General features: G+C 33.1%; 6 protein-coding genes across 7 annotated transcripts; 2 read left to right on the top strand and 4 right to left on the bottom strand.

Annotated features, from left to right (window-relative positions):
- Positions 1-11554: 11554 nt before the first annotated feature.
- On the bottom strand, positions 11555-20493 carry LOC133675717 (phytyl ester synthase 2, chloroplastic-like). 2 transcript variants are annotated; one of them, XM_062097182.1, is made up of 14 exons: positions 19981-20493; positions 17718-17769; positions 17582-17637; positions 17316-17474; positions 16820-16924; positions 15809-15915; positions 15281-15402; positions 14646-14754; positions 14397-14527; positions 13880-14249; positions 13025-13138; positions 12497-12582; positions 12260-12366; positions 11555-12102 (listed from the first exon to the last, which is right to left on the bottom strand). In XM_062097182.1, the coding sequence occupies exons 1-14, from the start codon at positions 20420-20422 to the stop codon at positions 11912-11914; spliced, it is 2151 nt and encodes a 716-aa protein (XP_061953166.1). In that variant the 5' UTR covers positions 20423-20493; the 3' UTR covers positions 11555-11911. The 2 variants fall into 2 exon arrangements, 1 of the variants encoding a protein (XP_061953166.1); XR_009835464.1 differs by lacking the exon at positions 11555-12102 and having other exon boundaries at positions 12259-12366; positions 12497-12578.
- Positions 20494-23761: 3268 nt separating this feature from the next.
- Positions 23762-29332, top strand: LOC133691668 (uncharacterized). Its single transcript, XM_062112271.1, has 4 exons — positions 23762-24248; positions 24944-25027; positions 25119-25208; positions 28620-29332. Exons 1-4 carry the CDS (start codon positions 23877-23879, stop codon positions 28878-28880), a joined length of 807 nt encoding a protein of 268 aa, XP_061968255.1. The 5' UTR covers positions 23762-23876; the 3' UTR covers positions 28881-29332.
- Positions 29333-30252: 920 nt separating this feature from the next.
- Positions 30253-39060, bottom strand: LOC133695351 (phytyl ester synthase 2, chloroplastic-like). The gene is made up of 14 exons (XM_062117299.1): positions 38535-39060; positions 36299-36350; positions 36064-36119; positions 35802-35960; positions 35387-35491; positions 34368-34474; positions 33910-34031; positions 33392-33500; positions 33157-33287; positions 32462-32834; positions 32043-32156; positions 31467-31552; positions 31221-31330; positions 30253-30811 (listed from the first exon to the last, which is right to left on the bottom strand). The coding sequence occupies exons 1-14, from the start codon at positions 38986-38988 to the stop codon at positions 30621-30623; spliced, it is 2169 nt and encodes a 722-aa protein (XP_061973283.1). The 5' UTR covers positions 38989-39060; the 3' UTR covers positions 30253-30620.
- Positions 39061-43467: 4407 nt separating this feature from the next.
- LOC133671193 (phytyl ester synthase 2, chloroplastic-like) lies at positions 43468-48227 on the bottom strand. Its single transcript, XM_062091896.1, has 14 exons — positions 47789-48227; positions 47634-47685; positions 47245-47300; positions 46981-47139; positions 46757-46861; positions 46307-46413; positions 46081-46202; positions 45711-45819; positions 45487-45620; positions 44771-45143; positions 44408-44521; positions 44217-44305; positions 43966-44075; positions 43468-43829 (listed from the first exon to the last, which is right to left on the bottom strand). The coding sequence occupies exons 1-14, from the start codon at positions 48225-48227 to the stop codon at positions 43639-43641; spliced, it is 2160 nt and encodes a 719-aa protein (XP_061947880.1). The 3' UTR covers positions 43468-43638.
- A 2803-nt stretch (positions 48228-51030) lies between these two features.
- On the top strand, positions 51031-52111 carry LOC133671262 (uncharacterized). The gene is made up of 2 exons (XM_062092016.1): positions 51031-51174; positions 51269-52111. Exons 1-2 carry the CDS (start codon positions 51031-51033, stop codon positions 52109-52111), a joined length of 987 nt encoding a protein of 328 aa, XP_061948000.1.
- A 6267-nt stretch (positions 52112-58378) lies between these two features.
- LOC133694085 (phytyl ester synthase 2, chloroplastic-like) lies at positions 58379-66327 on the bottom strand. Its single transcript, XM_062115867.1, has 14 exons — positions 65794-66327; positions 65626-65677; positions 65274-65329; positions 64995-65153; positions 64394-64498; positions 62031-62137; positions 61707-61828; positions 61005-61113; positions 60758-60888; positions 60186-60558; positions 59513-59626; positions 59006-59089; positions 58775-58887; positions 58379-58562 (listed from the first exon to the last, which is right to left on the bottom strand). Exons 1-14 carry the CDS (start codon positions 66209-66211, stop codon positions 58379-58381), a joined length of 2127 nt encoding a protein of 708 aa, XP_061971851.1. The 5' UTR covers positions 66212-66327.
- Positions 66328-71756: the final 5429 nt, after the last annotated feature.

Consider the following 71756-nt stretch of genomic DNA (forward strand, 5'->3'; position numbering starts at 1 on the left):
TTAGCAAACCAAACTGCAGTGTGTATAATGCAGAAGAATCAAATTTCAAATGTTCGAACTCCGAGCGAACTTCACCAAAATCATCTTCTCCAACAGCACCAAATAGCACAGTTTTTGCTCCAAACCTTGCTGCCAGTCTAACTAATTCAGATTGTTCTGGCCAGATTAACTTGTATTGTTCACTCTGAAAGTGGTATGCATGGAGAGTTGAGTTCAGCAAAGCTATTTATGCTGCAGTGAACTCACTCTAGAAGATCAAGAATGAATGGCAGCCACCAGCCGCCTTCATACTGCCACTAACCACCATCATTCACACTTGAAACTTTGAATTCTTCATGTTGTCATTTCGTATATAAATAGTAGCTTATGGTTGTTTTACGTGGAAAATTAAAAAAAAAACACTAGAGATAAAGAAAGAACATGATTTTTTTTTTTCAATATATATAAGATTGTTTTTTTAATAAGAGAGAGATAGCTTGTTTTATCCCCTCTAAGTGTGTTTCTAAGCCACCATTAGTAGTTTCTTCACGATGTAGGGTCCTTCATTATGAACCCCACGATGTTTTTAAGATACATTTGAATTTTTAAAGTTGTCCAAAACACAATTTGATAATTCCACGATGTAAGGTTCTTCATTCACTACAAGATTTAACAGTTTTACCAACGGAATTTTTCCGTCGGTGTAAGACACATATTCCGTCAGTAAATTAATTACCGACGGAATCACCGACGAAAATGCTCCGTCGGTGAATCTTTTGTCGGTAATTTTTTTTTCGTTGGTAATAAAATAAATTATTAATGAAGCGGATAAATTTATTTTTTTATTACCAATGGATTTACCGACGGAATTATCGATGGAATTTCCATCGGTAATTATTTAAAAACATTTTAAAAAAAATTCATTTTATAAAATTATAAAATAATTAAATTAGCATAAATTAACACTGTATAATATATACTCAAAATGCTTGGAAAAAAAATAAAAAAAATCAACTCAAGCAAATTTGCAACAAATAAATAAAATGAAAAAATAAATTCAACTAAAAAAATTCATATGAAAAAATAAAGTTGCAATTGCTAAAAATTTAAAAATCCTATAAATAAATCAACTAAAAATTGATCTCATATGAAAAAAAATCTCACAACAACATTTATACAATTATTAAGAACAAAAACAATTAAAAATAAAATAAAAAACAAATATAGTGAAAAAAATTATGAAAAAAGAAGAAAAAAGAAAAATCTTACCTTAATGTAGTTGCAAGTGAAGCTAAGGAGAGAAAAAAAATTTCGTTAAGCATATTAATGAAAAAAAAAAATAAGAGGATAAAAGAATAAAGAAGAAGAAGACATACCCAAGCATGGAGGAAAAGAGAAGGAGATGAGGAGAGAAAAGAAGAGAAAGAAATATATATTGATGTTTTTTACATATAGTGAAGAAGAAGAAGAAGAAGAAGAAGAAGAAGAAGTAGAAGAACAAGAAGAAGAAGAATAATAAGGAGAAGAAATGAGTCTGTCTCATGTGAAATAAGGGGATTCAGGCTTTTTATTGGGGCGCGTTACCGACAGATTTACCAACGGATAATTGAATATTAATATTTTTTAATTATTCCGTCAGTAATTCCATCGGTAATATTTAATTTAAATTTTTAATTTCGTAAAATTTTTTCAGAAACCGCCAATAACTACCGACGGTTTTTCAATCCGTCGATGATTCCGTCTGTAATATTTAAATGAAAATTTTAAATTAATTGAATTTTTTCAGAAAACCGCCAAATAACACTCTCTGGATAATACCGACAGAAAATTCTGTCGGTGATTCCCTTTATAATTGACATGATGAACAGTGTTCACAGTTTACCGACGGAATTTACCGATGGAATTTTCCATCGGTAATTCTGTCGGTAATTCCATTGGTAAAAATGACACGTCATCTTTTTTTGTTTTGTTTTAAATTTTTTTCCCACGGTAATTCCGTCGGTATATACCGAGGGAATATTTTCATCGGTAAAATCCCTCGGAAATTTACCGACGAAAATATTCCCTCGGTATTTCCGTTTGTATTTATCAATTTTCTGGTAGTGATTACGAACCCAACTATGCAAATACTAGCCCTATCAGAGCCCGCGGTGAACCACATATGCAACTTGAAGATTCTGCCTTGTTTACCACGCGCAGTTCACACGTTCCAAGGAAGAAGACGAGTGGAGTTCACGCGCTAAACCATAATCAAGTCGAGCCGCGCGCCAAATCCAGGCCACCAAGCCATTTAGTCGAGCTTGCAATTAAGTTGATCTACTAGCCAGAGACTATTCCTAGAATATTCCTGGATCAACACCAACGAACCTTCCTAATTCCAAAATCATTTTTTAACCAATTCCACCCATTTTTGACCCATTTCTAACCAAGTCAGACTGATTCCTTACTATTTGGACCAAAAAGATTTGAATCCAAACTTTGTAAGGTGAATTTGAATCATTGCAAATGAAGTCCTCAAAATCTATTTCTGATTATCATACAAGAATTATGGAGATAATCAATTAGATGAGAAGAAATGGAGAAGCCCTTACATATTCTTGAATTACCAATAAAATCTTAATATCTCTAGATCCAAGATTTGATTGTGTTGTTGTGGTTATTAAAAAGTCCAAAGAATTGGACAGGTTAATAATGGATTAACTTTTAGTTTTTTTGCAAGCTTATGAACATAAGATTATGAAAAGAAATGGGGATAAATTAATGGAGCATGCCTTGAAATCAAAATTATCCCTCAAAGAAGACAAATACGAACAAGAAAGGACTTCAACAATTAGATATAGCACTAGAAAAAGAGGTTAACAAGGATGATGAGGACTTCAATGATCTCAAGGAAGAGGATCTTAGAATATAGGATTTAGAGGCAGATATGGTAGAAACACCACTAGAGTAGAATGAGGTCAGCAAGCATATGCTCCTAGAGGAATAGGAGACAATTACAATAAATATGACAAAAAGAATATTTAGTGTTATAGATGCAATTAGTTTAGGCTCTATAACACTGAATGCCAAAAAAAGCTCCATCAAATGTACATGAACAAGCCAATTATACAGAGAAAAAGAACACCATAAGAGGTCTTATTATATTATTTGTCTAACAAGGATTATGTGAGAACTAGTAGGATGTTTGGTATCTAGATTCTAGAGACAGTAATTACATATGTGGATAACAAGAGTTGTTTGTTAATCTAGATGAGACTGTGCAAGGACAAATTACTTTTGAAGATACCTCAAAAGTTCCGATAGAAAGTAAAGGTAACATCCCAATCAAGTAAGAATGGAGGTCATAACTATATCATAGATGCTTACTATATTTTAGCCATGAAGCACAAAATGTTGAGTTTAGACCAACTTCTAGATAAAAGTTATACTCTCTTCATGAAGGATTAATCTTACAATTAAGAATGAGAATGAGAGATTAATTACCTATATGAAGATGTCTAAAAATAAAATGTTTCCTCTAAACATTTAATATGATACAACAAAATGTTTGAGAGTCATCACCAACACTGAAGTGTGGTCCTGACACCTAAAACTTGGACATCTAAATTTCACAAGTTTGAAGATGCTAGTTAGGAAGAAGATGGTAAAATGTATGCCCTATATTGATCATCCAGATGAAGTATGTGAGAGTTGTGTCCTCAACAAGCATTACAGAACTAGTTTTGCCAAAGAGGTCAATTGGAAAGTAAAGAAACCACTAGACTTAATACATACTAATGTGTATGGTCCTAAAAAGCCAATGTTAACTAGATATAATAAGTAATTCCTCACTTTCATTGATGATTATAGTAGTTTGATATGGGTATACTTTCTAAAGAGGATGTCAAAAGTGTTAAATTTTTTTAAAGAGTATAAAGCAATTGTTGAAAAGCAAAGTGGCTGTAACATCATAAACTTGAGATCTGATCAAGGTGAAGAATATACATCAAATGATTGTAAAGTTTTATGTAAACAACAAGACACCAGACAACATTAGCATATACATCGTAACTAAATGGTGTTGTTGAGATAAGTAATCGAACTGTTCTTGATATGACAAGATGTCTACTCAAAGCAAAGAAGTTGTCCAAATAATATTGGGCTGGAGTTATATCATGTGTAGTGTATCTATTGATTCAATGCCCAACTAGAAGTCTGTAAGTTGTCACTCTAGAAAAACTATGGAGTGGCCACAAACCAAGTGGTACTCATCTTCGAGTCTTTTTTACGTGGTTTATGCAAAGATCTCAGAGGCAAGAATGACCAAACATGATGATAAAAATGAGAAATGCATCTTTATCGAATATGGTGATAGAAAAATAGGATACAAGTTGTATAATCTCATAACAAAAAAGGTCATTATGAGTAGAGATGTTATCTTTAAAGAAGATATAACTTGGCAATGAAATGAGGATCAAGAATAAATCAAATGGATCGGTACTGGTTTGATCCTTGAAGATAAAGAAAAAGTATCAATATTACTTACAAAAAGTCTGATAGTATCAACAAATGAGCCATAAACTTTGGTATATATTTTCCATGTATTTAACAAGAGAAACACATCAATATCAGGATCACCACCACCACCACCATCAGTATCCTTATTAGAAAAACCAAGAAGAATGAGAAACTTGAAAGATTTGTATGATGTTACTAAATTCATTAAAGATATGAATCTGTTTCATTTCTTCATAAATAGTGACCCACTTAACTTCAATGAAGCTAATAGAAAAGAAATGGATATAAGCAATGGATAGAGAAATACATGCTATTAAAAAGAATGATACCTAGAAGCTTACTAATCTACCAAAAAGCAAGAAAACATTTGGTGTCAAATTGGTTTATAAGACAAATACAAAAGACAAAGTACAAAGGTACAAAACAAGATTAGTGAAAAAATGCTACAAGCAGCGAAAAGGTGTTGATTATGGAGAAGAATTTACTTATATAGCCTGGCTAGATACAACCAGACTAATAATCTCACTGCACAATATAGATGGAAGATCTATCAACTTGATGTGAATCCAACATTTCTAAATGACTTCTTAGAATGAGAGATATATGTTGAACAACCACTTAAATACGTTAAAGCTAGTAATGAAGACAAAGTATACAAGTTGAAGAAAGCCCTATATAGTTTAAAATAAGTTTTGCATGCTTGGAATACCAGAATTGACAGGTATTTTCAAAAAAATAAATTTGAAAAATGTCCATATAAACACGCAAAGTATATAAAGAAAGAAGTTGATGGAAGCACGCTATTTGCATGCTTATATGCCGATGATCTGATTTTCATCGGCAATAATCCTACCATGTTTAAGGATTTCAAAAAAATATGGTACAAGAGTTTAAGATGACAAACATTGGCCTGATGACACACTTTTTTAACCTAAAAGTGATACATAAAGAAGATGAGATTTTTTGTGTCCTAGAGTGGTTATGCCAAAGATATTCTTAAATAAGTTCACTATGAAAAACTATAATCCGATATTAACTCGAGTTGAGAGTGGATTGGAATTGAGGAAGAGTAAAGTATGAAATGTTGATCCAACCTAGTTTAAAAGCTTAGTGGAAAGCTTAAAGTACTTGATATATACCAAATTGGATATACTATATGGTGTAGGACTTATCAACAGATATATGGAGACACTAGATTAGTCTCACTTGAATGTAGCCAAAAGAATTCTCTGCTTCATCAAATAAATGATGAATAAGGGTAGAGAACTGAATGAAAAAAAACACAACATAACTTATCTTTTTTTATGGGAGATACATCATTCACATGGTCATCCAAGAAGCAATTGATAGTGATACTATCAAGTTGTGAAGCCGAGTATGTTGCTGCCAACTCAGTTGTGTACCATTTAATATGATTAAGGAATATGTTGAAGCATTTGGGATTTCCTTAACAGATTTCCTTAACAAAATCATACGAAGATTTATATTGATAATCAGTTGGCGATTGCATTGGCAAAAAACCCAGTGTGTGTGTGTGTGTGTGTGTGTGTGTCATGAAATAAGTAAACACATTAATACATGTCATTATTTTATCTGAGAGCATATGAAGAACAAATAAGTTGAATTGATATCTTGCAAAATAAATAATCAAGTTGCAAATAATTTTTACAAATCCATTAAAGGATGAGGCATTTACCATATTGAAGTTCATGCTTGGAATGACTTCCCTCGATTGAGTTTAAGGCATGAAATTTGTTGTAGTAAACTCATTCTAAAAGGTCAAGAATGACAACAACCAACCATTAACTAGCAGCTACCAGCCGCCTTCACACTACCAATAACCACCATCATTCACACTTAAAACTTTGATTTTTTTTTCATGTTATCATTTTGTGTATAAATAGGCAGTTAGCTTATGGTTATTTTGTGTGGAAAATAAAAAGAAAAACACTAGAAACAAGAAGAGGGTAAGAGTTTGAGAGTTTTTTTCCCAATATATGTAAGATTGTGTTTTTTATATAAAATAACTTGTTTTATCTTCCTTTGGTAGTTTCTCCCACCAATAATTTAAACACTTTAAATATAAAATAAATTTCATCCTCAATTTCACATGATATATAAAAATCACTCCAAAGGAAACTATAGTAATATGTGATTACCAATGTACAAAACTGGTCTCCTCGAAGGAATTCCTTTAAATCCCTTCACAATCTTCCCATATTCTAAAGTTGACAGTATTACAGGGCTTGTAACAATCATAAGCAACCTAAAACATGATAGTTATGAGAATAATTTGATTCCACCATATTTAGCTTTGCCTTTGGGTACTAACCACCGGTTATGGTGACAACTAAAGTATATCTTTTTTGATAAGGATATAAATAACTCTGTAAGAAACATAAATTATATCTCAGCTATAAATTAGCTAAGTTACAGGAATTTTGTTCTTGTCCTAGTGATAGGAAATATGGATGGTATTTTTAAGACAGTAAAGAGGCTTCTATTTGATTCACATATTTTTATTTTAAATTCTAAAGGGGTTGGAAGTATTAAAAAAATCATCTCAACCTAAAATTTTAACCATCTCCAGGTTACATCATCAGATTGTTTAGAAATTATGCTATTCAGACCACGTCAAGAACTATCCACTACTTAGGAAGACAAACCTATTTTATTTTGAGAAAAAGTCCCACTATTTTATTTTGAGAATAAGTCCCATTTTAGTTGAGAATTGATTCAGGAAAAAACAAGATAGATATTTTCTCTTTGAATCCATGTGGGCTGGGGAAGAAGGTTGTAAGGAAACATCGATGAAGGTGTGTGGCAAAATCATCCTAGATCATATAATTTAGCTTCTACTTCCCGGATTTTAGCTTCTTGCTTGCGGTGCAGAATAAAAAGAATGGAAGGAGAGTACTTTTGGCAACATTGCTAGACAAATTTGTGATTTAAAGAAGCGTTTGAAGGATTTGCAGTAACTGTCACAATCAGAATATAATGTACTTAAACAGAAAAACATTGAGAAGGAATTTAGAGGATTCATTGTGAAAAGAGGAGATGATATGGTGCCAAAATCACAGATATATTGGTTAAAAAAAAAGCACAAGAACATCTTTTTTTCATACTAAAGCCTCAAATAGACAGAAGCGAAACAGAATAATATGACTAGTCAATAATTCATAAAGAGACTGAGTAGAGAAAGAGGACGAGATGACAGGTGTATTGGAGGGCTATTTTAATAATTTTTTTAAATTTTCAAGGCCTGATAATCTAGAGAGAGTGACAGATGCAATGGAAACAAGGGTGACATGAGATATGTATAATTTGCTTACAAGGAAATTCTCATGAGAGGAGGTCCTTGCAGTAGCTCTTCACCAAAGCATCTGGTACTGAAGGTCATTTAGCTCTTAAATTAGACATGAGCAAAGCATATGATAGAGTAAAATGGTCCTTTTTAGAAGCTGCAATGTTGAAGGTGGCTTTTCATAATGATTGGGTATCTTTGAATATGAGTTGTGTAACTATTATATCCTATATTGTTCTACTTAACGAGTCTCTAGGGAAAACTTTTTCACTATTGAGAGAACTGAGGCAGGGGGATCCACTCTCTCAATATCTTCCTCCTCTTTTGTGTAGAAGGTTTTTCAGCACTACTCAGAAAGGCAGAACATGAAGGGAGATTGCATGGAGTTGCCATATACAAACAAGCATCGACAGTTCCTCTTTTTTTTAGAGAATGATAGTCTTCTTTTTGTAAAAGCCATGGTTCAAGAAACTGATACGATCGGTCAAACTTTGCAGTGCTATAAGGAGGTTTCAGGCCAGAGGATTAATTTTGATAAGTCAGCTCTCTCATATAGCCAAAATGTGCCACAATCTCAATGAACTTTAATCCAATGAAGGATGCAAGTAAAGGTAGTTATGAGTAATGAAAATACTTGGTCCTACCGATTATAATAGGAAAGTCAAAGAAACGTGTGTTTTCGACGCTTTGTGATCGAGTTCTGAGGAAGTTGAAGGGGTGGAAAGAGAAGCTTCACCGGTGGCAGGAAAAGAAGTTTCAATCAAAGCCGTTGCGCAATTCAATGTCGACCTTATTTTATGAGTTGCTCTTTTGCTTCCTATGGGCCTATGTCAGGATTTGAAGTGGTTATTGCTAGGTTCTGGCAGGGACAAAAAATAAAGAGGAGAGTTCACTTGTGAAATGGAATAGTTTATGTTTGCATAAGAGTGTATTTGATATTGTGGTAGGTTTTGTAGTTATGATTTGAAAAAAATTATTTTATAAAAGGCACTTTTGATTGAGGTTGGTTTGATATTTATATATGTTTTGCTAAAACTGTGGTTCAAATTAAGATTGAACAAAAAGTAATTTCATGTGTTTGGTTAAAAATGCTTTTTAAATTGAGGTTATAAAATAACTAAAATATATATATATATATATATATATATATATATATATATATATATTGATGGTTTTTAATTTAAATATTGTAGATTTAACTACTACTATTACATCATGAAATAAATAATACTTTATATAAAATATTTTTTATTATTCCATTTAACCATCTACAATTCCATCATGTACGAATTCATCCAATAAAGACTACAGTTTCCATGGTTTTTTGAGCGTGCAACAAAATCAGGTAAAATATCATCAGGAACAAAATTGAAATTATGATCAAATTCTGCAAATGCTACGTCATCATGCAATCTCCTTCTAATTTATATAGTGTCATTGAATAATGTTAAACACTAGTTTTTTGAATAAAACATAATTAAAAATAAAAAAAATTGAATTTTTTATTGTTCGCGTGAACAGTGTAGAGTGAAAATTCACTCTTTGTGAAGTAAACAGTGCAGAGTGAATTAAAAATCGAGAAGCAGTTTAGAGCTGCTTTCGATTTACTTACATTTTAAACGTAAAGAATACTTGGTCCCACAAATAGTAAACAATATTTTATACTTTACCAAATATTAACTTTTTTGTGATTTGCTTCAACCGTATAAACAACCACAAAATCAAATACACTAAAACAAAAGGAGGATTAGGATTTAGAATTTAGAGATTTTAATTCTTCCAACTTAGCTATGCTGGCAAACCAAGGGAGGAGTTTACTTCAAGGTCCCAATCTTCTGTTATATAGGATATTGTCTGCAAAATATTTTTCAAATTGCTCATTGGCAGATGCTAAACCTAAAGATCGTATGCGCTATACATGGAGGAGTTTGTTAGAGGGTAAAAGGATACTCGATGCAGGATGCAGATGACGAGCGGGAGATGGGAGTTGTATCAGAATTTGGGGTGATAAATGGTTACAAGAGCAACATGGTTTTCAAGTGTGGTCAGCACCTCAAACTCTTGCAAAGGTTCAGAGTCTGATTCATGTGAATGGTAGCTGGAATGATACTCTTATCGAGCAATTTTTCCTACCTTTTGAGGCAGCCCAGATTAAACAAAAGTCCGATCGGTATAAGAGGCATTGCAGATCGACGGGTATGGATGGCACTCTACTTCTTTCACTGTTAAGAGTGCTTATCAAGTGGCTTTGAATTTACAGCAAGGACATGAACCCGGCACAAGCAATTCTGGTGAGCGAACCAGAAAGATATGGAAGCGTGTGTGGTTACTGTCAATAACTCCAAAAATTAGACACTTTCTACTTAAATGCTTGCATAATTCGTTGGCTACAAGAGAAAATCTGTTCAGACGCAGTATAGTGGACTCGCCTGCTTGTTTTCGATGTGGAGCACCAATGGAGTACTCTCTTCACATTCTCAGAGATTGCACTCTTTCTCGATCAGCCCGGAGTATTCTTCGCCCTTCTCCTTTTAGCTGCCTCTACACATAATACTGATGTTATGCAATGGCTTGTTGATTCCATTTTAAGCGAAGATGATAATGTAGCCGAGTTTGGAAATATGATTACGTGGGCCTAGTGGTATTCCAGAAACGCTCCGCTGTTTCAACACCGAGATTGTGATGCAGCGGGTTCTATTCATATTGCTCAATCAACTTTGCAGCACTATCAAAAAGCTACTACTATGGTCTGGTCTCGCAATCAAGAGACGTCAACATGACAACCACCACCGGAAAACTTCATCAAAATCAACACTGGCGCTGCCTTACTTGCCTCCTCATGTGGTTTAGGTATAATCATTCGAGACCATAAGGGATAGGTTCTACCAAGTGCTTGCAGATCAATTCCTCTACAACAATCAATCCCTATTGGCGAAGCTCAAGAAGCAGGTTTCTCCCATATTAAGCTAGATATGAATTGCGAACCTCCTGAAAAAATGCAACTCTGATGATGATTGCCTCTCAGTTATCTTAGGGACATACTCTATATTGCAAATTCTTTCCATGAATTCTCTTGTGGGCATAGTAGAAGAGGGTACAAAAGACTAGATCATTCTTTAGCTAATTTAGCCGAGTATGAAAGTCAGGCGACTACCATTATGGAGGATGTACCTCCCTATTTTGATAGACCTAGCGGACAGTAATGTACCTGTTTCTACTCTTTGAATGAAATTCAGAAAGTTGTCAACAAAAAGAAAAGGAAATGAGTAGGTGGTTGGGTTATTTAATCCTCATCGTCTCAGGTGTTGTTTCGGTAGCAACAACAATTAGTAACAGAAATCCAAACCAACTCCTCTTTCACTCCTATGATGGAGGACGCAATATATGACACGATACATCGATAAAAGAAGAGAAATATGTTTATATGAGATGATTGGTAAACTAGCATGCATACGGGAAATCAAAGAAGAGGGGTTTGAAAACTACTTTGCAATCCTATGAGACAATTGGTGTGACATTAAGGAAAGCAATCCTATCTATGAAATGGTAGCTTCATGGAACACAAGATCCATGTATAATGTGTGATGACCGCTTAAATGTTGTGAAGCTACCAAACATTACTCAGTTGTGAGACAAAAAAAAAAAGGTGTTTAAAACGTTTAATCCAGAAAAATGAGAGAGACATTGACAAGGAGTTCTTGTATTTTTTATTGAACAATTTTTTTTCCCGTTGTATATTTTTGTATTTGTAAAGACTACATTAAACAGTGAAGATACTCAAAGCTGCCAAAGAGCCTTTGGAGAATCTGTCCTTTGATCAAAATGTTATACAGATGGTGTTCATCCAAATACATACAGTACAAATTCATTCAGAAATCTGAGTTCCCCAATCAAGACCTCTTGTTTGACTGTCATGGATGCGTATCAATGCGGAATCAATGAATGTAACATCATGGATTGTGTGATAAACCATCTAATCAAGACATGGAATTATGATTATTTATTTATCAATTGGAGGGTACAACAATGATTTGGATCATACCGTGAGGCTCCAGTATGCCATTTTGCTGAGCTTATTTGAGAATCCAGCTTGAGTATCATATCAAAATGCATGTGTAGACTGCAGAAGAATCAAAGTTCAAATGTTGGAACTTCGGAATCAAACCCATGCGTAGACTGGTAAGCTAGCCGAGCCAATAAATTTCTATAAGGATCACTTTCTCTTTTCTCCTGCAAAAAAGCTAGGCATTTCTCCACCTCAGACTTGACTTGCATGTATAACTCGTGCGCATTGTCCTTGTCTCTTAATTCACTTATCCTTCCTGCGGAGCAGAATTTGTGATCGAAGTCAATCTTTTGTATATGAATTATCCAAACAGCATTGTAAAATTTAAATGACCACTTTACATAATCAGTAATTCAAGCCAATCTACCAGTGCATGATTATATTTAATACAACAGGTTGTCCAAAGATCATACCTTCTGTTTCAATTGGTTTCCCAAAATAGTAATAAAACCTGCCTGGAAATTTTGGCAAGACTACCGGAGAATGAATATCTTGGTTCACCTCAGAATTCAATCCAGTCCTATAATAAAAAAGAGGTACGATAGTTTTTACTGAGAATAAGGAAAGTTAAAGGAAATAAATTTGGAAATACAAATAAATTAAAGTAACATAAATTGTGATTTAATAAAAGTCAAGCAAAGATAACGTACCTCACTGTGTCAGCCTCCTCCGACAGTGATTTAATAAAATCCTTAAGGAAAGGAATCTTCATTTGATCATCATAATCAAAAACTATCTGAGACAATAGACTCACAGTCATTCACCAGCATCAAGTCAAACCACTGTAACAGAAAGAGACTTTGACAAAAGTGGATCATATACAGCGTCTTTAAATGGTGTAGATGTCATGTTTGAGATCATAAGTCACAATTCATCCACGTTATTCATGTAAACACACAGACTGATGTTTATATCACTAACAACAACACTTTTCAGCCACACTGGCTGTGAGTCACAAAGCTATTGCTTCCTTCGTGATCATGCTTGTGGATCTTTATCATTATTAAATGCTTTGCACATGCTTAACGACATTTGCATGGTTACTATATCTATTCCCCCAAAATCTCATGTTTTGAACAAGTTTTGAGAGTGAGAAAATAACAAACCAGTGAACGTTCTACACAAAAATAAACTGAGGGAAAAACAAGAAGAAAATAAATGAATCACTCCAGACTTACTTCACCAAAATCATCTTCTCCAGCAACACCAAATGGTACAATTTTTGCTCCAAACCTTGCTGCCATTCTAACAAACTCAGATTGCTCTGGCCAGATTAACTTGTATTGTTCACCCTGAAAGGTACACATGAAGAGTTGAGTTCTGCAAAGCTATTTAAACACTTTGTAGTTTGTATCTTCATGGCCACATAATATATAGAAATGAAGCCAAAGAAACTGAGTTTCCATCACGCTGTATAAATTAAAGCTAATTCCATGCGCCCTCCTCCATATTGAATTTCTAAAACAGTGGAAGGTAGTTCTCTTTGGTAACATATATCATGTTGGTGATATGACTTGAATTAATTGGTTATGTGCATGATTATTGATCAGCCTACACCAACCACACTAGTCCCTTGCTTAACTGGCTTTTCACATATAGTATCATACCTTGTTAAGAAAGGAAAGCTCTTTCTGTTTTCTTTTTTCCCCTCTAAGACTGGACTTACTAGCTGACCTATGTCATAGTTTTCCTAATATTTTATACTATTGTGAAGAGGCAATTCTTGATATTCCCTCACCATCTGAATCTTCCGCAATGTTTTGTTTAATTTATTTGTTGGGGTTTGTATTACATCATCATTGCCCCATATGTTCGACATTTACTCATATCAAGGAATTGAGCCACCTGCCACTTTATTTCAGACAATTTCCCCCTACAAAGCAAGTGGCATCCTTGCAACAATTAAAATCAAGAATCAATTTTCTTTATTTTGAACAGTATCGAGATTCAAATTTTTGACCAGTCTGAACGTTGAATTTACTACCAAATAAGAAATGTTTATTATGGTAAAACATAACCATTCAAAGCATTACCTTTCGATGACAGGCCTCACGCAGGCCTCCTGGGTACAGTAGCACATGGGCCTTCGAAAATAGAAGTTTGTACAAATTGGCTCCGGAAACAGGAACTGCACCCATTGTTCTGTATGTGTCAAAACTTGATAATTCAGGTAAATAACCTTCTTTCTTTCTCGTAAACATCATTGGATGTGCCATCCCTCTCATAAGAATGTTTCTTTCCAACAAAAGGTTCATGACCATTGGCACCAATTCATATCCCAATAACATGTGATAACCAATGAACAAGACTGGTCCCTCCGAAGGAATTCCTGCAAGGCCCTTCACAATCTTCCCGTCTTCTAAAGTTGACAGCATTACAGGGCTGGTAGCACGCATAAACAACCTGAAACATGATAATCATGAGAATATTATTCATAATAAATATGATTCTACTACAACTCAATTAATCTTAAGAATACGTTTGAGCTTTAGCTGCAGCTGCTAACCACTGACTGGTTATAGGTATTTTTAAGATAGTAAATAAGGCTACCTGTTTGATTCACATATATTTTTGATTTCAGAGGGGGTTGGAGGTATATAATCAAAAACGTAGTCATGGCATTTCCCACGGCGATAGAAACTAGCACCTTTGATGACAGTCACCAAATCAACTCCATCTTCCTGCACAATGGGGCTTAACTATAACATATATCAAAAGAAAACTTGCTATATAACAATTGAAACATAATATCTTTTAGATGTATATACAAAATATAGACAAGAAGAGAGTTTACTGTACCAAGAAGAGGTAATGACCGTTGTCATTAAACCTACGAATTTCACATTTTGGAAGTGCACGGCGAAGTCTTTTGCCTTCATCTTCACTTGGTAGTAACTGATCCCTACCACTAAAAACAACACAGCCAACTAAACCTCATCATTCTGGAAAAATCAAATTGAAAGCAGAAAACATTATAACATCAAGCAGGAAAAATAATGTTGGCATTCCTTCAATAAAGATAACTCGTAAAAGTTCAAACCATGATAAGACAGTGCATGTAGATTTTTCATCAATTAAAGTTCAAGTGGATAATTCAGATCATAAAGCCAACTTCCTAGTCATATTGTCTTTTTATGCTTAAAGCTTTGAGATAAGAACTGTTTTTAGCATTGGGGAAGAAGAGAGAACTTCAATTAGTGAAATTGGAAACCTTTTTATTTAAAACTAGCTATCCATTAGGGGTTCATATTGTAGATCTAGAACAAGCTCCTATTTCTTTTCTTCTTTTTTGGGAGGAGGTGGAAGGGAAAGAATTCTTGTGCTTTTATTGTTGTTAAGCTATTGGGTGAAGTGACGGAAAAAATAAAAATAGTTCCATGATATCTATATCTACTCAAATGCTGACATGGGATAGATTATGCAAAGAGTAGGACCTGGTGAGTAGCAGTGTTTGAGCTTTCACAGCATGGAGGCGTGAATTGGCAAATGCTGAAGCTGATTTAAGCATCTTTAGCTTCCACAGAAGTGTTTCTTCGGGTAAGATATTAGCTAGAACCTGTGACATAAATTATCAATTTCTTTAGCTTCCACAGAAGTGTTTCTTCGGGTAAGATATCAGCTAGAACCTGTGACATAAATTATCAATTTCTTTTTTACGAGTTTTAAAAAAAACATGGCCTAGTATCAGCATCAAAACAAGGAGGTACAGGGCATCACTATCATCTCCACATAAACTTCAACAGACCACAAATTCCAACAGATGTCCAACATGATTATTTTTTCTGAGGTCTGGAGATGCATGGATCATAATAATGATAGATCTGTCATCACAAGAGAAGCTAAAGACAAGAGTTCTTGATATGTTGAAAAAAGTGTCTTTGACATCTTATGGATATGCTTACTAGATTTCAGGAGTTAAATATGAATATAGTCATTTTAAATAACCTAACGTGGAATCTTACATAGACATATGATGACATTGCAGCAACATCTTTCAATAATCCTTCGGCTGTTTGTTGTAGAGGAAGTCCCTTCATTACCTTGTCCATTGCCATCCTCAAAGGATCACCTAAACGCATGGAAAGGCCATAGCTGGTATCAGTTGGGGATAAAAATGTGTGTAATACTTAATTTGAAATGTTTTAGCATGTAAAATTCAAATATACCAGGGAACTGACCAGAAAAATAAATAGCAAAGGAAAGGGATAAATTTACCATAATCCGTTCCTTGCAGCAATTTCAGTTTGAAGACTATGGCATCTTACTCGATTTCATTCTGACTTTTCAAATGCATACTATTTATTTTGAAAGGAGAAAAAGGCCATTGGGCATCGACTTTGATTGATACCTTATAGTGTCATGAAAATCAACAACACAATGAACAGACCTCTTGTGCAAATTTCAAATAGGCATAGCATTGATCTCAAATCAAATGTTCAAGATCCGAAACCAAACCTATCATGATTCACTTGTGGAATCATATTGTGACAGTGAGTAAAACGACAATAACATGTAATTACTTAACTATTTACACCCTCAATCTCTACCAAAGAGAATAACAAATGAAAAGAAAAAAATGGCCATGCAGAAATCAAATGGTTCATTATGCTTCTGGCGACATTCCCAAACAACTAAGATCTGAAAGACTATCGTAAGTAAAGGATTAGGAAATAATCTTCTATCCGTAGAGTTGGAGATATTCACCAGGCAATTAACCGAAACTTCTTACAATATGCAGACTATAACATGGCTTTTACGCTCATTTATCACGGTACAACTTTTTTATCACAATCTGACATAAAGAATTTTTAACTTCATTTTCTTATCAAATGTTTACAAACGAGTCAACATCATTCCCCTTTCAGAAGCAAGCTTGGCAGTGCCCAAGCATCTACGTAACCTAAGTTATTTGTTATAAGAAAAAATTCACGTAGTAGCAAATACTGTGGCTCTAGTAGACAATAAAGATGAACCTGTCATGGAGCTCAGCATATAAGAAAGGATAAGCTGGTACTGAACGGGTATGATTCCCAATAGAGGTATGAGAGGTTGCAACTGTGACTTCTCAAAAGAAGTTCCTGCAATAAAATCTTGAACAAATTAGTGCAGAGACCTTCCAAAAGCACATTTATGTGGTTGTGAAAGTATATCTACGCATTTCTTGAAATTCTAACAGAGGCTTGTGCAATAAATCCATCTCTTTGGTTCCCAAGTGTTAAACCAGCCTCTTGCATCAATTCATTTTTCAAAAAATTAGTGCTGCCGTTCCAAACCTTTGGATAGTCAAATGGACCATTGAAAAATCAGTAACTCAATTTGGTAACTCTGATGATAAATACACATGTTTTCCATTTAAGTACTTGTATGGATTCTTGCTTTTAACTGAAAAATCTACTATAACATCCAAACACTCATAAGTAGGGACAATATCTGTCGAACTTTGTGTTTAGTTTTCAATGCAAAGCGTACCTGGATTGGCCAAAATAAGTGAAAGATCAATATCAGGGTTACGAACTGCAACGGCTAATGCAAGGCATGCTCCAAGAGATTCTCCAACAAGATATATGGGTCTATTGGGTGAATGACAGTTCTCTGATCTAACTGTTTGTTCTACCAACTTCACTAGGTCTGAACCAATAAGATTAAAAAAAAAATACAAAGGCAAGGGTGTAATTATACTTGCTGTTGATTACATAAAATGAGCTAACTAGCGATAGAATGAGATAGAAAATGACCAGTAAATGATGTTCTATCCTTAACTGGAATATGCAAGCACCATATGTCGAAAATCCTATTTTCAAAGGAAAAAAACATATTAGGTAGCAAGATTCTCATTACTAAAAGTATGGTACACTTGATCAGAATACTTACTCTCCCAGAGATTGATGATGCATAATAAGCCCTAGCCCAACACCATCGATCCCTGCAAAATTCAGATTTTTTCTAGATTAATATTGCAATAACCACGAAAAAATTTAAAAAACTTGAAGTGACTACTGCAATTTATTCCCCTTCTGAAACAACAAACACAGCAAGAATTGCATCAGAAAATTAAGCTCAAGAAATTTTGCAAACTTCGTTTTCAGAGAAAGCAACAATCTACTTCTACATAATTGCCATTAGCAGAGAAAGTGCATCTGTACATGCCCCTTTGGAAGCCACATTTGTCCACATTGCAAAGGTTGCATACAAGTCAATGAACTCCTAAACGTAGCAAACAGGACAAACTTGTATGCTGATCATTCCACACTAAGAAAGACATCTTATCTTTCACTGGTTCACCTCCAATAAATACCATCTTCATAGAATGACAGGTTTTGCAAAATAACCACGGATATGCTAGTGAGAAGGCTAAATTAAAATAAAAATTCAAAATTTTGAGGATTTAGTTGGAGAAAAAGGTCAGCTTTGTGAATGCGAGTAAAATATAATCCACAAGTCTAGTTTTAATTCCTTTGGAAGTGCATGTTTTGAAGGCATTATGGATTCATGGTACATCTTTTTTTGCATTAATGATCCAAGTCTAGTCCTTACTGGGGTTTTTCTCTGGCACATATGTCATCGAAAAACACATTTACTACGTCCTTTTTTTGTGTGTGTGTTTTGTATAGTAGTGTAGAGTATTTTTTAAAAAGTGTTTTTACTTGAAAATATTTTAATATAATTTTTTTAAATTTTTTTTTATATTAACACATCAAAATCATCAAAAACACTAAAAAAATATTTAAAAATAGAAATTACTTAACTCTCAAACACTTACTAAAGTCAAGTATTATAAAGGTTTTGCAGTAAGTTTATGTAATTTTTTATTCATAATTATATTCAACTTAATTTTTGATATTTTATAAAATATAAACTCGACTCATTTAATTTTTTTAGATCCGAGCAAGTTACACTAAAATTTTTATGAGTATTGCAAATATATGTGGATTGGGTATATTAATTCTTTTATTCTTTAAGGATACTAAAAAATTATTAGGTTGTAACTGTTGAAACTAGATAATATTTTTAAAATACATATATTATGCACAACATGAAAACTATAACAATTTCCATGTAAAAACAAAACAAGAATCACAGTCAAATATTTTATTAAATAATTAGGCAGCAATATAATATAAAAACAAACTAGTAGGAATAGACTATAAATTACTTTAGAATTTGTGATTTGAATAAAAAAATAAAAGTTTAATTAGGATTTTTGGGATTTTTTTTTCATGGTCTCTTGATTACCGGAAAAAAAATACTAGAATTATAAAATGTAATTTCACTATTTTAGATCAAATTAAAAGGAGCAACTATATTTTTATGTGAAAGTGGGAATAAAGAGAAGAAAAAAAAATAAGAAAATGAGAGACGGTTGTTACAACGAATACTAGAGAGGAAAGAATGAAGAGGGAAAGGAAAAAAAATATTATTTATATCAAAAACTTGCCTTGCTTATATTGAGTTATACAGGTTAAGTCGGGTTAAATAAATTTTAAAAATTTCAACTCATATTTAATTCATGATATTTATTTATTAGATTTTTTAATTCATTATCATCTGTAATATATAAAATATTTGATTTTAATAAATTAGATTTGGTTAAATAATACAAATATTATAGATAAACTTGTTTTTTTTAACACCCCTAACTTAATATTACCTTTTAATTAAGAGAAAATAAATATTGGCTTGATAGATACAAACTATATTTTTTGTGATAATAATTCTGACCGAAAATTAGTTTTTTAAAAAAACATTTTTACATAAATTTACAAATAGATTTCGAAGTAATAACAAATGATAACGCATTGTCATTAATAAAATTCTCCCATGGAACCCATTATAAAATGTAGTTTAACCTACTACTGTTTCAATATTAATGTGTGATTGATTAATTCTCAAATAATATATATTATTTATTAATGTGTGATTAAGCGTTAATTTTGTGTGATTAGGACCACAAATAGGAAAAGGTGGGGGTCTGTATCAGACCAAACATAGAAAAAAAGAAGTTATTATTACATCCTTTATATCTCTCACAACCAATCAAATCTCGTAAAAGCCAAGCTCGAAAAGATAAGTGAATCTAGTAAAAGCTTAATTTTTTTAAATTAACAAAAAAAATTAAAGAGAGAGAGAGACTGACCAGGCAAGTAAAGGAGGAGAGGAGAATCGTCCAGGCGGGAACCACAGTCCAACGGAGAGAACCACCGAGGCGGACCACCACCACCACCTTCTGATCTGATCAAATCCTTTGACTCCTCAAAGTAATCTTTAAGGCTCTTTCTACTCCTTTCTTCATCACTTTCATTTCTCTCCAACCCCAGCTCGTAAGGATTTTTTTGTTTCTCTTTTGTTACTCCCTCCCTCGCTTCTTCTTTGTGTTTCTCCTTGAAAATCCCGTTCTCTCCAAAACTAGTCGTTCTTTTTGTTTCACTTCTAACTGTCTTCGTGAATTGACTCTCGCTGGAAACAGCAAATTGCCTTTGACTCGGATTCGGTCTCAAATTACCGGATGATGGTGACGGTGTTACTTGGCAGGAGCGAACCACCGTGGAAAAGGCAACACAACCACCGGTGGCCGCCATGACAGTTTTTGAGAGAATATGTTAAGGATGTTTTGTACTTTACTGATTATGACTTAATTTCTCCAAAAGAAAAAATGATTTGCTAATATATATATATATATATATATATATATATATATATAAGCACATGAAATTATAATAATGCTATTAGATCATTGGATTATTAAAAAAAGGCAAATAAGAGAATAAATAAATAAATATAAACGATTAAACCAAGGAGGAGGGGTTTTTGGAGTTTGAAAGTGGGCATAACAAGCTCGCAATCATGAGAGTGTGATGGTTAAAAAAAATCATTAGGAACAAGAAGGTTATAGCTTAATTTGAAGTCCTATTTTTTTAGTTTTTAAAGAAACATGATTAAAGCTTAAAAGTTTTTAGTTTTTGGTTGTTGAATCACATAGGAAAAAAAAAAGACAATAAAATAAATATAAAAACTTATTTAATTAAAAAATAAATAAATTTGTTTTTAGAATAGCTATAGAACAAATAAAGAACTAGATAATTCCACTTAAAAATCATTATAGTTTTCACTTAAAAATATTAAAAGTAATTATTTTTTGAAGTAAAAGACGACTCATTTCAATTAAATCTTAATAAAATTATATAATGTTTATATTTATTATAAAAAAAAGACTGATGCTTTTTTATTTTTTATACTTATATTGTAAAAAAATCATTTTAATATTGAAAGGATTATTTTTTAAAATTAATTTATATTAATCTCTTGAAAATATTAAATTTAATCTATATAATGATGATTTTACCTCAAACAAAATATAAATAAATTAGAGGCTAAAAAAATTATCAAAAAAAATCCAATAACACACTCCCTGAGCTTAGATTTAATTAGATTTAAATGTTAGGAACTCCTTAGCAGTAACCAATAAAATTACGATATAATATTGAAATTTTAAGTTATTAGTGGAATTTTAACACCAATTTTATATTAAACCATCAGCAAACTGTTATTTTCTTTAATCAGATTGGTTCTGATAATTGCCTTTTTTTTTATAATGTGGTTGGAAAGTCTTTCTTAAAATATTTTTTATCAAAGAGCATTTTCAATTATTTTACTAAATAATAACTTGATGTGTTTGGGTTCATTGGCAGATGGATTTGTGTTATATTTTATGTCTAAGATTAAGATTTTATTTGATTTTATTTGGGAACGTTGTTGAAACCATGTTATCTCATATTTTTAAAAATAATGCTAATTTTTTTTTTATGTTTTTAGATTATTTTTATGTGTTGATTATAAAAATAATTTTTAAAAATAAAAAAAATATCATTTTGATACATTTCTAAACAAAAAGCACTTTGAACCGTAATTACTATCACAATCCCAAACAGGTCGAGCAAAAAAAAGTTTTTATATATACACCGGTTTTCTTTATTCATTTATATTTTGGCAAGTTATTATTGTTCGTTTACAAAAAAAATTAGAAATAAAATTTATTCATGTAAGTCATTTAATTATAACTAGCCTCGATGTTTGTGTTTTCCACAAGACTAGAATATATACTTTTTTGTAAAAATTAATGTTTTATTGCCAAAATAAAATAAGAAAAGACAAAAAAAAACATGGTCATGATAAACCTATAAACCATGATAATCAGGGCCAAGCAAATCTGATATATTACGTCAAACTCTTAACATAGATCATTAAATTAGAATAACTTAATAAAAAATAACGAGAATTATAAAGTTTTTTTTAAAAAAAACATGTGTTAACTTTTTAAACCTGTGACCTAGGTCATTAGACCTAAAACACCAATATAGAAAAACCATGAAGTCCAATTCTTAATCAATCAAAACTTGAAGGATGAAATTGAAAAAAAAATTCAATTATACAAAAGGGTTTAAAAAATAACAATTAAAAAAAAAGAATCAAAATTAAAATACAAAATAAATTTAATATCTGATTTAAGGGTGAAATTAAAAAAAAATCAATTTAATATAAGGACAAAAAACAATTAAAAGAATAAGAGTCAAAATTAATATAAAAAATAAAAACAATATTTTGATTGAATAGTAAAATTAAAAAGAATAATAACTTTTACAGAAGGCCCAAGAAAACAAATTAAAAATCAAAACAATGAGGATGAAATTAAAAAACATAATATCATTAATTTCAACTGAATGATGAAATTGAAAACCAATAAGATTTTTACAAAAGAACCAAAATAAAAAATAAAAAAATCCACAGAATGAAGACCAAGTTGGAGAATATGATATTTGGTAATTTGAGATTGAAAGACAAAATTGAAAACAAATAAAACTTATACAAAATAGTCAATACCAAAAACAAGAAATTAAAATAATAAGGATTGAAATTGAAATATCAACAACTAAAAGAGTCCAACTATAATTTTAAAGGGAAAAAAGGAAAAATAAAGAGAAAAAAAGCTAACCGGCGACAAACTGGAGGACAATAAAAGACATACATTGTATCAATAAAAAAAAAAAACAATGATGCTTTCACTAAGATAATAAAAAAAAGTATTTTTGAATGTTGAGAAATACCGTATGCATAGCTTAAGCATCTCCCATGTGCCTTTAGGTATACCACAAATGCATTTTAAACTAGATGACTCTTCATTCTAAACAAAAGTTATAAACCTTAGCTTAGTTCAACTCAATGGCTCTTCATTCTAGAGCTCAGCATTTTAAACTAGATTTTTTTTTTTAAAAATAAAAGGATAGGTTGTTTTGATTGAAAAAAAAACAATTGAGTTGACTCTACCTATAAACAATCCAAGCTTGAATCATATCTTGGTTTTGTAACTAAAATTTAAAGCAACAATCCAAATTGTAACCATGCTATAAAATTTCTATATGCATCCTTGCAGTTGATTAATGTTCTATAACAAAAATATCAAATATTAAAAGAGATATAAATGTGTATAATGAAAGATATATATATATATATATATGTATATATAAATTTATCTTTTAAATATTTTAAAAATAAATTTATATATTTTTAAAGCATGGAGAACATTGAGACTTGTCTAATTTATTTGTCTGTTAAATAAATTAAATAAATGCTACCTCAACGTGTGCTATATTGGGCTTTAAATTATCTTAGCCTAATGTTCAAGTTAAGAAAATATTTGGAATAATAATAAATATTATTTTTTAAAATATTTTTTTGTTTAAAAATATATTAAAATAATATAATTTTTTATTTTTTAAAATTAATTTTTAATATTATTAGATTAAAATTATTTAAAAAAATATATATATAAATGTTTTTTTAAAACATTAAAAATTAGCAAAACGGTGCAACCGCCGCTCAATACAATTAATTAACAATCTATTATACTCATGCCAATATATCATATTTGGTATTTCTTAACAGACACAAAAGCTAAAACCCTAAATCATCGGATGACAAACAAATTACAAAACCCTTTAAAACCCAACTCATATTTTTGATCAAAAAAAAAAAAAAATGATGAGAAGATTACTCTCTTCATTGCTCTCATCAACCCCACTCTTAACTCCCAAAACCACCTCAATTTCCACTTTCACTGCAATTCAAACTCTCAAAGACTCAAACTTTGCAAATGGGGCATCTGGATTTATGGGTTTTAGGGCTTATAGTTTGTTAAGTTTGAATGATTTGAGGGACAATGTGCCAAGGAAGCAGAAGACAAGAAAGGGTCGTGGTATTGGGTCTGGTAAAGGAAAGACGGCAGGGAGAGGTCATAAAGGACAGAAAGCTAGAGGGACTATGAAGTTTGGTTTTGAAGGTGGACAGACTCCAATGCGAAGGCGTTTGCCCAAAAGGGGGTTTAAGAACCCCTTTAGTCTCACTTTTCAGGTATATTTTCCTAGTCTCTAAGCTCCTCATTCTGTCTATTGTTTTGAATTGGAAAAAAAAAATGGAACCTGGGGTCTGTTATCTATTGGTTTTTAGTTTTTATTTAGAGCAATGAAGCCTAATTTGCATTTGATATGAAAATGTAGCTGTGGTTAAGTGATTGGTAATTGCAGCTTGTCAAAATTCAATTTTTTGTTGTTTTGAGGATTCGCTGCTGAGATTGATTAGGAATGAAAGTCCTTTTTTTTTTTTCTTTTTCTTTGTAGGGATCATAACAGACACGAGGTTAGTCTAGGATTATATGTTAACCTGAAAGAATGCTTAATTAGACGCCCAGAAGAATTTTTGGAGTCGTGTTTTGAGTTTATAGTTGTGCTATTCTGCACTACGTTTCAAATGAGCTGTGCTTGCTTTATGGATGCTAGGATAAAATGTAGGGATAAAGAAAGTGAAATGGAAAAACTCTTCTTTGATGGGATGCAATCTAAATAGTTGTATTTTGCTGAGTTGATGGCTGTTGTTTTCTCTGGTATTAGATAAAGAAAAACAATCCATTAACATTATTTCAAATTTGTTATATTTATTGACTATTTGAATATTGCTATTGATTTCATCCCTTCTTGTAAGTATATTGTTAATGGTCTCCATTCTTTTGCTCATGCCTTGCTCGTTTACTCCTGTGCTTTCTCTGGCAGCCAGTAGGTTTGGGAAAGATTGCGAAACTTATCAATGCAGGGAAAATAGATTCCCATGAATTAATCACAATGAAAATCCTCAAGGTATGTTAGTGTCCCACTTTAGATCTCAAATCTAAGCCACTGCGCCATGGTGGGCCTTGGTCTGTGCTGATCATTACAATTATTCCAACAGGATACTGCGGCCATTGGGAAGCAGATAAAAGATGGAGTAAGACTGATGGGACGTGGTGCGGAGAAGATCCAATGGCCTATTCATCTAGAGGTAAATTTTATTTGAAAAGTTTCTGCATTTATACAAACTTGACTAGAAGCCTTGATTTCAAGTATTCTTGAGGCAATCCAAAGTGCCCTGAGGCATCATTATATAATTTATAGTTTGTGTCCAAATCCTCTGGAATTTAGTTTTTGTTGGTTCAATGATGACAGCATCAAGTATGCAAGCAAGCTATTAAATAAAGAAACACTGGGGTTTTAGCTGCGGTGGCACTATAGGCATAACATTCCAGCAAACTGCTAGGTTTTCCCCTTGCACTTGAATTTTTTTCCCCTCTATTGTTATCGTTGTCTGAACTTAATGAACAAACAAATTTCTAGAAAGCTGTCAAAAATGTGCTGACTCACAGATTCTACTTCTTTTACTTGTTGTTCAAATAGGGGAAACAATTATCCAAATTATAAGAATCTGCATTTTACATTAATCAGAGTGTTTGAAACAGGCCACTTAAGCATATATCAATTTTGTGTGATGGAAATTATATGTTTTACATTTTAAGTACAAGTTAAGATCCAGAATTCAGAGCTAAAACTATTAACTCCTTGGGGATGTGATACAATCCAATTATTGAGAAATTGGATTAGCTATAAACTATGCTAATTCCGAGGAGAGGAGATGGCTTGCTACCTGATTCTAACCATCTCCCCTTCCAAGAGTACTAACTAACTAACTGAATCTTCTCACCTATACTGCTTTTCCTACTAACTATACCAATTTGTACTGTAACAATGCCCCCTGCTTAAAGAACCTTGTCCTCAAGGTTCATTCATTGCTCGAGTTCTGTTTATAGGTACATTCCATTCTATGGTCATACATTTAGATCTTCTTCAATTGGATCCTTGATTTAAGTACTGAAACTCCAGCTTCAATGTCTTCAAGTTTCCAATCTACTTGGGGCTGGGCTGTTACTGCAATGTTGCCCCTGTTAGTGTAGACAATAGCACAACAACCTTCGGAAAAAAAACATTTGCAGCCATGATGTATGTTCTGTGATCAAATATTCTCCAGTTTCTTTTTCTAAACTTACAATTCCATCGAACCAATCTAGTGATTAAGAGGCTCCAAATTTTCAGGAACATTTCGTATTTTCCAAATATTTCAAGGCTTCCAACATAACAGTAAGGTTGTCGCTGCATAAACCCATGTTCTTGTCGAGCTATAACCCATTTGAAGACAAAGATTTATTGCTTGTTTATCACTGTCAATCTTCCAAAACAAACAAGCCTGCCTGATTTCCTTGATGTCCAAAAACAGTTGCTTTTGGAGTGTAAAGCAATTATGCAACCAGAACATTTCACAGAATTTCATTTTGACAACACAATTTGTCAGGGCTTGATGTCTGATAAAAGAATTGATTGATATTCCAAGCAAGTCACTAGCCTCCAAAGTCCATGTTTCTACACCTTGCCATAGAATATGTATCGAATACCCGATACCATCCAATTCAATTTTCCCCTTTGTTGCAACCTTGAATACAAAAATGTTATGATTACATAGACAAGATCACAACCACCTTTTATGCCCGCAATCACTTTTCTGAAAGCATTCCCCATGTTGAATTATTTCACAACAACAGTCGTTGATTCTTTCATAATTTTTATCCAAGCAATTCATCCACTTAGTTCCAGAACCAAGCTATCATTTTTTTTCCAATAAATCTTCCAGCTGTAGCAGGTCACTGCCTAATACGGAATGCCTTGCACAATCAAATGTGTAAAAGCAGACATAAAATTCTTTTGATTTGGAAGAGAACCCATATGTGAATTGGTATACAAGGCTGTCATTGCTCACAAACAAAGAATCTGATGCTTCTTTTATACTCTTTTGTGCACATGCATAACTAGACATAGCCTCCACTTCTTCATGACAATCCCCGACTCTAACACCATTCCTTGTAAAATCTCCACCAAAAAATCCAACCTCCAAAAATTACATCCCTCAAAATACCACAAATTGAATCTCAAAATCATCACAACGCTGCCATTGATTCCTAATATCAGTTAAATGCTCTTGATTAGCTTTATCAATAGCATCAAGAACAAATTGACCTTATCTTGATTAATCACTACATTATCTTCCACGTTTTGACAATCTTGTAGCAACAAACCTTCACCAAATTATTCTCAATGGATAATTCAGTTTCCAGGCATTTCTTAAACTGAGTTTCAACAGTTTCTTTGATATCAGACCCGATGCAATCAGTTCCTAAAGAAATCCCATCCATGTTCTGATTTTTAGCAAAGAACTCAGAGCAATGATCATCTTTTATCCTGTATTTCATCAAGGCCCACAAAATTAATCAAATCAACAGCTGTAATATAGGACTTGGATTGAATCTGACTTGATTCTTGGGTATGCAAGGAAGGTTCTCATTCTCTAATCTCTGTTTCCTGTTGATTCATCAATGGCAGCATCTCCTTTTCATCTGTAGTGCTTTCATCTTGCAATAGCCTCTTCAAACTCTCAAGAATCTCATTCTTTAACTGATTAAGCTTCAAAGTCAATTCTTGAGTGGTCTGCTACGAATCTTTATCCAACACTGCTGGGTTGCGAGACTTTGGTATGTAAGTCTTTGATACTGAATTCTGATCAGATTCTTGATTTTGCAAGCAGGAGCAATGGTGCTTGCCATGGCTTGAATTCACTTTAAAGCTTTCTAATTGTGTCTCCTCAAAACTAGGCTGCGAAATTTAATATCTAATATCTAATCTACAAAACCCATCATAAATGCATCTTCCATGAAGGGAAGTTGTAGCTGATAGTGCATTTTGAAAGGATTGAAAATAGACCAGAGAAAGCCCTTCAAACTCTTCAATTTAGGGCACACAACCATATGGATTAAAGACCTGATGCAGGACATCCTTTGTAATAATCTGGTAATGAACCCTTACTGTAGGAACTTCCATTCTGGCCTTCAAGATTCAAGATTTATGGACAGTAGAGATGTTGAGATATGAATAAAAAGGAATTGAGCAATTAATGGCCAAGGATGAACTGCTCTGCTACCAATTGATACAATCCAATTATTGAGGAGTTGACTTAGCTATAAATATGTCCCCGAAGAGGGGAAGAGGAATATCAACCAATAATGGTAGGAAACAGGAAGAAATCTTATTGGTTGAAATAGAGAAAGTGACAGGAAAGAGAATTCAGAGAGAGGGAATCACAAATGCCAAAAGATACCTAGAACCCTAGCTAAAGTCCTTTCAAGACATGTAGGACTTGATAGTTGATTCTAACCGTCTCCCCTTTCAAGACTACTAACTAACTAATTGAATCTTCCCATCAATACTATTCCTACTAACTAACTATACCAATTTGTACTGTAACAGTGTCATGGAATTTCTTGACATGTTTGCTGAAATTGATTAAACTTATGCTCATAAATGATGTATACAGGTGTCAAGAGTTACTGTCAGGGCAAAGGAAGCAGTTGAAGCTGCTGGTGGATCTGTCAGACGAGTGCATTACAATAAGCTGGGTTTCCGGGCATTGCTTAAGCCTGAGTGGTTTGAAAAGAAGGGCAGGTTGTTGCCAAAGGCTGCCAGGCCTCCACCAAAGCTGAAAGATAAAGTTGATAGCATAGGCCGCTTGCCTGCCCCGACTAAACCTATTCCTTTTCACACTGAAGAAAAGGAGGCGGCCTCTGCTCCTACCTAGTTGATCAAACAATCATTTTGGGGTCACTTAAGAGTGTATTTTGATGAAGAAGTACTTCACAAGCATATTCTCTCCCCCACAAGGTCTTCAATTGCATTCTATTTTCACATGCTTTCCATGAATCATGCAGTGTTTAACAAGTGAAGCCGTGGAAACCTCCATTTTGATGGGCTCTTAAAGAAATAAGGGAGACTTTTTGCGATGTAATTCTAGTTTTGCAATCTTCTGGAACACAGATTTTTCTTCCAAACAAGAGCAACTTGTGAATGGGTTGAAGTAGGCAATGGGTTCTTAAGTTATCATTTTGTGACAATTTTGACTGGTTTGGTTCCAAACCAAAGGGTCCATTGGCCTCTTATTTTGCAATTTATTGTTTCTTTAAATCTTGTATCGAAAATAATATAAAGGACACTAGAAATACAGAGTGCAATCCCATCTTCATTTGCTCGTCATATCAGCTGGTAACTTTTCTTGGAAGGGTATCTACAATTCAACATCCACCCGCTCCACCCATGTCTTGGTCCTGTGACTAGCTAGCCCCTTATCATCTTCTAACCGATCAGTCCATCGACTTCATGGTTTTACCAACCGCGTTGGCACATCAGTGGATGCATTATACTTTGGTCTAGCTGGAAAAAATGAATCATATAAGCTATGTGCATGTTCTGCTTCTTGCTCTTTCCAACCATTGAGTTCATTTACCATCCAAAATATGGGGAAAAAAAATCCATCGTTTTCATCGATTTTCCGAACAATGCTGCGTGCTTTCTTGTCATCAACAAGAGAATCCCACCAAATTATCAATGAAAATCATTTCTTTTGTAGTTTAGAAGTTAAACAGGCTCCAAACACTAGCATACAATGGTATATAACTAGACACCAAGTCGTTTAGGCAAATCGTTCTTCATAACAAGGACCAAACTCTTTATCTTGCAATCCTGTGATCTGTTTTGGTGCATAAATCATGTGATCTGTTTTGGTGCATCTGTTTTCCGAAGAAATAATTTTATATTCCAGTGGATTCAGGCGACTGGCCACCCAGAGTTTAGTTCAATGATCAAAGTCACTGTTAACTTACCTTGATTTAAATGCTTTGTCAAAGTCACTGTTTTGTAGCGTCTGTCCACGCTTCCAAACACCTATAAATAGAGTTGCTCAAGAAGAAAAATCTATCAATTGAGAACTTGTTCCATTCCATGCATCGAAAAATAATATGCTTTGTGGTATGATAAAACTGAGTTCGTACTTGAGCTCACCAATTCCACCACCCCAAACTCTGCAGTTGCAGCTTCATCAGGAGCTCACAGTGGAAGCATTTTCCCGTTTTGGGGATTGAAAAAGAGGTGAAGTTTCTAACTTTTCAATGCATAGGTAATGCGAACATTTTGACGTTGTAAATCCAAGCATCTTAAATGCTGCATACATAGTTTATAAATTTACATAAACTTCAGTGCAGAAAAGGTTTCTGCCAATAATCAAATACACTTATCAGATACCTATGATCAATCTGAAGGGAATAAACTATAAGAATCATATGTAGCTTTGCTCGGCAAAGGCACCCAATAGGGAAAGCAGAGTTTCTTACTTCTTTCTCCTTATTAGAGAGTGAAACATTTGCCAATGCTGAGACTGTAGTTTACACCATTCTGTGAGGTTTAGTGCCTTTATGCCCAGGGAAGATTTTCAATTTTCTTTGAGAACATGAGAGAAAATCAATCTTCAATGAGCAAGAATGAATGCTCAAATATCAAATGTTGGAACTTCAGCATCAAAGCCATGAGAGGCCTGGTAAGCCAACCGGGCCAATATATTCCTGTAAGGATCACTTTCTCTTTTCTCCTTCAGAAAAGCAATGCAGTTTTCCACCTCAGATTTGACATGCAAGTATAATTCATGAGCTTTTTCCCGGTCTCTTAATTCCTGCTTCCTCCCTTCAGCACAAAATTGAGAATTCAAGTCAGTACTCCACTGGCATTAAGAATATGTATAAAAAAATATTGCAAAATTTCTACCACTGTTACTCAAATGCTGTTATTAATTGAACATTCTTGGACAAGTTCATAAAACAGTTTTAGCAGCTTTCTTTATAATTTTAGTTCAGAATAAGGCACTTTCATTACTCGGAGCTGATCTTGAACTTCTTGAGAAATGCGGACATGAAGCAGCAACAATAGTTGTGGGTAATGTTTTAGACATGATATTGGCAAGGTGCAGAAGCATATAATTAGGCTGGCTGGAAAGCCTTAGGTGTAGAGTGTTGACACATGTTTTTTCTGCTACATCCATGATTATTATTACTATGCAGATAATCAATGGTAACGAGTTGTCCAATGACCATACCTTCTGTTTCAATTGGTTTCCCAAAATAGTAATAGAACCTGCCTGGGAATTTTGGTACAATTCCTACCTGGTGCAGATCTTGTTGTCCCACCTCACCACCCGCTTCAGTCCTATCAGCAAAACAATATGAAAGATCTAAACATTGAAGCAGTCAAGTAAAAGAAAAAAAAATTGGAGCCAAGAAGATAAACTCAATATGGGTGAGATTTAATGGAAGGAAATCAAGGAAAACAAAGATTCACATACCTCAAACTCACAACCTCTTCTGATAACCCTTTTATGTAATCCCTAAGGAAAGGAATCTTCATTTGATCATCATAATCAAATACCACCTGAAAAACCATGAATACAAGCAATCAGTTATTATGAGACTAACCCAGCTTGATTTTAATTGATTGTAAGAGATTGCGTGTCTGATATGAGCCGAACACAAGGCTTAGTGTTAACATAGATACGCCAGAGAAGAGACAGCAAGAAAAAGTTCATGCACAGAATTTCTGCAGGCGCACACTAACTGATATTGAGAAATCTAGCCTTATACTACATTGTTATAAATCTTGTGAGTTCTAAAAAAAATTAGTGCTTTCTTTTTAATGTCTCCTTTGGGTTTCCCAAATAATAAGAAGTCAAACATGCTCTGATGACAAATGCACACAAAAATATACATGCCCTTAGTGTCAAGATTTTGAGTAAAGAGCATTTGTCACAGAGCAAGATATATTCCATTAGCAAGATAAAAATAAATAAATCATAATGTGGCGCATCTATATGCAAAAAAGTGATGTAAATCAATCAGATAGAAATGAAGTCCTTAAGACTTACTTCACCAAAATCATCCTCTCCAACAACACCAAATGGCACAATTTTGGCTCCAAACCTAGATGCCATTCTGACAAACTCTGACTTTTCTGGCCAGAATAACTTGTATTCTTCACCCTGAATAGCATGAAGAGTCAATCATTTGCAGAGCTATTTCAATTTGTTTATATATATTAAGTCCGTTTTCTCTTAGTGGCCAAATGGACCATTGCCACTTCATTATATTTTCATAGTCTTTGAAACAAATTAGTTCTCTTTTTTTTCTTGGAAGGCAAGTAGAATAGTAGAAATATGTTACTTTATTCTTGTATAGTCTTGCGATTGTTAGATTCAAGATTCAAACTTAAAAGAACATAAAATTAAACTTCTTTTGAAATGTAAAACCACCTATCTCAGTAAAATGTATCTATCAGAAGCATTACCTTCCGATGATAGGCCTCCCGCATTCCTCCTGGGTATAATAGTGCATGAGCCTTTGAAGACATAAGTTTGTAGAAATTGCTTCCTGAAACAGGAACTGCACCCATAGTTCTGACCGCATCGAATTGTTGCAATGGAGGCATCATCCCCTCTTTCTTCAATTTCACGTACAACATTGGATGTGTTATCCCTCTTATAAGAATATTTCTTTCCAACAAAAAGTTGGATATCAATGGGATCACTTCAAATCCCATTAGCATGTGATAACCAACATACAATACTGGTCCTTCTGAAGGAACTCCAGCAAGGCCCCTCACAATCTTCCCATCTTGAAAATATGAGAGCATCACAGGACTTGTGGCCAGCACAAACAATCTAAAACATAGTAATAATTATGAGAAATTGTAGTTAAAGCAAACACAATTTCAGGACTCATTTAATGATGAGGACTAAGGACTATAGCAAATTTCAGGTTGGCTTTGACCATATACAAATCAATGTTGCATGATACATTGCACAAACCCTACCAAGACGTGATCTTCAAATTAATGCTTGAGAAGAAGTTGATATAAGCATAGTATTTCCCATACCCACTAATGTCATGCCAACAACAGACTGATGAAGTTAGAGAAATTGTTTCCCTGTTCAACTGATAGAAAATATACCTTTAATATGTAAGACAGTAAAATGGGGCTACCTGTTCGAATCATATAATTTTTTGAATTCAAGAGGGGTTGGTGGTATGTAATCTGATATGTAGTCAAGATACTTTCCACGACGATAGCAACTAGCTCCCTTGATGATATTTGCCAAATCAACATCATGTTCCTGCCACAAATGGGTATAATTACAAGGAAACTTGAAAGATAACATATTGAAACATGGTATCTTTTCAGTGCATAGATAGATGAGAGTGGGAGAACTTATCTTACCAAGAAGAGGAAATGACCACTGTCGTTAAACTTGCGAATCTCACATTTTGGGAGTGCAACATATAGCCTTTGACCTTCTTCTTCACTTCGAAGAAGCTGATCTCTTCCACTGAGAAAAGGCAAACAACAAATCAGACTCTAAGCAGCAAAGGTGCTAGTATGCAGGAAACACAACGAAAATAAATTTATGGAAGTTAGAACTCCAATTCTGGAAGCAAATGTATTTGGATTTTCCATCGATTTAAATTCCAATGATATGGAAATGACAATGCCTAGTTACTGCGTATGATGTCATAGTTTATATTATAGACTTCATAAAGGAGAATTTTTTATTGTTCTAATCAAAAATTTTATTATTCATGGATTAGCTAAATAAAGATGCATTTAGTAGAGTTAAAGCTGGGTGCTAAATAATAATTCTCGTGCTTTTGTTGCTATTTAGCTATTTAAACGAGTTTGAAAAAGAGTTGAAACATTTATACAACTGACATTTGATAAATTATGCATGAGAAACAGACCTAGAAAGGACAAGTGTTTGAGATTTCACAGCATGGAGGCGTGAATTGGCATATGCCGAAGCTGTTTTAAGCATCTGTAGCTTCCAAAGAAGGGTTTCTCTAGGTAATATATTAGCCAGAGCCTGCAACAGCTACGATCAGTTTCTTTCCACAAGAGTAACACCACATGACTTGGTGTAAGCACCAGCATAAGAAAAGTGAAGACGAGATGACACCATCATCTTACATAAACTTTTAAATGTCAGCTAGGCTATATATTTTGATTAATTTCTCTTTATGATCAATTAGAAATATGGCCTGTCAATGCCATGTTCATAAATATTACAGGAGACACTTAAGAGTTGATGAGAAGTCAAGTGAAACCAGTCTTTTATAGTTTCATTAAGACTGTACTATCGTTTTTCAAACAAGTGTAATTTATATCAATCAGGTTAACATGTCCTAAAGTGAAATCTTACGTTGAGGTAAGATGACATTGCAACCAAATCTTGTGATAATCCTCCAATTGTTTGTTCTAGAGGAAATCCCTTCACTGCATTGTCCATGGCCATCCTCAAAGAATCACCTAGATAGATGGAGCATAATTGCTGGTGTAAGCAGGATAAAATATTGTATACACGACACTTTATTTTCCATGATTTATTGAGTTATCAATATTCAGATAATAACAAGCAAATGGGAAAAACAGAGGAAAATAAAAATCCACCAAAACTGCAAAACAAGACTGTAAACCACACTGCAAAATCAAATTGAGCTTATTAAGCTTGATATTTAGCCCTGTATCTTTTTGGTGGATTCCATTGGGTGGTGAGCTATCCTAAACTCTAATCTCTGAGGTGATTATTTTTTCTGTATCTCTAAAGGGTTGAAAAAAAAAACCTATCCTTCATTCATCCTTCCTCCACATTTTCATTTCCACCATCCAAACTAACCAGAAATTTGTTGGCACCGGCCTCTGAATTTTTTCGGTACCAGTAGAGAAGCATAATAATATAAAACTCTTCAGCTACACCTCCATGCCCAATTTTCAGCTCACTTCCAAGTAAACCCTCTTTGATTTATGGATTTACATAACTGAGCACCTACTCTCAAGTTTCAATCAATAGAGGACCATGTAAATTGTTTCCCAATTTTCACGATGAAATTGGATAAGGATAATGCAGGAAGCCAGAGCTACTAAGGGTGGATTGCAAGGTTATTTTCAGGAAAATCAAAAGATTCCCCCAATAAATCAAAAGATTAACAGACAAAATCTTATAGAACTAATCAGAAACTTGCATTGCAACTGACACCAAACATCAGTTCGTATGCAGAACAAAATATTGCATAAAACGTTTACTTTTCAAATATTTTGGTATGGTCAATATTACCCCTTTTCTAAAAAATAAACAGGTTGTTTTACCTCTTAGCATAATCAAATATCTATTTGAAGCAACAAAAAATATCAGGAAATATAACTCTAGTGGACAAGGTGAACCTGTCATCAAGCTCAACATATAAGGAATGGTAAGCTGGTGCTGGAAGGGTAAGACTTCCAATAAGGGTATTAGAGGCTGCAGCTGTGACTTCTCAAAAGACGTTGCTGCAATAAATCATCAAACAAAAATCATATGTAACTGAGCAAGATGAACAAACTCTTCTAAAAGCGCATGTGATTATTGGACTAAATCTAAGCTTTTCTTCTCATGATCTAACAGAGAGCTCTGCTTTACATTAATTATCCAAAGTTAAAGATCCATTTATGTTATTCATCGGCATAAAAATTCCATTTATTTGCTCAGTCACATAGGTCCTTGCTCATGTTGATTCTCTATTACCTCCGCCATAGATATGGGGAAAGTACTGAATGTCTCAAATTTCATTGGATGATAGATAAGGTATCAATTTTTCACCTGGATTAGCCAAAACAAGTACAAGATCAACATCAGGGTTACGAGCTGCGACAGCCAGGGCAAGACATGCTCCAAGAGATTCTCCAGCAAGATATATAGGTCTATTAGGGAAACAGTAACTCTCTGATCTTACTGTCCTTTCAATAAGCTTCACTAGGCCTGAATCATGAGAATCCTTTTAAAAATTGCTTATACAAATACAAGAGCTCATCTCTATTACAAATAACACGTATCAAACAGGTTACAGGGTAAAAAAAACTACCTAGAAAGGATGTTCTGTCCTTAACTGGAATATGCAAGCACCATATGTCGAAAATCCTAGTTTCAAGAAGAGAGAAAAATCATATATTAACCAGCATAACCATTAACGCAAGGCAGAATATGTGGACAGGAAATAGAAAGTCATGTAATGATTATATGTTGGTTTTGGATGATCCACAAAAAAATAAAAAAAAAATCTGATGTAATAGTGTCAAGGTATCTGAGGAAATACTTACTTCCCCAGAGTATTGTGCTGCTTGCTAAGTCCTAGTCCAATACCATCAATCCCTGCAAAATTCAGAATCTTTTACTTAACAGTTAAAGTTTATTTTTTTTTGGAACAGCAACTGTAGAAGTTTGAACTGACTAATTTGAAAGTGAGAAATGAAAACCCAGTACAAACAGGCTGAAAACTTGAAAATGGAAGTGCTATCAACATTGCATAACCTTCACAGTCCTAATCTACAAAATTTTAAATTTAGATATAAAAAAGTGAAATTTCAAAAAACAAAAATAAAAATGATTGAGGACTAACATACAATCCAAGGTCCAGCAAACCTTATTAACTAAACTAGAGAAAAGAAAAAAGGTTTGCATCATTCAACAATCATTAAACTTTGTGTATTTTTGTAAACCAGAGTTAAGTCCATGTCTCCCATTACTTTTTTGTTCTTTTTTTTCCCCGACAATATGGGGTATCATCTAACCAGCTTGTCCATCAACATCAACTGAAAATAAATTCTCTTTTCAAATAAATTTTAAAGACGCGGTGATTATGAGAGAGAGAGAGCAAAGCTCTCTTACCGTAATGAAAAGGAAACTAAATCTTCTAAAAGGATGGCAATCGGATTTCTACTATATTTCTACCTTTTTCGTTTAAAAAAAATTAAAATATTAAGATTTAGGTATTCAAATACCATTTATATCCAATATAAAATAAAATAGTGATATTGCCACATAAATAATTTTAAATTAGGTTCGACAATACATATACTCTATCTATTTTCCTATTAGCTAAGATAATTATCTAAAAAAACCCATCTATCAAAATCAATTTGAGTTGGCATCCGATACGTTTGAATTAAATTTACATTACTATCTTCCAATAATTACTTTTATTAATAAAAAGAAAGGTTAAATTGTTAAAAAAAAGCCTTGAATATTAGGGAAAAAAACAAAAACAAAACCCCTTAGAATAAAAACAAAATCATAATTTTTCATTTTAAACAATATATATATATAAATACCTTTTGCATTTGGATTTTATATATATACACACACACACACCTTTTGCATTTGGATTTTCATGGGCTTTTCCATCCATTTCTATTATTTAGGAGTAAATTAAAAAAATTAAACATCATCAAAAATTAAATATCAACATTGAGAAATTGATGAGAAATTCTTAAAATTCTTCTAATCCCTCTCCTTTTCTCTATGAGAAAAAAAAATTAAAATCTATTTTTAATTAAACATAATTAACATGAACCATTCAAATCAAAATTCAAATTAAACCAACAATTAATAAAAATGAATTATTTTTCTTTTTTATTAGGAGTTGTAAAGAAAGACTAGATTATTTATCCATGGATCATTTTCATTTAAGTTAAGAAATATTCAAGCATTGATAATATGTTTTGAAAAAAAAAATTAAACAATGTAAAGATTAATTTGATGTGACCCGGTCAACTTGGGTTTAATTTATCAAACCTGGATCATGAAACCGGGTGAAATTTAATAGAAAAAAAATTAAATTAAACTATAAAGTTCAATTCTCAAGCAATCTAACATCGAATGATAAAATTAAAAAAAAATTAATTAAAAAGATGATAAAGAAACATGAGTCAACTCGGTTTAATCCACCAAATCCTTGACTCAAGTAATAAGACTAAAATAATAGAAAATAAACCGAAATAAATTATGAAATTTAATTTTCAATCAAATAATAAAAAATAAAATTAAAAAATTAATTACAAAAAAAAACTAAAAAACCTAATCAACTGCATTAATTTATAAAAATTGTGACTTGAGTTATAAAATTGAAATAACTTTATAAAATATAAATTAAAAAAAACCTTAGTTTTGAATAAATCTAATAGTCAAGATAAATTGAAACAAAAAAAAATTAAGAAAAAAAAATAAAAAGAAAGAGAGGAGGGGAAGACATCTACTCACTTAGTTCTTATTGATTGTGGAATTAAGAGGAATGTTTTGGGCTTTTTCATCCATTTCTATTATTTAGAGGTAAATTCGAAGAATCATATTGTTTAGGATCAAGAATGTTTTTGGTTAAGGGAGGTGTTCGTTTTTGAAATAAGTACGGTTCAGGGAGCATTTTACGATTTGACGAAGTTGTTATTCTTATAAAAGGAAACTTTCCACTTTCCAGTAAATTCGTGATCTACTTATGTAAATAAATATTAGCTAATCTACAAAAATAATCAGATAATAAATTGGCAAAAAAGGACTGACCAGGCAAAAATAGAAGAAGAGGAGAGTTGTCCAACCGGGATCCACACTCCAACGGAGAGAACCACCGTGGCGGGCCACCACCACCACCGTCTGATTTAGCAATAAAATTCTTCGACTCCTCAAAATAATCCTCCAGGCTTTTTCTACTACTTCTCAACTCCATCTCAGTTTTCTCTAACTCCAGTGCATACGGATTCTTTTGCTTCTCTTTCATTCCTTCTCCTTCTTCACTCTCCTTCAACCTTCCATTGCTTACATGATTCCTCATCGTCGTTTCATTTCTCTCCGTTGTCGTTTCAGTTGATATCGCTTGCTCTGTTGAAACAGCCAAACGACGAGCCGTATTTGATACATGGTTCAGTTTCAATCTACCGTTTGACAAAGGCGATGTGGACGGCGGTGCACAGCAACGGACTGACGGGAAAAAACTACCTACGGTGGTGACGGTTGACATGGTGGAGTACCTTCTTCTATCTTTCTCTGTTTCTCTTGTTTGGAGGTCATTACCTATAAATTGGTGTGATGTTTTCACTAAAATTTTATATTTTTTCAGTTTGGTTTTTAATTTTTTTTTGAATGATTTAATTTTAATTAAATAATAATTAATTTTGAACCCTTATAAAAAATAAAATTAAAAAAGAAAAAATTAAAATATAAAATATAAAAAATATGAGTGAAGTGATATAAGTTTTGAAAATAATGATTCTTTAACTTAAATAATTATACAAAATCGGTCTCATAATGTTTTTTCAATTTTATTTTGTTATAAAAAATTATTTTTGTTATTTTTTTTATTATGATTGAAAGAGAATAGAGAAACATCGTTGAATTTCAGCGATAAAAAAAATATATATTATGAACATCAATTTAGCTATCAAAATAAACAATATTTATGTCAAATTGTTTTATTTCATGAAAAAAGTTCATATTAGGTATTTTTGTTTCTTAAAAGTTCGTGAAAAAATAGATCTGAGTTAGAGTTGATTTTTGATTTCAAGTTGAGTTCTGTTTTTAGAAAAGTTTTTTGAAGTCATAAATAAGTTTATCATGGTTTCTAAGATGCTTTAGATAAATAACAGGTTGAAAAATGAGCTTTTAGGTTAAAAGAACCTTGAGCCCGATTTTCCGGCTACTGGCTGAAATTTGGACAAAATAAATAACATGTCATCTGATTTTTTTTTCAAGAAAATAAAGGGGGTGACATGTCGTCCTCCTAGGTGCAGTTAAAAATAAAAGGGCCCAATCACGTGGGTCCTAATGAAATGACTGGTAGACAGCCAGACCCAACAACATCTAATTCTTTTTTTTTTAATTTCAATTATTGTTTTTTTTTAAAAAACATAATTATATTTATATTGATACGTCTTTTCTCATTTATTTTATTTAGAGAATCTCTTTTAAATAATAATAATTTTTTGGTTATGTGTTTAATTTTCAAAAAAGTTTTTTTGATTTATCTATTTTTTTAATCTTTTGTACTGATGAGCTGTATTTTTGAAAATAAAAAATATTTATTTTCAGATGATATTTCTAATATGTGTAGCTTTATATATATATATATTTTTATTTAATCATTTTAATATATTTGTTTATTTTCATTTGATTAAATAAAAATATTTTAATAAATAAAAATTAGCAAACATTATCGGGTAAATGTTCCATCTTGCGAGATTAAATATTTTGATCTACATTTATCTATCGGTTTTTTAAATTTTATTTTTAGATGTTGTTAATGACTTTTTATTTATTTATTAATGCATATAGTTCTTAGTTTATTTGATTAGTTTATTTGATTACATGTGTGTATAAACTTTTTAATTTATAAAATTTTTTGAACTACAAAAATACATTAAAAAACCTACATATATAATTTTTTATAAAAAATAAAAATAATTAACCCACCAAGAGCGCAGGTCACATAATTAATTATTTAATGAAGAGAAGGGCAAAATGGCGAAATAATATAATGACAAAGCCTAACTAATTATTTAATGAAGAGATGGGCAAAATAGCGAAATAGTATAATAAAAAAGCCTAACTAATTATTTTATAATAAATAAAGTATCGCTGTATTTATTAGCAACTTAGAATTAAGTTGAAAACGTGTGCATGACAAATAAAACAAATTTTTTTTATTGATTTTGACACCCTTCATGCACTGTTTTTTTTTTTAATTTTTTTTTTAAAGGTTGAATGAATTCTTATATTTGTTTATAGTTTGAAGGATCGGATCTGGTGTCGTCTCCTTTGGTACTTTGCAAGCTTGTTCAACTACAAGAAATGCTAGGGAAGTGATTAATAGAACATTCCGTTCTTTTAATAATAAAAAATAAAGGAACTCAGAATCATTGTCAAGTGATTTTGGAAAGATAAGTTTTAAAGTGACGATAATTTTAATTTCTGACTAGTGCGAAATGCTAGCAAGTGATTTTTAGAACCTTCCATTCATGTGCCATCAAAATAATAATAGCATATGGAACCCAAGATTCATGAGTTCTTGATTTCACCGAGGAGTAGATTTCTCCCCCCTTTTTCTCTTTTTATTTCAATGGTTTTGATTAGTTTTATTAAATTCAGCTCGAGGTTCATGAGTAGATCCAAGATTTAAGTTAAGGGTTGGGTGGATTAATTTAGATTGATTTAATTCAAAACAATGTTATTTTAAAGTTTTTTTTATTTTTTTTTTAAAAACACCTAGTTAAAATGAAGTCATTTTGATTTTTTTTAAAGTTAAATCAAGTATTTTTTTGGGTTGATCGAGTCTACTGAATCACAGGTAGACCTATCAGGTTAACTCATATATGATTTCATATGAAATAGACCTGGACTAGGTCCTTAATTGATAGATCACAGAATTGACCGTCTAGAATGGATTGGATTTAATAACCTTGGTTTTCATTTAAAATTAATGGATGTGGCATCTTCTAGTACAATTCATGACACTAGGAGGGCATTTGATATCATTTTTATTTTTTCTTAATTATTTTTTTTGTTTCTTAAAAAGTGATAATATGTTAGATTGTTTGATATTGTAGTAGCTTCTGTTTTTTATTCAATAAAAAAAATTGATTAGTTAATGAAATAGTTTCTGTTTTTTATATTGAACCTCATATATAATTATATTTCAAATCTTGATTTTATAAAAGCTAAAATAACATATTTTTCATTTAAGAAAACCTAAGTTTTATTTATTTTACATAGAAAATTTCATTTCATATTAGTTTTAACTAAATACATATTTAATTTAGTTTGCATAATTTTCTTTTCATTTTTATTTCTTAAAAAATAATGAACCAATGGATCGTCTTGACCCAATACATAGGTCTTCTAGATTGACAAGTGAGTCATTTTAGATCCTATTTGGCATTGCAATCCAACCATGCTTTTGAAAATTTATTTTTAGTTTTAAATTGATTTTTTTGAGTGTTTTTAGATCGTATTGATGTGCTAGTTTCAAAAATAAATTTTACAAAATAAAAAAACATTATCTTGATTCATTTCCAAGCGAAAAACACTTTAAAAAATAATTTTTACCATTCTTTCAAACAGGTTTTAACCAGACTAAATATATAACATAATCAACTAGGCCTTGCCAATACCTGGTCCCATCGCGTAGATCAGCTTTGGGGGCACATGGCTTCTTAGTCTAAACCCTAAGTCTATCAGCACTAGTCTTAATTGACTCTAAATTGCTTGATTTTAGCTTAATTGACTAGATAACATGCCTATCAATTTTTTTTTATTGTGAAAAAGATATCAAGATAATACAAATATTTTTTTAAAAACATATATAAAATTTTGATTATTAACTTGAGATAAAAAAATAATAATTAAAGTTTTTTATTTAACATGAGCGAGTAAAGTTTTTGTGATTTAACAAAACTAGCTAATTCATCTTAATATTTTTAGAAGTTATATTTTTAATCCTTGTATTTTTGAATTGGCTTAAAGTTTTTATTGGGTCAATTTTATTTTTTTAAAATTTACTTTATTGTTTTCTTTCTTGAAAAATAGAAAAAAAGAAAAAAATTTGGATGTAATGAAAATATTTGATTACAAAATAAGGTATTTTTGAATAAGAAATTACTAAATTGATGATGATCAACATCAATCAAGGGACTATTTAATTATTTAAAATTCTATAAAAACTAATTAATTAGTTATAATTAACTCATTAATTAATCCGAAGAAAATGAATCAAATGATCTAAGAAGGAAATAATCCTAATAAAAAAATTATATTAAAGGTTAAAATCAATTTCAATCCGGCAAGAAGTAAATAACAAAAAAGTCGAGCATAAAGAGGTGTGGCAAGTTGAGGCAACTCCCAACACTTGATGCCTTCCTCGCTTTAAGATTCTAGAGATGAGTGGAATGGGCAACTGTAAAATATATCGGCAATGAGTTCTATAGTAGTAGCGGCAGTGTAACAGTATTGTTTCCAGCACTAAAAGAACTCAGTCTGTTCGTCATGGATGGTCTTGAAGAATTGATGGTATCAGGTGGAGAAGGTGAACAAGTATTTCCTTGTCTTGGAAAGTTGAGCATACGGAGGTGTGGCAAGTTGAAAAGCGTTCCGATATGTCGTCTTTCATCTCTTGTAAAATTTGAAATTGAAGATTGTGATGAACTGAGATATTCATGTGGTGAATTTCATGGCTTCACGTCTCTTCAATTCTTGAGGATACGGTGGTGTAAGAAGCTGACATCCATTCCAAGCGTACAACACTGCACAGCTCTGGTGGAGTTGAAAATAGATTGCTGCCCTGAGTTGATCTTAATTCCAGGTGATTTCTGAGAATTTCTTAATGATATTTATTAAAAAATAATTTTAGATCAAACTATCATCAGATTAGATCGAGATATCATTTAATAAATAAATTAACGAGTTCAAAACATTATGGATTTTAATTCATAAAAAAATGTATACCAGATTGGAGCCAATAGTGAAATTGAAAATTTGAACTTATTTTTTCTCCATAGGAGAAAGGAAATACATTTGTTCGTCGCCAAGTATGATTTAGACCACGCATGTAGTTATCTCTATGCCAGTGAAAGCTCTTTGATCTTCTTTATAGAAAGCAAACTTTCTTTGAGCAGAACAATCAAATCTCAAATGTTGGAACTTCAGAAGTAAAACCGTGCATGGCCTGGTAGGCTAATCTGGCCACTACGTTCCTGTACGGATCGCTTTCTCTCTTCTCCTTCAAAAAAGCAAGGTTTTTCTCCACTTCAGATTTGATTTGTAAGTACAGTTCTTGAGCTTTGTCCTTGTCCCTCAGTTCCAGCTCCCTGCCTTCAAAACATATCAATTATTCAAGTCAACACACTGCATTTAGCTTCGACAAGATGAGATATGTTCGTTTTGCATACGTCCACAACTGTCTCTTCTATTAAAAGATGACGCTTATCTTGTGTGAAGATGGCCATACCTTCTGTTTCAATCGGTTTTCCAAAATAGTAATAGAACCTGCCAGGAAGTTTTGGTAGAATCCATGGATAATGCATATCTTCGTTTCCCAGCTCACCATTTATTTGAGCCCTGTCATCACAAGAAAGTGAAAAATCTGAAACAAGCTAACAATGTAAAGATGAACATTTAGAACGAGGACAAAGCTTTATTTACAAGGTAGTGGGATGTTCTGATTGAAGTAAAAAGAAATGAAAATGAAAAACTCTGCACCTCACTTTGATTCCCTCTTCTTCTGTGTATCTTCTAATGTCTTCTCTTAGGCAAGGAAACTTCATTTGATCATCATAATCAAAAATCACCTGAGATGATGAACATGCGATCAGTTATTCATTGAAGGGTAGAAATAAAGTAATGGAAAAGAATGAGATTAAGACTGACATTTAGCTCCCAGCGGGACTTACTTCACCAAAATCATCTTCTCCAACAACTCCAAATGGCACAATTTTGGCTCCAAATCTGGCAGCTGTCCTAACAAACTCAGAATGTTCTGGCCAGAATAACTTGTACTGTTCACCCTGAAAAGTATGAAAACATTTGATTGTTCCATAATATAAAATGTTAAAACCTTTTGAGTGTCAAGCACATAAAGTCTCAATGCCAGAAGATAGTCACAAAAGCTGCTAACAAACTTTGGTTCCAATTTTACTATGTGTATGAATAAATGCTAAATCACACTATATGGAGCTGGGATAACACAAATGTTGAAGCAACTATTTCACAATGTAGGCATGTTTATCGAGATGAAACCTTGAAAGCTAAGCTACCTTCCGATGAACAGCCTCGCGCGCTCCTCCTGGGTACAGTAGCACATGAGCCTTTGCAGATAGAAGTTTGAATAAGTTGGTTCCTGAAACTGGAACTGCACCCATAACCCTCACTGGATCAAAATCTGACAATGGAGGTAGCCTCCCTTCTTTCTTCTTCCTCATGAAAACAAGTGGATGAGCTAGCCCTCTCAGAAGAATATTTCTTTCCAACAACAACTGGGTTATCATAGGGGCCAGTTCACGTCCCATTAACATGTGATATCCAACGAAAAGGACGGGTCCATCTGAAGGAATTCCTGCAAGGCCTTTCACAACCTTCCCATCTTCCAGAGTTGAGAGCATGACAGAGCTTGTAGCTAATAGAAACAACCTAAAAACACAATAATTATTAGAAAACAATATTTATCGTAACATGATTCTGCTGCAATTTCAATCACCTCAACACCTATAATACTGGAGGATGTACTAAAGTAGTTGGCAGGCTGGTGAAAATATTGTCTACCATAACATAAATACAAATTAAGGTGGCAAATCACATTGGAAAATGTCCATCTAATCTATATAGTTCTTGAGAGGAAGTTGAAATAAGCATAATTTTTCCATTGCCCACAAATATTATGCCATTGATGGACAAGCTAAGTGATTAGAAGTTTTTTCATGACCTGATAATAGAAAATGATCACTTGGTCTTGTAAGAGAATAAGATAATGAACCTATTCGATTCGTATAACATTTTGAGTTCAGAAGGGGTCGGTGGTACATAATCTGAAACATAGTCATGGTACATTCCACGGCGATAGAAAGCAACGGAACCTTTGATGATTGTTGCCAAATCAATGCCATCTTCCTGCCACAAACAGGCACGGCCACTAAATGGAACATAATATATTTTATATGCAGCACAAAGACACACAAAAGCTGAGAGAGATTATCTTACCAGAAAGAGGAAATGTCCACTGTCATTAAACTTACGATTCTCACATTTTGGGAGTGCACGAAAAAGTCTTTGACCTTCCTCTTCACCTGGTAGAAACTGATCCTTTCCACTAAAAAAGACATGCACGAACCAATCATTTATACTTGGAGAAACAAAACTCACAATTATCATGCAGGAAATAGTGTGGGCACTCATTGAACGAAAACAATTTGTAAGAGTTAAGACAATAATTCTTAATGCAATAACTGTTGATTCCCTGTAGTTATTTCAAATTCAAGTGCAACGCGAATGGCAATGCCAGATTACAGCTTTTGTTGAATGCTTTTGCTTTTCTTTTTCTACCACGCTATGGATTCCAAAAGAGACAGACCTGGAAAGTACAAGCGTTTGAGCTTTTACAGCACTGAGTCGTGAATTGGCGAATTCTGAAGCTGGTCTAAGCATCTGTAGCTTCCAGAGGAGTGTTTCTCTAGGCAAGAGGGCAGCTAAATCCTGTGGCATAAACCATCAACTTCCATTAACAAGACCGACTACACATGACAAACCATGAATATCTCTAATAAAAGAGTCAACTAAAGGCTTTTTGTTGATCTGACGTTGAGGTGAGATGACATAGCAATAACATCTTTTGAGAACCCTCCAATTATTTGATGTAGAGGAATTCCCTTTACTGCATTGTCCATTACCATCCTCAAAGAATCACCTAAATGTGTGCAACACAGTGGCTGGAGTCAATTGGGAAAAATTGTAGTTTACTAAAATCGATATTGTAGCAGGTCCAATCACAATGAAGCTGGTCTAAGACTCATTTATGCAATATCTAACATAAATAAATTTTTTTTTCCATTTAAAAGATACTTTTGTTCATGTCAGTATTATCCCGTTTTCTAAAAGCTAGTAATTAAATTGTCATTAACTATTAGCATAATGAAATGTGTATCTCAATCAAGTAGAAAAAAGGCAGAACATGCAATGATTCTAGATAAGGAAGGTGAACCTTGTCATGATATAAATTATATATTTATTGAGATAGTTATTTGACAAACCTGTCATTACGCTCAGGACATAGGAAAGGCTAAGTTGGTGTTCGACGGGTATGATTTCCAAGAAAGAGATAAGAGGTTGCAGTGGTGACTCCTCAAAAGATGTTGCTTCCGTATAAACATCAAATTAATTAACAAGCATCATTTTGAATCATAAACTACATAGTAATAAGCTGCCACATCTTTTTTAAGAGCAAACTTTCTCTGTTGTTCAAGCAATTTTTCACCTGGATTTGACAAAACGAGAGAGAGATTAACGTCAGGGTTACGAGCCGCAACAGCCAAAGCAAGGCATGCTCCAAGAGATTCTCCAACAAGATATATAGGCCTTTTCGGTGATTGGTAATTCTCTAATCTTACTGTTCGCTCAACAAGCTTCACAAGGCCTGGTTCATTGAATTTTATTAAGTAATTAAATGCATATATGGCATCAATCTTTCCCACCTGTATTGCAGTACAAAACAAGTGAAAGTGTAAACATAGAAGCTAACCTAAAAAGGGCGTTCTGTCCTTCACTGGAATATGCAAGCACCATATGTCAAAAATCCTAGATTTTCAAAAGAGGGAAAAAAAGGAGAAATCATATATTAGGCAGAGCATTTCGTTCAGTAATTAGAACCTCTTTATCATGAATCAAGATGGTTTCGATTATGCATTTGTCAAAAGAAAAAAAAAACTATCTTAACTTAAAAACTTAAGTTATTTTCATCCCTACGATCTTGGTAGTTGCACCATCAAGAATTTGGATTTTTTCCCCTTCTATATTTACAAACAATGGGGTATTTGTGGATCATTTCAAGCCACCACAACCAATTACCTAGGGCTTGGGATTAGCCGCGCTAGGTTATGCCAGTCCTATTTAACTTGAAGGAATACTTACCTTCCAAGAGTATGGTGATGTTTACAAAGTCCTAGCCCAACACCATCAATCCCTGGATATATATAATACACTACTATTAATACTTATAATGGCGAACAAAGAAAGATGTTTTGAAATTTGCGATCAATAAAAGAAAAATAATAGAGATTGATCACCAGGCAAAAAGAGGAGGAGAGGCGAATTGTCCAAGCGAGAACCACACTCTAACGGAGAGAACCACCGTGGCGGACCGCCGTCCGATTTAATGAAATTCCTGCAGCCTTCAAAGTAAGCATCCAAGCCTTTTCTACTACTTGTAAACTCGATTTCTTTTTTCTCTATCTCTAATACATATGGATTTTGCTTTTCTTTTTCCCCCTCTGTTTCTGCTTCTTCTTCCCGCTTCTTTTTAAACCTTCCATTCCCATTTAAATTGGTCGTTGTCGTTTCAGTTTTTAATGGTGTCGTTTCCGCTGATATCTGACCAGAAACAGCAAAACGAAGAGTCGGTGTTGGTGGGGGCTGTAGTTTTAGTTTACTTGTTGATGACAACGATGAGGGCATTACACAACAATGAACTGCCGTAAAAAGGCAACCTCCGGTGACCGTCGACATTCTGATAACCTCTATAATCTCTCTCTCTTTCTTTCTATATATCTTGGTGTTGGAAAATTTAAAAGAAGTTTGATTGAAAGCGATAAGGTTAAAAAAATAAATTAATGACAAGAACGAGGAGAGCGAAGAGCTGTCCAAGATTTAGATAAAAATTAGAAAGGTTTGAGATTCAGGTGTGGTGAGTTTGAATTATGTTCTTTTTATAGAATAAAAAAAAATAAAAAACATGTATTTTTGGTTTTTTTTATAAGTTATGATTTGTGTTTTAAGAGGAATTTATCTAAAATAAAAAACATCAACCTCCACCAATCACATTTTATTTCTAAACACACTTTAATAAATCATATGATTGATAGTATTCTAAAGATTTAAGTATATTTATTAAATCTAATTCAAATGGATAAGATAAAACCCAGTCATGACAATCTTTTTTAATAAAACAAATTCAAAAAAAAGTTGATAATTTCCATTGGGTCAATCATTGTTGCAATTTAATTTGAATTTTTGATAAAGTTATCTGGATCAATTCCTTCTTTTATTTTTTAAAATATAAACCAATCTAGATTTTGAGCCGACTTTTAGACTAGTTCTAGTTTTATAACAGTGGTTTTAATACGTTAAGTGGATTTACTTTCTAGTTATCATTTCAAGTCTTAATTTAAAATCTTAGAGAAAATTATATTTTAAAAAAATTAATGAATGCACTGATTCAAATATAAATAGATGGTCTACAACACAAGATGAAAAAATTTAATCTTGATACTCGAAAATCAAACATGTAAGAAACTTGGGAAAAAAACAATTATCCAAAATATTAATTCTCAGTATGTCTCAAGACATAAAACACTATTCATTATAATTAGTGTCATGATTTTTTGTCTCTTGATTTTTTTTTTGTCTTGGCTTTGGGGGTAGGATGATCTTTTTACCATGACATAAATATTTTTTTCAGGATTGTGCATGATTATTTTGGTAATTTAATTTTTAAATGTACAATAAAATTACTAATATAGCCCTTTAATAAAATAATCCAATGCCTTTTACACAAAGGCATTTTTGTATTTTCAAATTTTATAGAACAATTGAATTACTACATTACCCTTACAATTCAAATTTTTTAGTCTTAGTTTCAGGGGCTTGGTTGTAATTTCACCATGGTTTGTTAGCTAATATTGTTTAGTCCCAAGAGCATTTTCAGTTTTTGTATAAAAATACAAAAAAGTTGTTGTGTGCCTTGCACGCATTAGCTGCCGCCGCTTTTTAGCAGGGCGTGCAGCTAGCTTCGAAGGTTGTAACTGTGATTCCACCGCATCATTTAATTTGTCTCAACATCCTCTCCTCTATAGGTGGCACGGGTATGATGGTTCGATATGATTTGACCTGGAATGACTTTTCTTCTCTCTCTCTCTCTCTCTCTCTCTATTTTCATTCTCTTTGTTCCTTGGATTGCATGCGGACCATGCAAAGATTCATATCAACTCTTCAATTAATTTTCTTTTTTGATTCAGCCTCTCTTTTCTTATTCGCAATTGTTTTATTTACATTGATTGTTTCTAATTAGATTTTATTTTTTATTCCATCCCTAATTATTTGATTTTTTAAATTTAGTTCTTATTCTTTTAATTTATATTTGCTTTGTTTTGAATCATTTTCTTGATTGACTTTTTTTCTTCCAATTCCACCCCTAGGCATTTATTTTCATTTAATTTTTATGTCAAATTTGGTCCTAATTCTTTTAATTATTATTTTTTAAATCATTTTCTTAATGCATTTGCTTTGTACAATTTCATCCTTAAACATTTAATTTCATTTGATTTTTATATTGAATTTAGACCTAATTCTTTGAATTACTATTTTTTTTTCATTGTTTTTTTTCCTCAGTTTCATCTCTCAATATTTGTTTGATTAAGAATTGTACTTCATTGTTTTTTTGGGTTTGCTTTTAATGAGGCAACTTCAATCTCATGACCCGGGTAATGGCTCTGAAGGATTAGCTCGAGTCGACTTCCAACTTTTTTAAAAGTATTTTTTTAATATTTTTTGCTAGTATTTGTTTTTTGCTTTTCTATTTCTAGGAACATTCCAATTTCATGTCATAGAGCATGTGTTTGACTTGTTGACCTTAGTTGGCTATCGAGTTCGCTCGAGGCTTTTTTTGTTATCTGTTTTTTTTTAGCTTTGACAAGTTTTTTTTTTAAATTAAATTGGTTGAGAATTATGTTTCTGAATTGAATCTGAGTAAACAATTTTAATGGGATGCGACATTTAGAGATTAAATCAGATTTAAGAGGTTTGCCATTTTTTTTTTCTCTTTTTCTAAATTGACGTTGTCTTATTTTTTTTTATCTTTTGTTTTGTTAATTCTTTTTTTTTTTAAACTTTTGTTTTCTTATTTTTCTCAATTTGATTCTATTTCGTTAGCCTTCAATAATATTTTTCTATTACACCCCCATCATTTTTAATCTATAAATAATCTATCATATTACAAATAATTTTCAATTTCATCCCTTAGGATTTTGTAATCTTTTATGTTTGGTCATAATTCTTTTAATTGTAATTTTTTTTTGGATTTCATCCTTATTAGGCTTTTTCCGTCAGATTTAGCCCTATTTTTTTATGTGTTCCTTTTTTTTTTGCAAGTTTTTTTTATTAATAGTGTTGTAACCCATTTTTGGATCCCCACAAATAAATATATAATAAAATAAAAAAAACTGAACAGTGTCGTTTTGACACTGTTCCTCTTCCGCTTGCTGCTCCCAAAACTTAGAGCCCCACACCCCTTTAAACAAGAAACAATGATTGCATGCTGCTCCCAAAACTTAAAGCCCCGCGCCCACTAGCCGACCAACCGTCGCGTGCCCTGCTCCCCATGCGCAGCAACGTCCCCGCTCCCCCGTCGCCTATAAATGCTGCTCTTAGCAGCTGCAAAAAGGGGGGGTTTGAGAGAGTTCAGTTTTGAACGAGAAAGAGAGAAACAAACCAGCCCCCCTCCATTTTGATTTTCTTCTTCTGGGCGCTGCCCCCGCTTGTTTTTCTGCCAGAATCAAAGCAGCCACCCCCTTGCTTGCACATTGATCCATCTTCTTTCTCCTAGCACCGAACCAGAGCACAAGACAGCCCCCGAGAGCCCTGATTCTCTTCCAATTTCCCCCTACACACGTCCTCATTTTCCTCTCCTGAACCGTCTCCCTCTCATTTGGCAACAAGAAAAAACTAGAGAACAAAAGTCCCCCTCTTCTCTGCTTTTCTCCCTTGAGGCCGGCCATTTCAGAGCCTCTCCCCGCCATCCCTCTATCGGCTGCAGCCCTTTCGCCAACGCCCTCATCATCTCCTCCATCCCAGCAGCAGCAACAACACCAGGAGGAGGAGCAGCGGCAGCAACACCACCAACCGCACCAGCTCATCACTCCTTCGTTCCAGCAGCCACACCAGGAGGAGGAGCAGCCACAGCAACTCCACCAACTAGCAGCTGCAGCACCATTGAAGAAAAGGCAGCAACCAGCTCCTCTGCAAGGAAAAGAAGAACGGTGCCTCACTCCTGGAACTGCTGCCATTCCCTTTCATCAATACTGCCAATAACAGCAGCACCATCACTGGAAAGAAGCCACGCAAAACGCAGCAGAGAAGAGGAAGAGCAACCACAGCCAGCAGTCGCGCCACCATCAAAGAAAAACAGGAACCTGCACCTCTACGCAGGCGAAGGAAGCAGCAGCAAGGCACTGCCCGACACTGAGAACAGCCTACCATTTTCTTCCCAGCCGCGACAACCCCACCAGGAACAGAGCACGTCCTCTCCACCACCACCAGCTGCCACTGTCTTCCTAGTCGACAACAGCACAGTTGGGAGCAGAAGGAGAAAGGGAAAAAGAGGAGAACAGAGTTGAAGAGGAACGTAGAGGAGAAAAAGGAAAAAAAGGCTGAACACCGCACTCCAAAGGCCGGCCACCATCTCAGCCATCCTCCGGTCAGCAACCACCACCAACACCTCCACGAAGCCACTGTAGAGAGAGAAGAACAAGGTTGACAGAGGGAACAAAGGAAACAGGGGAGAACAGAGCTGAAGAAAAAAAAAGCAGAGAGGAGGAAGAAAGGCCGACCACTAGCCCAGCCACCCTCCGGTCAGCAACCGCTTGCAGCACCGCCTTCAGAGCCACCACAAGTCAGCCCTCTGACCCTTATCTTTTTTTACTGTTCATCGTCTTGCATGCAGAACGTGCACTGTGCACGTTCTGCAAGCAAGAAAATAATTACCCGGTTACTGTGTGCACAGTAACCGGTTAATTAATTAACGGGTTACTGTTCACCTGCATAGTAACCCCGGTTACTGTACAGTGAACAGTACCAGTCATGTGGTTTTGGGCTGGGCTGAGTCCAGCCCTGTAGAAACCAGGCCCCAATTTATTTTGGGCTGATTTCGGCCCAGTTTCCTTTTGGGCCGGGTCTGGCCCGTTCGAACAAAAATTCTTCAAAAATTATTTCAAAAAAATATGTGATTTTTTGTAATTTTATTAATGTATTTTGATCAATATCGGTTTGTATTTTTATACTGTAAAGATACAAATCCGATATTAAAATACCCGGTTTTTGTCAAGACATAAAAAAATAAAAATAAATTAAAAATGTTTTGTTTTCATGCATACGGCCTAGTCTCTCCAATATAAATATATAAATATTATAACATCATATTTTTACACAACAAAGGAAATTTCAAAAACAATATATGTATTAGCATGCATTTTGGCTTTAATAACCAGTTTATTCAAGCCATGAGAACTAGGCCAATATTTCAAAAATTCTAAAAAATCTTTTTGTCTTATTTTAGTAGATGGGATTACGAATTTATACGTAAAACGTATTCTTGACATTAAAAATATGTTTTTACATAGACGTTATAACAGTTAGGTTTTACCCAATAAGATAAGGACCTCCTTATTGAGGAGGACTTTTCTTGAACCATAAACGGACCAACAACTAGAAATACAATAACACCTTAGCTTTTTATCAGACAATCAAACAATGCAGCTTACCTTAGGTAAGACGTATTTGGGGTGCTAATACCTTCCCTTTACGCAACCAGTCCCCGTGCCCGATCTTTGAGACCAGTTAGGGTTCCTAGTGACCAAAATACTAGGTGGCGACTCCCATTCCATTTTTTCACTGCTAAGAGACAAAGAATTCCTTGTCTCCCTATATTTACCAAATATATATCCAGCCATTTGAGGGTGGACGATCGCCGCGACGTCGCTCACGCGCGACAAATAGTTTTTTCAATGATTTCATCATTCAAAATTAAATTAAATAACATTTATATTTTTTGATTGAACATGAGTCCATGATTTAAGAAGATGCAATTTTTTAGATTGGATTAGGTTTAGCAGGATGTTCACCTAGTTTTGCTTGTTTTTTTTCTTTTTTTAAGCTGATATTTTCTGTTTTTTTCCCTTGAAGTTTGACTCTTTTTTCCTGGTTTTTCTTCAGTTAAGTTCATATTGAGTTATTTGATAATTCAAATAGGCTTAAGTGTGATTTTTCTATTTTTTTCATTGACTGTTATTGGTTTTTTTATAAATATTTAAATTATTAATTTAACTATTAATCTAAGGCTTGAATTTCTTTTAACCTATCACTTTTTTTAGATTAAAAAAATTTGTTTAGCCCACGTGTGTGCAACATATATAGTGGATAGGGGTGAGCAAAAAAACCGATAAACCGTTTAAACCGAGAAAACCGGACAAAAAATAACCGAAAAAACCGAACCGAAAAAAAAAAACCGAATTAACCGATTAAAAAATCACAAAAAAATTCCGGTTCGGTTCGGTTTCGGTTTCTGAAGTCTGAAACCGATTGAACCGAACCGAACCGAACCGGTTCAACCAGTCAACACTTAAAAAAAAAAGCAAGTATAAATACAATCTTTTCTAACCCTAGAATAAGGCATTAAGCCATCAGCCGCCCCCCCCCCCCCCCCCCCCCGCATCTCTCTCATTTCACTCTCACTTTATTCTCCCCCCTCCCCTCCCTTCTCTGCATCTCTCTCATTTCACTCTTTGGCTGGTGGGCCGCCCCCCTCCCCTCCCTTCTCTGCATCTCTTTCCCTTCACTCTCTGGCTGGTGAAAAATCAAAGCAAAACAAATTGGTCATCGTTGGCTCTACTAAGACAGAGTGATGAAGAAGAGTACTTGGTTGAGTTAACTCATCAAATGACTCACTCCACCCTTGAAGATGATTTCAAGAGAAACGACCTCCCTTACAGCACCGAAAAAACTAAGGTATTGCTTCTTTTATGTTTCTTTTTAAAGTAGGACAATCTGCTCTAGTTTCTGTGATTATGTTTTTTGGGGCTAATGTTCGGGTCTTGGGTTTTTTGCCTGATTTGCAAGGTTGGGTGCAGTTGTAGACAAGGATCTAGCCGTGGAAGCCCGAATGGGTCTTCACCTCCAGCAACTTGGGATTTGTTGTATGAGATTGCAGGAGAAGTAGAGAGGACCATTGGGTTCTTCCGGTTTGGAAGGGAAAAAAACCGAACCGAACCGAACCGAAATTAATCGGTTTGAACCGGTTTTCGGTTCGGTTCGGTTCAAAAAATTAAAAAAAAAATAATTCGGTCTGGTTGTTTATTTTGGTTCAAAACCGGACCGAACCGGAAATGCTCAGCCCTAATAGTGGATATCTAAAATGTAAATATAATAATGTCTTTCCAGAAAAATACTTTGAGCTAGTTATTTGAAATTCCAGGGGTGTTTTTCATTTTGATTCGTTTTATTGTCAGTACTAATGAGTAGTTTATGTTTGATTGATTGTCTTATAACCGTACGAATCTTGGATCTTTGGATAGACTGTCCACTCTTCATGTCTCGTTGGAAGCTTATTGATGCATGCAGGCTGGTCCTCCTTTCTTTCTTTCTTCTTAGAATTTACCAATTGGAAATTAGTAGATTGCAAAACTAATTTATAGAACCTTCTATACTCTTATCATAAAATATTATTTTCAATAAATAAATAAATAAATAAAAATGTAGCACTAGGCTCATGCATGACCTCTTGGTATGATGATTGTTTCACCCACAAATTGATGTCACGTGGAGTTTTCTTTCTGTCTCATATTATATTATTTTCAATAGATAGCATAAGAGAATTTGTTTAACTTTATCATCTATACTTTATTTAATTTTATCTATTTTTTATTTGCTATATTTTTATTTGAGATTCTTTTCTATATATATATATATATATATATATATTCCTTCAATTATTATTAAAATTTCAATCAAGTTCCCGAATGACAATTTTCTATATTAAACCTCAATTATTAACAAACAATAATGATTAGAATCATAACAATCCAAAATAATTATAATTATTACATAAAACTCTAAAATATGTGGTGCTTTTTTATAAGAAACTTATAATTGTGGATTTACTGTGCATTTTATTTTTATTTTGATCATAAAACTTTTATTTTGGATGATATAATCATAATTAAAGATAAATTATTTTTAATTTCTTAAGCAAAAGATCAATTAAAAGATAAATGACCAAAGTGAAACAATTACCCAAAATGGGTGGGGCATGCCTAGAGTTAGCGTGAAATGTACACTTTGATCTTACATCTTTACAAATAATATCATTTAGATCCATTTAAATGTCAAAAATTCAATTTTAATCTAGAACTTTATTTTTTATTATTTTTAGTCCATTGTTAAGAGAAAGGAGAGAGAGGGGATCGTTAGATATTAGCGTATAGAGAGAAAGTTGTCATTGACATTGATTTCAATCAAGAAAAAGGTTAATCTTGGATTTAACAAGTTCCATTTGATTAGGAGAGTTTAACTTGAGTGTTATTTAACCCTAATGTTGTCCAAGAAAGTAGAACTAGCCTTGAGATATTTTTTTGTTGATTTTTAGTTTTTAGATTGATGTTTGGGTTGTTTGAAAGCATAAACAAGTTTTATTTAGGTCTCTAGATAGTTTTCTAGGTATTTTTAAGGTCAGAAAAGGGTAGAAAAACGACTCTTTTTGTTGAAAACCCACTACCTTGTTTTTCCAGCGACTCTCCAGTTGTCGGATTTTGACAGCGCATCATCACCTATATATATAAACAACATGTTGTATGCGATATTTTTTTCTATAAAAAAATGAGAGCATATGATGTGTTGTTTGTCATATATTATTTGAAAAAAATATAGAGGCCTAGCATGGCGGCCAAGCCATTTGTATGGGCTAGGCGCATGGGTTAACCCACTCACCTAGCTTGTTTTACACACACACACACACACAGTTATTAAACCCAACCTAAGAGAAGGACTGAGAGATGGTCTAAGTAGGTTAAAGAAAAAATATTGTGTTGTACTGTTAACACACTCACATATTATTAGGAGTGTTCATTTTCGATTCAGTTCGGTTTTTATAAAAAAAAATAACTAAATCGAATTTATTTTTTTAAAAAAACCGAAACCGAACCGAAACCGGTTCAAACCGACCGGTTTTGGTTCGATTCGGTTTGTTTTTTAGAGCCAAAACCGGTTCAAACCAGTTTTTGGCTCGATTTTTTTGGTTTGGCTCGGTTTTTTATCCAGTTTTTTTCTGTTTGAGTTCGGTTCGGTTTTTTCAGTTCTAAGCTTAAAAAACCAAAACCGAACCAAACCGGTTGGTTTTTTTAAAATTTTAATCGGTTTAATTGATTTTTTTCACGGTTCGGTTTTTCGGTTATTTTTTTTCTGGTTTTCTCGGTTTAATCGGTTTTTCGATTTTTTTGAACACCCCTACATATTATTATGGATTCATTGTGTATTTACGATTTGATCATAATAAAAGATCAATTGCTTCTGATTTTTTATGAAAAGGAACATTTGAAAGATGAATGGTCAAAGCAAAAAAAATTATCGAAAATGGGTGGTATGTCAGAGTTAGTGCAAAATACACTTTGATCCTTTATCTTTAGAAGTAATATCATTTAGGTCCATTTAAATATCAAAAACTCAATTTTTATCCGCAACTTTATTTTTCTTATTTATTGTCCTTGGTGGGAGAGAAGAGAAATAGGGGATTGCTAGACATTGGAGACATAAAGAGAAAATTGTTGTTGATAATAATTTTGGCAAAAAAAAAAAAAAACAAAAACTTGCATTTAGGTCTAGACATTGGTGATAAAAAGAGTGAATCATTGTCAGCAATTTATTTTTTTATACTGAAAATAATATCTAACCCGGGCTAAGCGATTGAAAGCTGGATGGATTGTGCTGGGAAATTGAGGATGTTGAAATGAAGGATGAGATTGGTAAGTAATTTTGTTTTATGTGTTTGATTGCCAAGAAATATTAAAGTTGAAAGCTGTTCATTTACATCTGTGGTGGTCTGGTCAGAGCTAGAAGTGAACAAACTCAGTGCAATACAAAAACAAGAAACAAGGAATCAGAACAAAACTTTGACTAGAAACTATTTTCTGGATTTCAGTTTTCTTTGAGCTCTAACGTCAGTCATCATGTGATACAGGAGATGATTTGCTGACAATATCCGACAACAGTTCTAAGAAAACCATTGATACAGAAGCGATGGCATACCAAAACCTAGATTATTCACTGGAGGAGAGAAGAAAAATCAAGCATGAACTTCAAGAAGACAACATCATGAAGAATACGAAGAGGAAGATCGCAACTCAAAACACGAAATGGATTCCGAGAAAGGTTTTTATTCTGAATTCCTTTTGTGATTTACAAAGAAACTGTTGGGTATACGATCAAAGTCCCACATTAACTAGAAATGAAAAAGATCATAGGTATATAAGGATGGATAAATATTTTCATTGGTGCGAAGCCTTTTGGGTATAACCCAAGAGCAAATCCATGAGGATTTAGGTTTAAAATGGACAATATCACACCAATATAAAAATAAATGATGTCCATAGTCCTCACATAAACTAATGTGTATGAGAGTTAATAAATATATCTTAATGCTTGGGGCAAGTAAAACATTTTATTATTAGAAAAAAAAAACCAGAAAGGTGGTTGGAAGTCATTTTTCAACTATTTATGAAATTTCTTATAACTCCCTGTAAGTTACATGATACCCCAGCTACCATTATCCCACTGGAAGATCTTGAGCTTCTTCGAGATCAGCATGGTGAAAATCAATTTTCATTTGAGCAGAAGAATCAAATATCAAATGTTGGAACTTGAGAAGTAGAGCCGTTCGTGGCCTGGTAAGATAGTCGGGCCAATATGTTCCTATAAGGATCGGTCTCTCTCTTCTCCTTCAAAAAACCAATGCACTTCTCCACCTCAGATTTGATTTGCAGGTATAATTCATGAGCTTTCTCCCTGTCTCTTAATTCATGCCTCCTCCCTTCACAACATATATGATCAAATATTCAATGAAACCTCCTTGCATTAAGAATTTTAAGCAAAAGTTACAAACTTTCAATGACACCTACCCTAGTTAAGTTAATTATCAGCTACCAAAGTGAACTGGTCCTTGAAATTGGTCACAGTGATTGATTGAATTTATGCTATGCATTCTGGGGTTTAAATACAAGGGGTGACCAATGAACATACCTTCTGTTTCTATCGGTTTTCCAAAGTAGTAATAGAACCTGCCTGGAAATTTTGGTAAAATTCCCAAACGATGCATATTTTGATTTCCCACCTCACCATCTTCTTCAGTCTTGTCATCACAGCAATATGATATCTCTAAAACGCAAAGCTGAAAAGGAAAGGAAAGGGAACTCGAAATAAGGATATGGTACCAAAATGATTTAATGATCTCAGTAAACATACCTCACTCTCACGCCCAGTTCATCTGTTACTGCTTCTATGTAATCCCTAAGGAAAGGAATCCTCATTTGATCATCATAGTCAAAAACAACCTGAGTTTATGAATATGGAGCCGATTATTTCTTAGAGAATAGAGCTTATTTCAGAGCTAGTTTAAGAGATTTTGAATTCGACACAGGTGAGTTATGCATGCTGTCAATCCCCAACATATGTATAAATACCAGTAAACTTGAGATCACATGCTCTTATGCGACTCCCTTGCAGCATTAGTAAGTTCATGAAGAGATTGCTTTCATTTTAGTTTTTGCTTGTTCTACCACATCAAACATTTCTAGCACACTTTGATGACAAATGCCATTTTGGATAACGATTAAATCATTCGTCATTCAGCAGGATATATTCATATAGCAAGGCAATTACAAAAAAAAAATCGCTACACAGAAGAACATTGCTCGCTAGAAATGAACAGATGGAAACAAATAAAGTAGAAAAGAGAGTCTCATAGGGCTTCTTACTTCACCAAAATCATCTTCTCCAACAACACCAAATGGCACGATTTTTGCTCCGAACCTAGCTGCCATCCTAACAAACTCAGACTGTTCTGGCCAGAACAACTTGTATTGTTCACCCTGAGAAGTATGAAATGATTAGAAATCCAAACTATTTGAGGCTTGAGCTTTTCGAATCCAAAATACTTCATCATTTTAGTAGCAACACGATACACACAACCAACTCGAAACAGACCTGAGTTTCCTTTCTGTTCAGTAAATCAATGCTAAATCACAATTTTTGTGGAGTGGAGGACAATATACAGTTGAAATCGGCAACTTGACATCATACAGGATATATTAACTAGAAAACATTAACAATTAGAATCAAAGAGGAGGAAACATATCATGAAAGAACCAATGGTGCCATATCTCAATACAAATTAATCACGAGGTTCTTCTCATCTTGTGTGAGCTAATAGAAAAGGAGAAGAGCCATCATTACTTCACTGTCTTCCTATTTTCTGAAACAATTTCCTTCAGTCAGGAAGGCAGAGTACTAGAAGGATGGTATGATGCTATGCTACAATAGGATTGCAATCATTAGATGAAAATTCTAATTCATGAACAATATGAATGTGGAACTTCTTTCAAAATTTAGTTTTGATTACGATGACAAAATTCGACCATTCAAAGTTACCTTGCGATGAGAGGCCTCACGGCCACCTCCTGGGTACAATAACACATGAGCCTTTGAAGCTAGAAGTTTGTATAAATTGGTTCCTGAAACAGGAACTGCTCCCATTGCTCTAAATGTGTCAAACTGTGACAATGGAGGTAGCAATCGCTCTTTTTTGGTTCTTATGAATAGAACTGGATGAGCTAAACCTCTCAGAAAAATATTTCTTTCCAACAAAAAATTGGATACCATCGGGGCCAGCTCAAATCCCATCAACATGTGATAACCAACGAACAAAACAGGTCCCTCCGAAGGGATTCCTGCAAGGCCCCTCACTATCTTCCCATCTTCTAAGGTTGAGAGCATGACAGAACTTATGGCAAGCAGAAACAACCTAAAACATCACATTTGAGAGAAAGGATTACTCATGATAAACCTAATTCACTGCACCTCAATTACAGAAACTTGTAAAATGACGATTACTGAAGTAACCATTATCTACTACAAAATATACTACCATAGCACACGATCCTGTATGGTTTTGAGAGACAGGAATTATAGCTTATCTCTATAAAATGGCAAAATGATAGTACCTGTTTGGTTCGTATATTTGTCTAAATTCTAAAGGAGTTGGTGGTACATAATCCGAAACATAATCTTGGTGTGCTCCCCGACGATAAAAAGCAGAACCTTTGATGAGTGTTGCCAAATCAAAGACATCTTCCTGCCAAAATTGAGCACAGGTACCACTTTTTTCTTAAAAAAATTTGGAAGGCAACTGCTGACAGGCGATATATTTTAGATGCACAAACAGAAAGAGAGAATTATTTTTTTTGTTACCAGGAGAAGAAAATGACCACTTCCACTATAACTGCGATTCTGACACTTTGGGAGAACACGATTAAGTCTTTGACCTTCCTCTTCACTTGGTAGCAACTGATCCCTTCCGCTAAAAAGGACAAACAATGAACACAACCTCATCATTTTGAAAATTATCGGACTTGAAGGGGCAAAAACAAAAAGCACCACCACATCCAGGAAACATGACATTTACATTCATTAAATAAAAAAAAGAAATGCATGTGTGGAAGTTCCTGCTGTAATTCTTCATGCAAATGGCTGTTGACTTCCATTGACTCGAATTCTAATGCAATGCAATGATAAAGAAATGTTGCTGTTTATGAATAAAAACAACTGCGGATGTTCATTCTGCAATTCAAATGGTAAGGGTAACTTATGGCCTCTATTTAGGCGTTCATAAACGAAGCTGTTTATTTAGCATCAGAGACCAGTGAGCGAGGATACCAATTTAATGTAGTCTGAGATTTTTGATATTTCAGGTTTCTTCTATTCAATAAAGATACAGTCAGCAAATCTACAACTAAGCATTTTACAGACCAAAAAAACAGGAAACAGAGGAATTCTGGTGTTTTTGTTGTCTTGAGCTATTTCAAAATATTATAAAAATCTCAACAGATTTGCACAGAGATTACATATTTCCAAGAAACTATTGTAACACAATGGATTGCCAAAGAGAAAGACCTAGAAAGTACAAGTGTTTGAGCTTTTACAGCATGGAGGTGTGAATTTGCAAATTTTGAAGCCACTTTCAACATATTTAGCTTCCATAGAAGTGTTTCTCGAGGTAAGAGAGCAGCTAAAACCTGTAGCAGAAACAATCACTCTTTTTAGTTTCACAAGAATGACAAGACACTCCATAGCATGCCAAAGAACATCAACGGGTGGTTTAGCAATGCCTATGTTTCATTTTTCAACAGTTTAGATGATTTGATGCTAATCATGTCTACCATCATTGGAGAAATAAAGGAGTTCTTCACAATTTGAGTAAAAAGTGTATCGTCTTACATTGAGGTTAGATGGAATCACGACAGCATCTTGTGATAATCCTTCAACTATTTCCAGCAGAGGAACTCCCTTTCTCGCATTATCGATTACCATCTTCAAAGGATCACCTAAATGTATACCTCACAATCAACGGTGTGAACTGGGAAAACTAGTAGCATGAATAATAAAAAACAAGCTCCTTTTTCTGAAAAAAGAAATTATTGACTTCTGCAAAATCACCCGTACAAAGCCTACAGATACATCTCTCACGGGGCGGACCCACGGCAAGCTTTGGGGGGAGCTTGGCACCCCCAAGGTTGCTGTAGTTTCCTGTATCTATGCATAATAAAACTACCGGTGATGATCATTAGGCCTGTAATTTTTTACTTTGAAACATTAACCTTCATTCGTTAACTTCCATTGCATTAAAAGAAGTGGATGTTTTATTTACTCCCTTGAAACCTTCTCCACCTGTAAGCATGGAAACCAGCTAGGTGCATTGTAGGTGGTCCAAGTTCATGAAGATGCATAGAATTTCCTAACGCATGGGCCATCATCAACTGTTTGCCACTGTTTATCAAATTTATAGCACTATACATATAAATTTTGTCTTCAAAGTTTTTTAAAAATTTAATTTTAGTCCTTAAATCTTCAATTTTTCATAAACATTATGCATTTAGCCCCTCTAAAAATAAAATATTTGCTCTCTAACTTTATAGTTCTTATGATGACACCCCAGTTAAAATTTTATTTTCTAGTTACGCCCCTCACGCCACTTATGAAAAGCACAAAGTCGATCGAAGACTTGGAATTTCAAGAGTCGATGTCTTGTAATAATCTACCACTTCTGCACTGTAAAATATTGTATCAAAATCTAGTAGAAGCTATAATAACATGAAATTGTTAAATAATTTATATTTTACTCCAATTCTCTTTGAATAAATAAAAATAAAATAACAAGGAGATGGCTTGCAGAAATACGCTCAGCTTGCCTCCAGGTGTGCGTTGATACTTGATCACCTAATTTTGCACCTATTCCTAATCAGACAGTAGAATGCAGATGGGTTCTTAATTTTCATGAAATAGCATCAGAATCACTCAAAACTAACAAATTTTGTTTGATTGTCACCAAACTCTATATAATAATTTAAACTTAAAAAATTCTGACATGATTATTTACTTAGATCAAGTTTTAAATTAAATCATGTAAAAGTTGTTTTAATATAACCTTGTTTACTAGGTAAATCAAAGAAAAAAAATTAACTCAATATTAAAAAATAAAATTAAATAAAAACCTCATATTAAATGATGGAATTGAAAAAAAAACTAAAAGATAAAAAAGGCAAAAAAAGTTTTATTATATGATAAAAAATACAATAAACAATTTACCCTCAACTCAATAATAAAGAATAAAATTAAATAAAAACTTTATATTAAATGCTAAAATTGATAAATAAGAAAATAACAAAAAATTTTATATTAAATAATAAAATTAAAAAAAAACAGCCAATTAAACCATGGACCTATTAACAATAGCCTGGGCATGTGGGCTTGAGCAAGGCTTGCAAGCCTGACTTGTATTTTTTTTTTTGTTTTTGTCATCCTCCCTTTCTATTTTCTAAAAAAAGTATGTTAACAAAAGCTCGGATATACGGGTCTAAATAAGGCCCTCAAGCCGGGACAATATTATTTTTTGTTATTTAAAAAGAAAACAAAAAAAATTATTAATAAAGACCAGACATGTGGGCTTACCGCTTAAGCGAGCCTCGAAAGTTTGTGCTTGTATTATTTTTTTGCCATTCGTTTTTTTTTTTTTAAATAATCAAACACCATGTTGTTTATATTATAAAGGACAATATTGCTGCCCCTATTGATCCAACCCACAACCTCGCATTATTTCCGCAAAGTAATTCATCAAGTATGGAGTCCATACCCCCATTCTCGGGTTATCACCGCTACACGGGAACCATTGAGCTAATATATGAATTTGTAAACCCTAAATATATAAGATAATACAATAAGCTATTTTATTATTCATATGAACAGTTAAACCGACTCCAGGCAAATTAGTTGTTTTAATAATATTGAAGGTGCCACCACCATCTTTGTAGCACAAGACCTACATGGTATTAACCAAGCAATGCACACCAAGCTTCTGAAGGTGTGCACCACAGCAGAATAGTTCCACCACTCATTTATCCCCTGTCCAACCTAAGCAATTTTGAAGACTATTATTGTTTTAGAATATCTTGAAAAATGGTTCGAGCACCCATTAGCACATTTTGAAACCAAACAATTGTTGTTAGCTCTTGGTAAAATCAAATGTGCATCTCAAGCAACTGGTAAAAGCATAAAATGTAATTCTATGAACACTGAAAGAGGACCTGTCATTAAGCTCAGAATATAAGGCAGGCCGAACTGATGTTGGATGGGCATGATCTCTAACAAAGGCATAAGAGGCTGCAGTTGTGACTTCTCAAAACATGTTGCTGCAGTGACAAGATCAAACAAATTCAGAGTAAATAAAGTATTTACTAACGAACAACACCCTCTTCAATGTACATTCTCTTCAATTAAGTAAACTACGTTGAAAATAAATATTAGAAAATAATAAAAATTATATTTCGAGAATCTCACTTGAGAACTTAAGTTTTTAAGTTAAATTAATTCTTTGACATGGTATCAGAGCTTTGATGACCGAGCGATCACGAGTTCGAGTCTCATCATCTTTATTTATTTGATAAAAATTAAACACAATATAATATAGATATGTACAAGTTTTAAGCCCAAAACACTTTTCTAAAAGAAGGCATGCTTCATACAAAGTGCCCCAGTGCAGATTCCATTCATTCAAGTCTTTGATACATCCTACAGATTTGTTTCACATGATGCCATTGTTGGCCATTTCCCTCTATCTCCAGACACTCATAAACACAGGAAAAACACTAAATTTCGAATGATACATAAGGATGCAAGGATCTTCACCTGGATTAACCAAAACAAGGACGAGATCAATATCAGGGTTGCGAGCCGCCACAGCAAGCGCAAGGCAGGCTCCAAGAGACTCTCCGACGAGATATATAGGTTTACTAGGTGAACGGTGATTCTCCGATCTTACTGTTCTCTCCACCAACTTCACTAGCCCTGAACCATGAAAACTTCCCTCAACATATATGCATAAAGAAATCCAACCAGGCATACAAAATTTAATGTCTGTTACACAGTTATGTATCAAGCGAGTGACAGGGCAGGACAAAAGAGGACCTAGAAAAGATGTTCTGTCCTTGACTGGAATATGCAAGCACCATATGTCGAAAATCCTAGTTTCAATGGCCAAAACAAGGCACCAAGATCAATACCATCATTAACATTTCATCATTAAACAACAAAAGGATATGTAATAATCCTGGTTTTATTTCTATGTTTTTTTTTTTTTCATTTGGATAATCCAAAGAAATCTAATAAATTTTCCCATTACTCCCGGCAGCAGTTTCAAGCATTAATTACGGTCCTTTTTCCCGGTTGAAAATTATACCCGCAAAATCTATAAAAATAATAATAATAATAATCATTTTGAGGATAATTTTAAGCCGATAAAAATTTAATTAATACTTGCTTTCCAAGAGTTGAATGATGCGTGCTAAGGCCTAGGCCGACGCCATCAATCCCTGCAAAATATTAATAATAATAATAATAATAATTAAAAAAAACCACAGAAAGAATAAAATGGATTAAAGGAATTATCATTATTAATTAAAATAAGGAGTTGATTAAAAGGATTGACCAGGCAAATAGAGGAGGAGAGGAGAGTTATCCAAGCGCGACCCACAGTCCAAAGGAGAGAACCACCGAGGCGGACCACCAACACCGCCGCCGCTTGATTTGATGAAATTTCTGGATTCCTCAAAATAATCATTCAAACCTTTTCTACTACTTTTATACTCCAATTCAGTTTTCTCCAACTCCAAGACGTATGGGTTCATCTTTTCTCCTTCCACCACCTTCTTCTTCAACCTTCCATCCTCTACAAAATCCGTTGTCGTTTCAGTTGTTATCGATTCCTCCGTTGAAACAGCAAAACGACGAATCGTATTTGCCACCGCTGGATTCGGTTTGAATTTACCGGACGACGATGGTTTTGCACAACAACGGACCGTCGTTGGAAAACCGGCCGCGAAAAAACAAGCACCATTTACAGCCATGATACAGTAAACTTCACACTGATCTCTTTCTCTTTGTCTGGCTTTGTAAATTTATTTATAACGGAATTGATTATTATTAAAAAAATTGACAAGAACTAGCAAGCAGATTGCTGATTTTCTTTAAAGTAATTTCTAATTATAGAATAATACAAAAACTCTCTACATTTTGTCATCTATATAATTCATCAGCTCTTGATTTCACCGTTAAAATATTAAGATAATCAAGGCCAAATTATTATTTATAATTGTAGAAATTTCTTGGGGGCAATCTTTCTTCTTCTTCTCTTTTAATTTATAATATCAGCACAAAACTGAAGAATAAATACGAGTGAACTGGATTTTTTTTTCTTTTTTTCTGAACGGTTATGAATTGAAATTACACAATTTATTTGCATGATTGAGCTAGGAAATTCAAATTTGAGTGGGTTTTTTTTTAAATATATGACAAGATGTCAATGATTTGAGGAAGCACAGCTATGGTGGATCGACCTGATTTAGCTCAAGTCTAAAAAAAGAAATTGATTTAGAGGCTAGACCTGTGATTATCTGATTAAGATATATTATTTCTTAAGCGACGTTATTTTAACTCATAAAAAATAATTAATCTAAATTAACATATCTGATCCAAACTTACGCCGAGAACACCCCGGGTCGGTTTTAATAATGACAAGCCGGCTCAGATGTTTAACGTTTTACCTCTTTAGAATTTATGATTAAGAGAATCATATATCCTGAAAGGCACAGGACAGGCCGTCACAGGGGTCCTGTGCGATGACAATACCAAGATAGGTCTCAACCACATGCTGCCTGATTTGATGTGAGGTAGGATTATTATTTATTAGTAATTAAAGTTTTGATTTTGATTTTGATTTTTTATTTTTTTTATATATTTATAAATAAATATAAAAAAACTAACAAAAAAAACAACACTACTGTAATATTAAACAACTTTAATAAATATTGTATATTGTATATTTTTATATTTTTAGATAATTTTGATGTAGTAATGATAAAAATAAATTCTTAATATATATATATATAAATATATTATTTGAATATATTTTTAAACAGAAAAAAATATTTTATAAAGTAATTACTATCATAATATCAAGCAGACACTAATATAGAGTTATAATATTAGAGTTAAGAATCTTGTTTATGCTGTTTTAAATTGATGATTTTGTATAAAAAAAGATTAAAAACAAAATGAATAGGTTTTCTTAAAGTTTTGATCGAGTCGCTTAAATCACGGGTTTACTTTTTCATTTTTAGATTGATTAAGTAATTATTTAAGACTATAAATGTGTTTAATGAGGTCTGTAGAGTGTTTATATGATGTTTTTTGGTTAAAAATGGCGAGAAAATGGGTTGTTAAGCTAGTGAGGTCTTTCTGACTTTCAGCCACCGGAGATAGCCATAAAGTGCTCCAGTAAGTAGTATGCTGTCTATTATAGTAGACAATGTGCTGTTTGATATCATTTTTTTTCAAAAATAAATAAATTAGATGAACGATGCATTGTATGTCTAATATATTAAAAGAATAATAAATCAGGCCAGGTGCGCAAGTTTGGCCCGTTGAGTTAGGCCAACAATTTCTGTACTGGCCTAACTTTGGTGGTTTTTTTAATTTGAATTTTTAAAATTTTTTTAATTTAGAAATGCAATTGTTTTTCTTATATATATATATATATATATATATTAGATTTGTGGCCCGCACTCCGTCATGGGCTAGACAAAAAAAATTCAACATAAAAAAATAGTGCCAAGGAAAAAATCTAAGACCTGAATAATTGATTCAATTAGTAATTTAAATAATATGATTAAAAAAAAGGCAACAACAATAAATAAATTAAGAAAAAAAGTGACAACAAAAAAAAGGCAAAAAGAATTCGACTGAGCCTTTCTGTATTATCAAAGGACTTAATGTTGAAAGGTGAAACTGAAAAAAATAACAAAAAAACCAAATTAAACCAGGTTAATTCGTAAACTCTATGACCATGGATATAAGATTGAGATAATCTCATAGAAAGAAACATAGGAAAAAGAAGTTCTAATACCAATTCCTAATAAATCAAATGAAAACATGATAACTCAAAAGAAAGATAAATGAATCAATGTCATTTTAGATAAAAATTAAAAACAAAATGAATAGGTTTTCTTAAAGTTTTGATCGAGTCGCTTAAATCACGGGTAAATTTACTAAGTCATCCGGGTCATAAATTGCTCCATTAACTCACCTAAGTTTTTGATATGGTTAACATTAGAGTAAAATATAAATTATTGAACAATTTCATGTTATTATAACTCTCCCCAGTAGTTTGAAAGTAAACCCTACTTGGCAGGATTCTAGAATGATAAGTCATTAAGTTGACTTGTCAAACCCAACTGATATTCGATAACAATGCAACAAATCATAAATTGATAATGATGTTATACTGCCAATCATCATACAAAGAACACTGAGGGGGTAATCTTTGCAAATAATTCATTACAAAAGTGAATTGTAATTACTAGAATATTGCCGAGATTCTTTACATATTACAATTAAGAAGAAATTTAAAGTTTGGTTAATAAACCCGGCTCCACCCGATCGATCCGGTGGCTGGACTGATCCAGGTTTAATAAAAGACAGGTCGGACAATAATCCGACAAAACCCAAGCAACCTGGCGGGTCAACCCATGACCTAGGCGAACCCAGATGAGACCAGATTTTTTTTTTTAAATGTGAGATTTGAAACCCATTAGTATATATACTCTATGTTCCCAAGAAAAAAAGTTATGTTTTTTCAATGTGGAATTTGAAATTCATTAGTATATAACTCTATGTTCCCAATAAAAAAAGTTATGTTTTTTCAATGTGGGATAAAAAAAATTTTGGTTTAAATATTTCAACTTAAAAGGATAACATAATATCTTTTCAATATGGAATTTGAAGCCGTTTCGTATATATACTCTATGTTCCAAAAAAAAATTATATTTTTTCAATGTGGGATTTGAAACCCATTAGTATATATACTCTATGTTCCTGTATCTTTTCAATGTGGGATTTGAAGACTTTTCGTATATATATTCTATGTTCGCAAGAAAAAAGTAATTTTTTTTCAATGTGGGATTTGAAACATATATACTCTATGTTCCCAAGAAAAAAGTTATGTTTTTTCAATATAGGATAAAAAACCTTTTGGTTTAAATATTTCAACATAAAAGTATAAAATAGTATCTTTTCAATGTCGGATTTGAAGCCGTTTCGTATATATAATTTATGTTCATAACAAAAAAGTTATGTTTTTTCAATGTGAGATTTGAAATCCATTAGTATATATACTCTATGTTCCCAAGAAAAAAGTCATGTTTTTTTAATGTGGGGTAAAAAACCTTTTGGTTTAAATACTAACTTAAAAGGATAACATAATATATTTTCAATGTGAGATTTGAAGTCCTTTCATATATATGTTCTATGTTCATAAGAAAAAAAATTATGTTTTTTCAATGTGAAATTTGAAACCCATTAGTATATATATTCTATGTTTCTAAGAAAAAAAATCATATTTTTTCAATATGAGATTAAAAAACCTTTTGGTTTAAATACTTCAACTTAAAAGAATAACATAATATATTTTTAATGTGGGATTTGAAGCCCTTTTGTATATACACTCTATGTTCACAAGAAAAAAGTTATGTTTTTTCAATGTGGAATTTGAAACCTATTAATATATATACTGTTTGTTCCCAAGAAAAAGGTTATTTATTCAATGTGGGATAAAAAACTTTTTTGGTTTAAATACTTCAACTTAAAAACTTAACATAGTATCTTTTTAATGTGGGATAAAAAACTTTTTAAAATATTCTTTTAAACTTCATTATTTACAATATGTATAGCATATATTTACATAGGTTTTTTCTTAATTTTTTTATATGAAATATTAAAACTTTAAATATTTTTTTATAATTTTTCCGGGTTGACCCAAGTTGACCTATGAAACCCGGTACTCGGCCCCTTTGCAGGGTCAAGTCTCGGGCCGAGTTTAATAACTATGATTTAAAGGAGCTTCTGATTTTCTTATTCATCTTCTCATAAGTTATCGTGGATTCATATAGCAGCTTGGTTTTTCTCAATCCTTCAATCTTTTCTGCATTTGATTTGTTTTCAATTTAATCATTTGATATTGTGTTTGTTAAAGATTGGGCTTTGCAATTTGTTTATATTTGTTTCTATGAAGTTATCACGATCTAAAAAAAATCTTGGTTTCGCGTTGGTACGTGATTTGACAAAAAATAATTTGATTTATAGTTTAGGAAAAATTGAAAATTAAAGGACTAAAATAGAGAAACAATCCAAATGGTAGGCCTTTTATTAAAAAAAGATTCAAAATAGTCCTTGTAGTTTTTCCCCATATTTTATCACGGGGATTTGGAAAAGGTACTTTTTGGCCTGTTTCATTTTTCTATCTAATATTTTGGTCTACAACTTTATTTTCTTTATTTTTTTAGTCCATGATTTGAGAGCGAAGAGAGAACGTCACTAGAAAATAATGAGGAGAGAGAATGTCATCCACTAACCACATTTTGGTTACTAAAAAGGTCGTTCTTGGTGTCAAAGTGTTCCAATCAATGAGAGAAGTTCAATTGAAGTGTTTTTTTTACCATCTAAACTCCCTGAAAAGATAGATTGGGGTTTAGGAAGTTTTTAATATTTGGGTTTATTTTTTCATTTTTAGATTGATTAAGTAATTATTTAAGACTATAAATGAGTTTAATGAGGTCTTTAGAGTGTTTATATGATGTTTTTTGGTTAAAAATGGCGAGAAAATGGGTTGTTAAGCTAGTGAGGTCTTTCTGACTTTTAGCCACCGGAGATAGCCATAAAGTGCTCCAGTAAGTAGTATGCTGTCTATTATAGTAGACAATGTGCTGTTTGATATCATTTTTTTTCAAAAATAAATAAATTAGATGAACGATGCATCGTATGTCTAATATATTAAAAGAATAATAAATCAGGCCAGGTGCACAAGTCTGGCCCGTTGAGTTAGGCCAACAATTTCTGTACTGGCCTAACTTTGGTGGTTTTTTTAATTTGAATTTTTAAAATTTTTTTAATTTAGAAATGCAATTGTTTTTCTTATATATATATTAGATTTGTGGCCCGCACTCCGTCATGGGCTAGACAAAAAAAATTCAACATAAAAAAATAGTGCCAAGGAAAAAATCTAAGACCTGAATAATTGATTCAATTAGTAATTTAAATAATATGATTAAAAAAAAGGCAACAACAATAAATAAATTAAGAAAAAAAGTGACAACAAAAAAAAGGCAAAAAGAATTCGACTGAGCCTTTCTGTATTATCAAAGGACTTAATATTGAAAGACGAAACTGAAAAAAATAACAAAAAAAACCAAATTAAACCAGGTTAATTCGTAAACTCTATGACCATGGACATAAGATTGAGATAATCTCATAGAAAGAAACATAGGAAAAAGAAGTTCTAATACCAATTCCTAATAAATCAAATGAAAACATGATAACTCAAAAGAAAGATAAATGAAA

The sequence above is a fragment of the Populus nigra genome, chromosome 1, assembly GCF_951802175.1.
Source record: "Populus nigra chromosome 1, ddPopNigr1.1, whole genome shotgun sequence".
Taxonomy (NCBI): domain Eukaryota; kingdom Viridiplantae; phylum Streptophyta; class Magnoliopsida; order Malpighiales; family Salicaceae; genus Populus; species Populus nigra.

Excerpts from the sequence above, each read along its gene's own strand:
- LOC133675717 (XM_062097182.1), bottom strand. The coding sequence starts at position 20,422 with ATGGCGGCCACCGGTGGTTGTGTTGCCTTTTCCACGGTGGTTCGCTCC. Across the intron at positions 17,770-19,980 it reads TCTCCTCCTTTACTTGCCTG|GGATCGATGGTGTTGGGCTA; the intron begins GTCAGTCTCTCT and ends TGAATTTTGCAG. Across the intron at positions 15,916-16,819 it reads TATGCTGAGCTCCATGACAG|GTGATCCTTTGAGGATGGCA; the intron begins GTTCATCTTTAT and ends CCATGCGTTTAG.
- LOC133691668 (XM_062112271.1), top strand. The coding sequence starts at position 23,877 with ATGATGAGAAGATTACTCTCTTCATTGCTCTCATCAACCCCACTCTTA. Across the intron at positions 24,249-24,943 it reads CCTTTAGTCTCACTTTTCAG|CCAGTAGGTTTGGGAAAGAT; the intron begins GTATATTTTCCT and ends TTTCTCTGGCAG. Across the intron at positions 25,028-25,118 it reads TCACAATGAAAATCCTCAAG|GATACTGCGGCCATTGGGAA; the intron begins GTATGTTAGTGT and ends TTATTCCAACAG.
- LOC133695351 (XM_062117299.1), bottom strand. The coding sequence starts at position 38,988 with ATGTCAACCGTCACCACCGTAGGTAGTTTTTTCCCGTCAGTCCGTTGC. Across the intron at positions 32,835-33,156 it reads AAATTATATGATTCGAACAG|ATTGTTTGTGCTGGCCACAA; the intron begins GTAGCCCCATTT and ends ACTATGTTTTAG. Across the intron at positions 31,331-31,466 it reads GAAGAGGTTGTGAGTTTGAG|GACTGAAGCGGGTGGTGAGG; the intron begins GTATGTGAATCT and ends TTTTGCTGATAG.
- LOC133671193 (XM_062091896.1), bottom strand. The coding sequence starts at position 48,227 with ATGTCGACGGTCACCGGAGGTTGCCTTTTTACGGCAGTTCATTGTTGT. Across the intron at positions 47,301-47,633 it reads CATCACCATACTCTTGGAAG|GATTTTTGACATATGGTGCT; the intron begins GTAAGTATTCCT and ends TTGAAAATCTAG. Across the intron at positions 45,144-45,486 it reads ATGTTATACGAATCGAATAG|GTTGTTTCTATTAGCTACAA; the intron begins GTTCATTATCTT and ends TTGTGTTTTTAG.
- LOC133671262 (XM_062092016.1), top strand. The coding sequence starts at position 51,031 with ATGCTGCTCCCAAAACTTAAAGCCCCGCGCCCACTAGCCGACCAACCG. Across the intron at positions 51,175-51,268 it reads AAAAGGGGGGGTTTGAGAGA|AATCAAAGCAGCCACCCCCT; the intron begins GTTCAGTTTTGA and ends TTTTTCTGCCAG.
- LOC133694085 (XM_062115867.1), bottom strand. The coding sequence starts at position 66,211 with ATGGCTGTAAATGGTGCTTGTTTTTTCGCGGCCGGTTTTCCAACGACG. Across the intron at positions 65,330-65,625 it reads CATCATTCAACTCTTGGAAA|GATTTTCGACATATGGTGCT; the intron begins GCAAGTATTAAT and ends CATTGAAACTAG. Across the intron at positions 58,563-58,774 it reads CCGATAGAAACAGAAGGTAT|GCATGAATTAAGAGACAGGG; the intron begins GTTCATTGGTCA and ends TGAAGGGAGGAG.